Source organism: Aegilops tauschii, chromosome 3 (assembly GCF_002575655.3).
Source record: "Aegilops tauschii subsp. strangulata cultivar AL8/78 chromosome 3, Aet v6.0, whole genome shotgun sequence".
Lineage (NCBI taxonomy): Eukaryota > Viridiplantae > Streptophyta > Magnoliopsida > Poales > Poaceae > Aegilops > Aegilops tauschii.
Genome location: NC_053037.3, coordinates 108,375,386 through 108,446,703, shown reverse-complemented (window position 1 = coordinate 108,446,703; position 71,318 = coordinate 108,375,386). Strand labels below are relative to the sequence as shown.

The following is a 71,318-nucleotide window of genomic DNA, read 5'->3' as shown; positions in this document are numbered from 1 at the left end:
AGATCGCCTTCGTCAACATCTGGCCAAATCAACAAGCCAGGTGAGTACTATGGAAGTACTCGCAAGACAGTTCGGACATAAGATATAACAAATGTAAACATGAAGCATATGAACAGATTAACCAGTGCGCTCAGACATAGGGATAATAAATACTGGGTGCCAAACGAGGGTCTGAATGACTCCTCGAGAGGAAACTGCAAGAATAGTAATACTGGTGCCAAACGAGGGTCTGAATGACTCCTCGAGCGGAAACTGCAAGAATAATAATACTGGTGCCAAATGAGGGTCTGAATGACTCCTCGAGAGGAAACTGCAAGAATAGTAATGCCGCAGTCGAGCGTCAGGGCGACACCACATAAAGGGCTTATAACAGAAAATAAAAGACGAACATGCCACAGTCGGACGTCTAAGCGACATCACATAAAGGGCTTATATTGTAGCTCATTAATTCAGTAGCTTGAGAACATAAATTATTACAAGTGCGAGACAAATATAAGGTTAGTCCATCCGCAGGAATAACAATTAAACTGGGTTTACCACTTGAGCTTGTTCACCGGGGGTAAAATTTCACGAGGATAGATATGGATATGCTGATCACCCTACTTGATCATGGATACGATGACTTGGAAGGATTTGACTCTGCAGAGTTTGTACTTAACCACAGCCAACGGATTTCAGTAGTCACGGGGACTAGTTCCGTTTACGGTGTTTAGGAAGAAACACGTCTAACCAGTACACACCCATTCAACATTCCGAAGCCAGGGATCACCCTCGGCAACATTCAAGAAAAACCTTGAGACGGGGAGGCTACAACCTCGCGTAGCATGGGATCAAATTTCTATACGCGCGCTCTAAGGGGGTGCCCCCCCTCTCGGTCCCAACCGGAAACACCCATGCCCCCTGACCGGATGACTGGCTTTAATCCTGGACCAAGGAACCATCATCCCGGCCCCTCTGTTTGGTGTGTACACGGAAAGAGGTTACCAACTTACTAAACCGCATCCTGGCAAAGAAACATGTGGTAGCACGGAAGGGAAAAGAACGATAATGTGACTCCGTCCACGTTAACGTCGGGATTTGTCGGATGACGCAAGGCTGGTATGCTACAACAGTACCACCTTGCTGCCCTTCATGTCACCACATGATCAGGCCATCTCTCACCAGAGATCATCACAACTCTGGAACATGCGGGTAGTTGCCTCACAAGCAACGAGGTACCCACTGACACTCATATGCCACGCACAAACTCACACGCAAACATGCAAAACACCTATCATATCAAAGGTTCAAACATGCTTGCCTGGTTCGGAGAAGTCGGAGTCTAGCTCGGCGAAGTTCGCGGCTCCGTCACCTCTTTCGGAACCTACGGCATAACGAAAACGGGCACTAACATGAAAACCAACGCGTGCATAAAAACTCCTCCAAAAAATTTCCAAATAAATCCTATAAAAAAACTAGACAAAATTTTAAGACTGTCAGAAAAAGAATCACCCCAAAATCACTTTTCATTAAAAAGTTATAAAGGTTTCTGTCCAGGGACTCATCTGTAATGAAACAGAAAAGTTCCAGGGGTTTAACTGAGAAAACAGAAAACACTTCAGAAAGAAACGCGCAAGCTCAAAGGGAAAGTGTATTAGCCCGAAGGCGCCAACAGAAAACGGTTCGAGGGAGAAGAGAATAGAGGCTGACAAGGGGGGTCCACATGTCAGGTTTGAAAAGGCTCGCCGGCGCCCGATGACTGCGGTGGTCGCCGGCGTCGAACCACGGCGAGACAGAGAGATCGGAGTGTACCAAGAGCTTCAGCGTGTCCTTCCGCGTCGGTGGGTAGTGGACTCAACCGACGGAGAGCACCACGTGGACGGCGACACTTTCTCCGGCGGACGGCGGCTCGGGTGATGGTGGAGAACTCCGGTGGAGGGCTGCAAACTTCGAATTGAAGCGCGGGTCAGAAGAGTGGATGCATAGGGGAGCTACTGGCAAGAAATGGGAGGCAGAGGTGCACGCACGGGAGTGAATCGAGCTGGATCCCGTGGCGGATCGCGGCGGCCGGAGCCGGGGAAGAAAGCTCTCCCGTGGCTCTACCAGTGGCTAGGCGTGCTCTAGGTGGAGTGCAGAGGTGGTGTGGGTTCGAGTTGAAGCTCGGGACCTCTATTTATAGGCGGATCGAGGGGGTGGCCGTGAACGGAGAATCTCCGGCGAGCAATTACGGCGATGTAGTGAATTGGCAGGAGGTTTGAGTGGCCAGGCAGCATCAGTGGAAGTTACTGGTGTCGTTCCCCCGCTAATCCTGGTCGGTCTTGGCGTAATGGCGCTGGTCCACGGTGGGGTGGCCGCACGGGCACGACGGCGGCAGAGAGCGCGCTCCGTGCTCCGCGGTTCACGACGAGGGTGGCAACGCGCATGGGGGAGTGGAAGACCACGCGGCGACCTCCGGTGGCTTGGGCGGCGCTGGACGGCGCCGTCTGCGCTGCGCCTCCCTTCTGACGGCCGCAAAGCCGCCGCTGGCGTCGGTCACGGGGCGGCACACCTCCTGCTGCTCGTCGCCGACGTCCGCAAGGTGCCAGGCGTTTGTGCGGTGCAGGAACAAGGGGGAGGGGACGAGGATGAAGAAAACGACAGTAGATCACTGAACTGTTCTCTGAATTTCTGAACTTGACATTGACAAAGCACTGCAGGTGTTCGACAGAATGATTTGGTGTGAAGAAAAATTTTCCTGGGGCTGGGACTTGGTGAGGTGACCTCTCAATGCACCCAGGGGCTGCCTGATTTTACTCAGAATTTTTGGAGAAGGATTTGAATGAATTTCACCAAATTTGACAAATCTGGTCCAAACTTGCAGCAAGTGTAGTTTGAAAATTTTGAACTGAAGACCAGTGGATCTTCATGGATCTTGGTTGAGGGTTCAAAGGACTAGGAAGGGAAAAAGGTTTGGGGGCAAAAATCAAAGCAGAAAGAGTAGTTCCTTTGTAAACCTCCAAGGGCTAGAATAGAGGGCAGAAATTGTTTGAATAAGATTTAAATGGAAAATAAATATATGGGGAGGTTCAACTTGCTGGATTTGAAGTAGATCATGATCCAAAAATGAGGGAAGGTTTAGGAGAGTGGATTTGCACTAAGGCCATGGCAAGAGAGAATTGTGGAAAGTGGTAAAGGATTATTCCAAAAGCCATAGTGCAATTTCAAAGAGATTTTCAAAAGGCATTTTTCCCAAGTGAAAAGGATTTTGGTTTGAGTCCGAATAAAAAAAAAGAAAGGACCTCCAAGACCAACATCAAGTCTTGGGTGAATCCAAGTAAAGCTCTTGCCAAAAAAAATACTTTGAAAGGGAGGGTTCTTTTGAAGAAAAATTTAAATCACCTCCCTCAAGTCAAACAATTTTTTTTTGAAAAATCCAAATAAAATTTTGGGTGTCACACCAAGGCTTGGGCTGCTCCTTCTCTCCAGTGTTGCTATTTGGTGGCTAGTCCTCCTGCTTCGCCTCCTGCATGATCGGGGGCTCCCGGGGGATTTTATGGTCCAACCCCCTGGGGGTACAATGGTAATGTTATTAGTCGGTGGGTCCGGGTTGTCGGTGTCCGGGGTCCCGTGCTGGGCCCCGCTGAGGGCTTGTGGTTCGCCGGGTTACCCTAGATGCGGGCCCCGCAAGCCTAGGGGGACTGCGCATCGTCTTGTCGATCGTCAGGGCGTGGCCGAGTCGAGTCGCGTACAGTGCTCTCCGTCAGGTTGCCGCTTGCTGTCGTCAGCGGTGAGGGTGGGGGCACTGTTGCCATGCCGGCCCTGGTCAGCGGGTAGGTGAGGGGCACTGTTGTCGCGTTCCTGCTGACCAGAGGCATGGGCGGGGCACTGTTGCCTCGGTCATCGTTGATTGAAGTCTCCTCCCCATCATACGGCCTGGATGGGACGGGAGTTGACCCGTGGCTGGATTGCGTAGCACGCCATGGGTGGCGCTGGCTTGGTGAGGAGGCTTTGGCCGTGCCGTGTTCGGCTGTCTTGCGCCAGTTGTTGGGGCCGAGTCGACGTGTCTTGCTGGGTCGGCTAGTCTGGCCGGCTTGCGGGGCTTGGCCGGGTCGACCGACCCGGCCAAGCGCGCACCGGTAATGAGGGGCGGTGCCAGCCCCGTTGTTTTTGAAGGGGATCCGGGTTCTGTTGCCTGCCCGGGGTCCATCCCCCCGACAGTAGTCCCGAAGCTGTGAAGGTCCGCCGTCTTCGGATGAGTGGGCCTTCGCAGTTTCCCCCTTAAGCAAGGTGGATTCTGCGAGCGCCGGGTCCGGCAACACCCACTGTGTGCCGGTTTTCTCGGAAACCGGATCGCGGCGTCTCGGTCGTGGCAGGGACCGAGAAGTCCGCCGAATCTTGGGGCGATCCCTAGGGCTCTGCGCGGGCGCCACGTGGCGCCCGGAAGCCGGAGGGGCCTGACAGGCCACACGCGTGACGGGACCGGGCGACGAGCTGGGGCCCGCCGCCGCGCGCCCTCGGCCCAAGCGCGCGGATTTATTGCGGCGTCCGGGGGCCGGGTGCTCTTCCCCGGGCAGTTACTGCGCGTGTACGTGCGCACTTATTGTGGGGTAGTGGAACGGGCGCATGCAGACGATCCCACTTCCCCACGTTCAAACCGAGGGTTATAAATTGGGGGGAGGGGGCGGCGGACATTATTCTCGCTCGCGCCCTCCTGTCCCTTTGCTCTTGCTCCGCTCTTTGCAACTGACGCACTGCGGCGCCCGCCGCTCCGAGCAGAACTCCTTCGCCGTCCATCTTCCTTCTTCTTCCTTCCATCATGTCGCTGCCATCGAGCTCCTGGATGGGCTCGAACGTCACCTTCGAGGACATCACCCAACTCCGGGCGACGCGGCGCCTGCCGCGGGAGACGGACGTCGGCGTCCGCCTACCGCGCGGTGAGCAGAGGCCTCGGCCCGAGGGGCAGGAGCGCGTGGTCTTCCCACGCACTTCAAGCGCGGGTTCGGGCTGCCGGCGAGCACCTTCTTCCGTGCTTTCCTGGAGTTCTTCGGGCTCCAGCCGCATCATCTTGGCGTCGGCGCCATCGTCTAGCTCTCTGGCTTCGTCACCCTCTGCGAGGGGTATCTGGGGGTCGAGCCTACGATCGACCTCTGGGCGCGCTTCTTCTCCTTGAAGCAGCAGGGCCCGTCGGCCGGGGAGTTCGCCGATTGCGGCGCCGCCGTCATCTCGAAGCGGTCTTGGGCGGATTTCCCAAAGATCCCGCTGGAGGACTCTGCCAAGAAGTGGCAGAACTCCTTTTTCTACGTCCGCAACCTTGGAGCGGATCGTATCAATCTTTCGGCCTTCGCCATCGCATCGCCGCGGGCGAAGACGAACTGGGGCTACTCGCCCAAGCTCCCGTCGCAGGAGATCGTTAATCTCTGCGAGCGGGTGACGGTGATGAGGACGCAGGAGGGGCTCACCTTCACCGACCTCCTCGTCGCGTTCATCATGCGTCGGGTCCTTCCGCTTCAGGGGCGCTCCTGCCTCATCGGCGAAATGGTCGGCCTTCAGGACCCCAACCGCATGGGGTCGACGCGGCTGTCCGTGGAGCAGGTCGCGCGCGGCGTGAACGACATCTCCAAGGCCAACCTTGGGGAGGACTGGCGGTTTGGCAAGGCGTCGTATAGCCAGTCGAACCAGGCGCCGCAGGTGAGTGTCTAGTCTTCTCACTTTGCTGTCGTGCACCTTCTCATCCGTCCTGACGCGATGCGGGGGGTACTTCTGAACGCGATTCGGCATCCTTACGCCCGGGCTCCGTCGCAGGTGGAGCCGGAGGCGCCAGAGGAGCCCGTGGCTCATGGCGGGGAGGAGGAGGCCGAGTCCGACGCCGGCACTGGGCGTCGCGCGGGTAAGTCTCGTGTTTTTCTTCATGTGTTTTGAGTTGCTGACCGTGGAACGGAACGGTCGATGTTGACACCAGTTGTCGGTGTAGTGGCGTTGGGAGGGGGAGGCGGCGACGCGGGCGGAGCCGAGCCGCCCGCATGGGAAAGACAGCGTCGCGCCGCGACCCCGGGCCCCGAAGCGCATGGCAGACCCGGCCAGGGTCGGGAGGCCGGCCAAGAGGAAGCGCGGCGGCAGGCACGGGAGGCCAACCCCGGTCCCGGTCTTGGCAGGGTAAGCTTCATCTCTCGGTTGCGCTCAGATTTTTCCTTGAGCTAGTTCTGTTTCTTTTCTGCCCATTCTGTATTCTTCTCCAGGTCGCCAATTGCACTGGCGAGGGCGGCGGCGGAAACAGCGACCGCCGAAGGGGCCGTGTTCCGCAGGAGCCGGTCCGACCTTGCCGACCAGGCCCAGGTGGAGGGACGAGCCGACTCGGACCTCGGCCTGGATCCGAACAACGCCGAAGCCTTGGCCTGGCGGGACAGGAACCGGGCCGAGGCGGAGCTGGAGGCGGCGTCGGTCCGGGCTTGGACCGACGCGGCGGCGGCATGGGCGCGACCCGGCGTGGAGCCGGTCTGGCGCGAGATGCCGGAGGGCACGGTGGTGGCGGAGACGGTCTTTGAGCCATCGTTAGTGAGGGAGCGCGGCCGCGGAGGCCGGGCTGAGGTGGTGATCCCCGACCGAGGGGTCGTGGAGGTGGAAGATGACACCCCGCCGCGGGCCGACGTGGCCAAGCGAGCGGGGACTGAGGGTGGTGGAGGCGGCGTCGTTTTGGAAGAGACGCTACGGGCGGCGGCGTCGGAGGCGCCGCCGGTTTTGGAGGAGGCACCACGGGCGATGGTGCCGGAGGTCACCCCGGCAGCTGGGCCGGAGACGGCGACGCAGGGCGTCCCGGCGACGCAGGGCGTCCCGGCGGAGGTGCTGGCCGCGTCGCGAGTGCCCAGCAGGGAGCACGCCTTGGTGCCCCGGCAGGGAGAGCGCCGAGCTACCGTGCTGCAGCCGGCGCGGAGCGGGGGCGCCGTTGTCTTCGGGCCTTAGACCCAGGAGGAGGCGGCGCTGTACGCCGTCAGTCGCCGCCTGCGAGGCCGGACGGAACGGCTCGAGGCCTTCGGCCAGGCCGAGGTGGAGCGGACGCGCGACCTGGAGCGCGCCGTTCTGGTAAGTCTTCTTTCTTCTTTGTGGGGGCGTGCCAGCGCACCCACTGGGTGTAGCCCCCGAGGTTCGGGCCAACTACGTAGTAGTTGGGTCGAATCTTTAGAGTGTTGGCCTTGTTCTGATTTCTATTTTCTTCAGCATCTCGACGCCTTCCGGGTCGCCGCCTACAATCATCTCCTGGGCAGGCACCGGGAGCTCGTGGAGCGGCTTGCCGCCAAGGAGGACGAGCTCCGCGTTGCCGCAGGTACTCTTGTGCTTTTTTCTAGTGGGGGCGCGCTAGCGCACCCACTGGGTGTAGCCCCCGAGATTCGGGCCAACTGTGTAACAGTTGGGCCAAATCTTAAGTCTTGCTTTTTTCTTCTGCTGAGTCTTTCTTTTTCGTAGCCGAGGTGCTGTCCTGGCGGACTCGTCTGCTCCGGGCGGGTCATCACTACGACCGGCTCGTTGCTGACACCAGCCGTCTTGGTGTCGAGGCGGCGCAGGCGAGGGCGGAGGCGGCCGCGGCTCGGCGGTCTCTTGATGAGGCCAACTGGTTGCATGAGCAGCTGGCGGTTCACAAGAGCCGCCTCGAGGCCGAGGTGGAGCTCCTTAAGGCGGAAGCCGCCAAGGTGGCAGAGGCGCAGCAGGCCTTGGTGGAGGCGGACCAGCAGCGCGGCCAGCTGGCCGACGACAAGGGCCGGCTCCAGGCCGAGGTGGATCGCCTGCGGGGGCAGGTCACCACGGCTGAGGGGGCCCATCAGGACGAGGCCCGTCGCTGTGAGGTGGCCGAGAAGGCGGCCGAAGACAAGGACGCCGAGCTGAAGGCGGCCCTTGCCAAGGCGGCCGATCTGGAGAAGGCGCTCGAGGAGCGCGACCGTGCCATCGAGCGGGAGCGGCGTGGTACGTTGCTTGAGGCGTAGCACCTGGAAGAGTCCTTCTCCAGTAAGTGCTTTTTCTTGTCGTTTGCCGGGTCGGGATTCGGCCTTTCTTCCTTGTTGTTTTTCTTCTAACTCGCTTCTTCCTTTGCGGCAGGGGCCTTGCCAAAGACGCAGCGGCTGGCGGAGGAAGCCGTCCACTATCAGCGCGACCCGACCGGCGTCGTTGGGTCTGGGACGGATCCGCGGGTGGCCGGGACCTTCCCGGAGATCATCTCCGCCGCTGAGGCCCGCCTGCAGGTCCTGGGAACGCAGTTGGGGCGGCTGTCCCAGGCCGGCACCGCAATGACGACAGCCCTATGGCCGGACTCCGTCCAACCGAGCAGCTTCTCGCGCCTGGCGCGTTGGTTGGAGATGGGGCCGGACCGGCTTGGCGAGTGGCGCGTCTCCGCCGCTCGTGCCGGTGCTGAGATGGCACTTCGTTTCGCGCTGTCCTGGCATCCGGGCCTGCAGCTGGACGCGTTGATGGGCCAGCGGGCCGGTTCGGAGCAGCTCTTGCAGGAGCAAGCCGGCCGGATCGCCTCCCGGGCCAGCTACATCGCCGAGTTCGCCTTCCACGACGAGTTCCATCCGGAGCGGACGGAAGACGGCGGGGCCGTGGACGGCGATGACTACGGCTTGCTCTTCCATGATCCGGAGGGGAGCTCGGAGGAGACGGGCGTCTACCGCGACGCGGATGCTGAGGAGGGCACCGACACCTCGCCGGACCCGGAGGCCGCGAGGGGAGAGCCGTCGATGTCGCGACGCGGCGCTGGAGATGCCTGAGACATTTGCTGTAAAATTTGTTAAATAGCAGGTTCAACCACCCACTGGGGGTTTTAGGGTGTAATGAACTCGGGTCGTGGGCCTTTCCTTAAGTACTTGTGTAGATGTCGTGGGTGCTTTTGCTTTTTTGCCTTCCGTTTTTTGGACTGATTTCATGCGCTTTTCCTTTCTCAAACCTCCCCCCCCCCCCCCCCCGCAAGTCAGACGGCCGAGGCTCCGGTCTGTGACAAGGAGTTCGGTTCTTTGAGAGGAGCGCGCAGGACTTGGGTCCCTCGAAACGTTGAGCGCGAGCGAAACACCCACTGGGCCGGCTGGCGGCAATCCGGCGAAGCCGGTTGGCGAGCAGCCGGTCATGCGACTGATCATTTGATGAATGGCGGGCCGGGTTGATCGACCCGGCAACCTTTGGCTTAGTATATGAAGCGTAAAGGAGCTTTGGCCCGTTGTGCTTGCCAGCCGACAGCCAAAGCTGGATTTGTGGCTTTAGGGCGAAGTGGGAGACCGCGGCATCCTAACTTTATCAGGAATCACCAAGTAAGGCGGCGGGGTAGCGACCGAGCCGGCCAGCCCCCGAGCCCCCGGGTCGAGCGAGTCAGACCGGTGGCCGGGTTCAGTGGCATAGTGATGCAAGAAAATAGGGACGCTGTCGACAAAAGGCAGCCCCCGAGTCTCATTCGGGGACCCCATAGTTTCATGCGTTTACAAAAGGAAATGATACATACGCTCGTGCGGCTAACTGTAAAACGGGCGGAGGAGTTCCGTGTTCCACGGCCGGGTCATTTCTTCACCGGCGGTGTCCTTCTTGCGCTTCTTTGACTTGCATGCGTCGATGAGGTAGTAGGCGTTGCGGTCGCGCAAGGCCCTGCTCACGATGAATGGGCCCTCCCATGGAGGGGACAGCTTGTGCTGGCCTGCCTGCTCTTGGACGAGTCGGAGGACGAGGTCGCCCTCGCGGAACGCGAGGGGCTTGATCTTCTTGCTGTAGGGTAACACAGCAGAAAACAAAAAAATTCTGACCTACGCACCAGCCCAGGACCACTATGGAGACTTCATACAAGGTTTGATCTTTTTCGTTACCGACTCGTAGCGCAGCGGGAAGTAGAGTCGATGACGATCGGCGGTGCAGATCCCCGCAGCTAGGATTTACAACCTCCCAACCGCAAGGATGTATACCCTCATCCGCCATACGGACAGCCCTCCGGGAGGCGGTCGAACAGTCCCCCGGACGGTGTCGCGGACAGCCCTTCGGGAGGACCTTCGAAACTCGAACGGTCACTCGGACAGCCCTCCGGGAGGACCCACAGAACTCGGACCGTCACTTGGACAGCCCTTCGGGAGGCACTCTCGAACAGCCCCTCAGGGCACTAAGATCGAAACTACGACCTCTCTACAGAGTTGCACACATACGGTGTCAGCTATCCGGCAGGGCTTCGCCGTCCAGAACTAGTTCCTGCCGGAACCCAGACAGCCTTTCGGCTCTACGAAACTATTTCGCTGGGAGGGACAGAAGAAGCCAGATCATTGCAATGGCATGTATGTGAGAAAGAGTGAGTGTGGAGGGCTGCCCCTCCACCTCTATTTATAGGAAATCCCAAGGGGTATGGTAGTTTCACACAAAAACCCAAAATGCACATGAATGAAGTCCTTCCACAAGGACCTAGGAGTGAAACCAATGAACAAGAGGGTCCCCAAGGGGGGATACCCCATGTGGCCGGCCACACCCCCATGAGGGGCCCAAAAAATGGCTCCTATCCATCCATGTCATCCCCAAGATCTTTTGGAGCAAAGCCCCAAAAGGTCGCTTTCCATAAAGTAACCATAAAGCTGATTTTCACTATTCACAACGACATTTTTCAGCGTCCGTTCGAACTGAAAATATTTGTGTGGGCTTAGAACATTTCCAGTACCCACCAAAATTATTTTCAACGTGTTCCGAAACAATTCCGGTTTAGTGATTTTCATCTGCGAAAAGCATCTGAAGTGGTTCCGGCAGCTCCGGAGCATATCCGGTTATTATCCCGGAAAATTCCAGAAAGCTTCCAGAATGATTCTGGCACCCTCCAAGAATTATCAGGCATGTGCTGAAACCAATTTGACTTAAAGGTATCCCCTGAAACAACTTTTCAGTTTCACCGGAACTCATCCGGTGACCTCTCTCTGCGGAACTTTTCCGCTGTCCGAAACTTTTTCGGTGATTTTCTCTCAGACTCCCTGTCTAGTATTCAGCAGATAGATGACCCTTAAGCGTGTGACCCTATAGGTTCGGTGAAGTATAGACATGACCTGGAACCCCTTCCGATCAATGATCAACATCGGAGCCGTGGACACCCATATTGACCCCTATACCCACACGAATGAATATTCGAGCGAACCTCCAGTTGCGGTGAGCTATTCCTGTTGCTTCACGATATATCACAAACACCTGAGGTGAGATTTATTGCATCCCCGTGGGCCAACACTTTGTCCACTATGCAAGTTACCTCGTTACCGGTTTCGTTCTCTTTTCTCGTTTTGTGTTCCAGCATCCCCGTGATCAAATCACAAAGTGTCTAGCCAGACGATGATGGACACCGTAACACCGAGAGGGCCCGAGTATATCTCTCCATCGTCGGTGGAGCAAATCCCAATCTCGAGCTATCAAGTTACTTAACATACTTTCCCATGAACCCTAAGCCGCCGTAATAGCCATCCAGTTACGGATGACGTTTAACAAACCCCAAAGTTCATGAAGCAAGCATGAAGAAACTCGATACTCTCATGGTCTAAGGAATTATGTAAACATTAACTATCTCTGTGTTATAAACCATTAACTTGTGACGAATGTATCTCATAGCATAACATCAATTCGGGTCGATTCAACACAAATGTCCTTCCTGACATTGTGCCCTCAAAGTTGCTTGGCATAGACATGCCCATGATTGGGAAAACATAATCATCATGCAACACTTGAGCTAGTCTTAGAGGCACGACTAGGAATACATTTTACCGTTTATTATTCCACACGTGCATATGGGTTCTCCCCAGAGCCTTTATGGATATACGGGCCCAGGAACCACAGCAGTTATAGCATGGAACATAAACATAATTATGAACAGGGAGATAATCAATAACATTTATTATTGCCTCTAGGGCATATCTCCTACAGACTCCCACTTGCACTAGAGACAATAATCTAGCTTATGCTAATGCACTTCACACCTATGGCACACCGGTGTAAATATGCTTCTCTTGTGGTATAGCCTGATGTCCAACGAATCTGACGACTTCAGCTCCGTGTGTATCTTTGCATGTCCTTGCGTTTTCACGTTTTCACAAAATTCATATTTTGTGTGGCCTTGGCTTTGTATGTATGTGAATCACAGGTCGAACCTGGATTCCTCAGACTGAGTTATGGAGCAACTACCTGCAGTAGTATCCCATTGTCAAAAGCCATCTTTGAACCATACTAAGTTCATGAATGAACTATATGATTCAACATCTTCTTTGTCGCTTCTAAAGCGTCAACATACTTAGCCCTTGTTATAGAATTCGCCACAGTAACTAGTTTGAACAAATTCCAACTAACTGTGCCACCACATTGTGTGTTACACAAAACCCTTAATTTAAATCGAAAATCGCATGGAGAAAAGATGAAGACTGTATCGATGTAACATTTCACAATGAACTCTTCATGATCTCTGCTTGCGAGAAAACCATGTCATCAGTACTTACTCTAGTACTCTGTGACATTTTTCACTGTTGTCCCATGATCAGTAATTTGATCACTTTGGTATCCATACTCGGAACACCTTGGGAGTATCGGACATATCTGGTTTTTTTACATACTATGGAATACATGATTAATCCAAACACAAGAGTGTGTGGAATCTCCATCATGTATTTTACTCATCAATGTTTTGGGACACCGAGTCTTGCAAAAACTCTTTCCATGTGACTTCGGCAAGAATCACTCCTTGGCGTTTTAAATGCTAAAAGGTTTTAGCATCTTGTCAATATGTATTCATTGCTTAGCCTCATTAGGTAAATCTATCTCCATAGATCATCATGCCTGATATTGAGGCTATTTATCCTAAGCACTTCATCGAAAAACTATTTTCAAATGAAGTCCTAATTCGTGTCAAGAAATTTATTTCCAATTACCAATGTGCCAAGCACATAAGGTTTTTAGAAATATTATTACGCTCCCACTTACTTTCTTGAATTATAAGCATCTTCGTTACCCATTGATGAAGTCAAAACCCCTTTGACCATTTCATCAAAACACGAAGATTCCAACTCCATTTTGCTCTCTTCTGTCCTGCTGGAACTCTGAAGTTTGCATACCTACTAGCATCCTCTGGATCGACAAATTACTTTGGACTGTATCATATACAAGTCCTAGCTTTCATTTCCATCAGATGGAAATCCTTTTATCATCCATGTTTCATATCTCATGATTGAAATATGTATTAATTGCTAGTTCAACCCGAACCGACTTTAAGCGTCGCTATGGTGAAACCACCTCATTGTAGTCAACTCCTTGAACTTGTTATTTCAACAAGTCGAGCTTTATGGATAAAATAATTTTATCCGTATCAGTTTTAAGTTCCATAAATATTCGTTAGACTCTAAGTCTTCCGAAAGGTGTATCAAGGTTTTAATCTTGAATCACTTATATGGAAACTAACTCGGGGTGTATTGGCATTTAGCCAATTCCGGAGTCAGGGCCCATCAACGCTTCCTTGTGTATCGTAGGTATATTGTTGTCTAACAACAATATCTCGTTTGTGCACCTGAGAGGTTTGCACGAGCTTTGCCTACGTGGTTCAGCTGCAAGTTTGACCGAAGTCCATACATTTTATTGTAGAGACTTCTGTATCAGTCGCAGTAGGAAACTCTAGAATTACTTCCAAGGTCTCTTTGCTTTGATCTGATGACGAAGATACTATTTATCTCGTCGAGTTGCACTATTCTCCCACTCACCTTTTTGAAAGAACCATTCTCTTTAAAAGCAAGACGTTTCGCGGCAAAACTATTTGCCTCGGTATAGTGAGGGAGGAATACCCAACATTGTGGTATAACCTACAAAGTAGCACTTGTCTGATTTGGAATAGATTTGTAACCTTTTACACAAGCCCCATATTCCAAATGTTAAGAAAAGATATAACATGGTTGGGCGTACCATACCATGGCTTCATTTCAACAGACCCGATGTAGCTCTTCTCAGTGTAAAAGCCGCAGTCTCTAAAGCATCACTTTAAAAAGGATAATGGAAAATTTATTTCTGTCATCTTTGACCTTACCATGTCATAAATGGTTAGATTACATCTCCACGGACTTTTCACTTGCAGTGGTGTTCCGGGAGGTGCAAGTTATAAAACCCCTTTCACAACTCATCAGACATTCGCTAAACATGTAACCAAATATTCCTTTGTGCAATCAAATTGCAGAAACATAATTTTCTTGTTACAATAACTTCTACTTCATTTTTGAAAACCTTTCGAATGATTTCAAAAGATCCAGACTTACATCTCATCAAGCAAATATCCATATATCTACTTGAGTCATTTCTAAAGATATATAAATCCACTACTTGCAACAACATTTATTGAACTACACACATCAAAATGTATGATCACCAATAAGTTTGTTGCTCGTTCCTTATGGCCTGTGAACGGTATTTCAGTCACTTCACTTTTCGGCGAAAAGTTGCAAGTGTCAGATGATTCAAAATCAAACGACTTCAAAATCCATCACAATGGAATTTTTCCATGCGGGTTTCTCCAATGTGACCAAATACAGTGCCACACATGTGTGGTATTCTCATAGTCTTGCGACATTTAGCGTTAGTGTTATGGATGTATTATATTACCATCAATATTCATAACATACATCCATCTTGGATGGAAGCATGGCCCTTCATGTTATTCATAATACTTAACAACAATTGTTGTTTTTATGAACAACTCTTTTACAACAAACATTGTGCAATGAGCTAGAGTGTATGAAACTCTAAAATGAATTATGAAAGTAAACCCAGAGGTATTGTATTATTATCAATATTCATAGCATACATCTCATTCATAATGAAAGTATGGCCATTGTGTTATTCATAACATCGAACATAAAAAGTTCTCTTATGAACAACCTTCTTGCAAGATACCTTATGCAATGGGATAGAGTTTGTAAACTCTAAATGAATTATGAAAATAAATACAGACGGCAATACACCGATGGAAGGTATAGTAACATTTACTATGTTCCCTATGTATACCTTAACCTCATTTCTGGCTAGCCTTTTAGGCCATAGTAGCTCTTACATTGATTCGTAATAGAATGCAATCGAGTGGGTATCTTTGTGATTAACTCACAATACCCAAGAATTAGTGATTAACATGTTTAACCATAATTCCCAAGAACTATATCTTTGACCAGCCTACTATACATCAAAAACTTGTATGACATTCATACATGAGCTGGATATTCCAGTCATCTTTCTTTCTGCCTTTATACTTCTAACAGTTTAACTTTTAGTATTTCTCCTACTCGCAAAAGAAGCACCCAACTTAAGAGTGGCGTTGCCCCGGACTTCCTAGGCGTGTAAGTCATACTAACACCCTTTGGACACTTCCTTTCTCTTTAAGTTGTTGTTTTATTCACCTTTCATTATATGACAGGCGTTCTTCTGGATCAACTCTTATCAGTCTAATGCATAGTAAACACTTTACTAATAATTTGCATTCAAACATTGCTTTGGATATTTCATATCTTTCAGCCTTTGTTTGTATCTGGAAATTAATTTCTAGTTCCATGAATATCACATAACTATCCCAAACTTTCGAAGTTCGAGTTTCATGGAAGCAAACATATTTCACTTGACCGTAACAGAATTCTAGCTTTTGGATCGAAGGACGAGAGTCACATGATCCATAGCATTAGCGGGAGGATATGGAAAGCATGCGATAGCACAAAGTCCTTCTCGGCACTTTTGAGGACAATCCTCATATTACGTTACCAATCGTAAAGTTTTAACTAGATATTTAACAACTATTCAATTTTAATAGGGAAGGTGGAAACGCGAGCCATTATTCTACAACTATTTTGCATATAACACGTAGACAATGTTCATAATTAATTGCACTAAGAATTAAACATGTTAATTCAACAGTGCGCTCCCACTCAAATCAATATCTCTCAAAATTGATTGTGAGTGATACAAGACCCACATTTCAATTGTTCGCCATTGGTGTAACACCACTGATGACAAAAAATCTCAACCTATAGGCCAACTTGCCAATCACATCTCTATGTGACTCTTGTTCATCTTTCGATGCGTGTGTTCCAAGCTCATGACGGTCATGCCTGAACGTCAAGACAACCAATTGATCTCGCTGCGAGGTCTCAACTCACCCGCCTCACACTTCTCTAATCGTTCGTACCCGTGTGACATGGCACACCCCGAAAAGATAGGTGCCGTGACGGTGCTACACTTGGGAGAACACTAACTACTTGGTATTTTAAGTGAGAGATCACCCTAATAAAAGCGACTACCGCGCACTCAGGAAGGGTGCATCATAAGGGATAAACATCTCAGGCAATTCATAATAGCATGATATGGTATAGCCCTTTCTGGCGGAGAAGTCTTTCATTTCTTCGTCTTCGGCATTCGCATCGGTGTTCACCTTCGTGAAGATTGCCACCACGTTGTCGATGCACCAGATAATATTGCTATCTCCATAGCGTATAAAATTAATGCATTACTTAAGGTTGACACGCAGGTCATTAAAGTGCAATCATATGTCTCCAACCATCATGTTGAATCATGACACGCTGGTCATGTTAATCAAATTACATCATATAGTCATCTCATACATAATCGAATTAGTATCAGCACTGCTATACCACATCACATGCACATCCTGCAAACCCTCCTGCAAAACCAAGTTAGACGTTTCTAATCGGTTCATGCAAAAACTTGTTTTACATGGCTTCTAAGGTTTCGAAACAAACCGAAGCTACCAACGTTCATCATCAAGTATGATAATTCAAGTCGCTAGATTAACGTTCCAGGGTGTATGAAACACGAGATAATAAAATCTTGAGCCCCATACTAAACTTCGTCATACACATAACCCCCGTGCAGATCATATCTGCATTGCCCTTTCGTCTGCGAAATTTCATCTTTCTTTTTAACTACGGTGGAATTCAATGAACTGTTAGCACTTCGTTGATCAACCAGGATCGCGGATTGCCAGAACATTGAAACTCCGCCATACTATTATCAAGATCAGAAATATGCAAATTCCAGGGAAGCAACAAGAACATCGGGTAATAGATTTCATCTGCTACCCGCATGAATAATTTTTAGTAATAGAACTCATCTGCTACCTAATTATATTGTGCAACACCCATACATCTCATGTATTCTAGATCGCAACCTGCATCTACGCATAGCACGGCTCATGATGCCACTGTAGGGTAACGCAGCAGAAAACAAAAAAATTCTGACCTACGCACCAGCCCAGGACCACTATGGAGACTTCATACAAGGTTTGATCTTTTTCGTTACCGACTCGTAGCGCAGCGGGAAGTAGAGTCGATGACGATCGGCGGTGCAGATCCCCGCAGCTAGGATTTACAACCTCCCAACCGCAAGGATGTATACCCTCATCCGCCATACGGACAGCCCTCCGGGAGGCGGTCGAACAGTCCCCCGGACGGTGTCGCGGACAGCCCTTCGGGAGGACCTTCTAAACTCGAACGGTCACTCGGACAGCCCTCCGGGAGGACCCACAGAACTCGGACCGTCACTTGGACAGCCCTTCGGGAGGCACTCTCGAACAGCCCCTCAGGGCACTAAGATCGAAACTACGACCTCTCTACAGAGTTGCACACATACGGTGTCAGCTATCCGGCAGGGCTTCGCCGTCCAGAACTAGTTCCTGCCGGAACCCAGACAGCCTTTCGGCTCTACGAAACTATTTCGCTGGGAGGGACAGAAGAAGCCAGATCATTGCAATGGCATGTATGTGAGAAAGAGTGAGTGTGGAGGGCTGCCCCTCCACCTCTATTTATAGGAAATCCCAAGGGGTATGGTAGTTTCACACAAAAACCCAAAATGCACATGAATGAAGTCCTTCCACAAGGACCTAGGAGTGAAACCAATGAACAAGAGGGTCCCCAAGGGGGGATACCCCATGTGGCCGGCCACACCCCCATGAGGGGCCCAAAAAATGGCTCCTATCCATCCATGTCATCCCCAAGATCTTTTGGAGCAAAGCCCCAAAAGGTGGCTTTCCATAAAGTAACCATAAAGCTGATTTTCACTATTCACAACGACATTTTTCAGCGTCCGTTCGAACTGAAAATATTTGTGTGGGCTTAGAACATTTCCAGTACCCACCAAAATTATTTTCAACGCGTTCCAAAACAATTCCGGTTTAGTGATTTTCATCTGCGAAAAGCATCTGAAGTGGTTCCGGCAGCTCCGGAGCATATCCGGTTATTATCCCGGAAAATTCCAGAAAGCTTCCAGAATGATTCTGGCACCCTCCAAGAATTATCAGGCATGTGCCGAAACCAATTTGACTTTATGGTATCCCCTGAAACAACTTTTCAGTTTCACCGGAACTCATCCGGTGACCTCTCTCTGCGGAACTTTTCCGCTGTCCGAAACTTTTTCGGTGATTTTCTCTCAGACCCCCTGTCTAGTATTCAGCAGATAGATGACCCTTAAGCGTGTGACCCTATAGGTTCGGTGAAGTATAGACATGACCTGGAACCCCTTCCGATCAATGATCAACATCGGAGCCGTGGACACCCATATTGACCCATATACCCACACGAATGAATATTCGAGTGAACCTCCAGTTGCGGTGAGCTAGTCCTGTTGCTTCACGATATATCACAAACACCTGAGGTGAGATTTATTGCATCCCCGTGGGCCAACACTTTGTCCACTATGCAAGTTACCTCGTTACCGGTTTCGTTCTCTTTTCTCGTTTCGTGTTCCGACATCCCCGTGATCAAATCACAAAGTGTCTGGCCAGACGATGATGGACACCGTAACACCGAGAGGGCACGGGTATATCTCTCCATCGTCGGAGGAGCAAATCCCAATATCGAGCTATCAAGTTACTTAACATACTTTCCCATGAACCCGTAAGCCGCCGTAATAGCCATCCAGTTACGGATGACGTTTAACAAACCCCAAAGTTCATGAAGCAAGCATGAAGAAACTCGATACTCTCATGGTCTAAGGAGTTATGCAAACATTAACTATCTCTGTGTTATAAACCATTAACTTGTGACTAATGTATCTCATAGCATAACATCAATTCGGGTCGATTCAACACAAATGTCCTTCCTGACATTGTGCCCTCAAAGTTGCTTGGCATAGACATGCCCATGATTGGGAAAACATAATCATCATGCAACACTTGAGCTAGTCTTAGAGGCACGACTAGGAATACATTTTACCGTTTATTATTCCACACGTGCATATGGGTTCTCCCCAGAGCCTTTATGGATATACGGGCTCGGGAACCACAGCAGTTATAGCATGGAACATAAACATAATTATGAACAGGGAGACAATCAATAACATTTATTATTGCCTCTAGGGCATATCTCCTACACTTGTTGTGGTAGTGCCTCGGGCCTTGCTAGTAGATGGCCGAGCGGCTGAGCGCCAGGAGGCGTGCTTCTTCGAGCAGGTCGACGCCATCTTCGCGGGCTTCTCTGGCTTCGGCTTCGGTGTACATCGCGACGCGCGGCGAGTCGAACTCGACGTCGGTCGAGATGACGGCTTCGGCTCCATAGACGAGGAGGAACGGGGTGAACCCGGTCGACCGATTCGGTGTGGTGCGTAGACTCCAGAGAACGGCTGGCAACTCGTCGAGCCAGCTACCGGGTGAGCGGATGAGTGGCTCGACGAGTCGCGGCTTGGCGCCGGACAGGATGAGTCCATTGGCCCGCTCGACCTGCCCGTTGGACTGCGGATGCACAACGGAGGCCAGGTCGAGGCGGATGCCGGAGACGGAGCAGTATTGCTCGAGCGCGCCCTTGGCGAAGTTGGTGCCATTATCGGTGATGATGCTGTTCGGCATGCCGTAGCGCACCGCTATGTCCTTGATGAACCGGATGGCTGTTGGCCCGTCCAGTTTCTTGATTGGTCTTGCCTCGATCCACTTGGTGAATTTGTCTACTGCCACCAGCAAGTGCGTCATGCCGCCTCGAGCGGTTTTGAAGGGTCCCACCATGTCGAGTCCCCAGACCGCGAAGGGCCAGGCGATCGGTATGGTGCGGAGTGCTGACGCCGGCTGGTGGCTGCGTTTGCTGAAGCGCTGGCATCCCTCACACTTGAGGACGAGCAACTCGGCATCTTGGAGGGCCGTGGGCCAGTAGAAGCCATGGTGGAACACCTTGGTCACCAGGGATCGTGATGCGGTGTGGTGCCCACACTCGCCCTGATGTATGTCGAGGAGGATGTCGATGCCCCGCTCCTGCTCGACGCAGCGCTGGAAAACGCCGGTGGAGCTGCGCTTGACGAGCTCGTTGTTGATGATGCTGTAGGCGGACACCCGGCGCTGCACTTGCCGAGCTTCGGTCTCGTCCATGGGGAGAACCCCATTCTCCAAAAATTCTGATATTGGGAGGGCCCAAGATGGAGCCGTAACCACGGCGAAGACGGTCACCAGGGTGGGTTCCGAGTCGGCAGCCCCCGAGCCGGGTTGAGCAGCCCCCGGGTCGGGGATGGCGACGGCCGGGTCCGGGACGACGGTGGCCGGGTCGAGCTGAGCAGCCCCCGGGCCGGGTTCAACAGTCCCCGGGCCGGGTTGAGGCGCGGCTGGGTCGTCTAGAACGTGGATGGCTCGGAGTCCGGCGATGGCTTGACGGACGGCTTGCGCAGGTGCTCGGGGGAGACGTCAGACGGGATGGCTTGTCGTGACGAGGCAATCTTTGCGAGCGTGTCGGCTGCTTCGTTCTTCACGCGCGAGACGTGGAGGAACTCGCAGCCCTCGAAGGATCCGAACAGCTTCTGGACGAGGAAGCGGTAGCTTGCCATGTTGGAGTCGCGGGCGTCCCATTCGCCGGAGCATTGCTGCACCACCAGGTCCGAGTCGCCGTAGCACAGGATGCGCCGGATGCCGAGTTCCTTGGCAAACCGGAGGCCGTGCACAAGGGCTTCGTACTCGGCGACGTTGTTGGAGGCGGCGAAGTGGATCTGGAGCGTGTAGCGGAGCCGGTCGCCCTTTGGGGACAACAGTACGATGCCGGCCCCCAAGCCGAGTCGCATCTTGGACCCGTCGAAGTGCATGCGCCAATGCGTCGAGTCGGGAGGCGGCGGCAAGTACTGGGTTTCGGTCCAGTCGACGAGGAAGTCGGCCAGGGCTTGAGACTTGATCGTGGTGCGGGGCTCGTAGAGGATGGTGTGGCCAACTAGCTGGATCGCCCATTTGGCAACCCGGCCAGAGGCATCCCGGCACCCGATGATTTCTCCGATAGGCGCCGTGCTGACCATGGTGACGACATGCTCTTGGAAATACTGCTTCAGCTTCTTGGCAGTGAAGTACACGCCGTAACACATCTTCCGGTAGTGCGGGTAATTCTGCTTGGAGAAGGAGAGCACCTCGCTCAGGTTGTAGACTGGGCGCTGGACGGCTTGGATCTTGCCCTTCTCTGGTCGCTCGACCACCAGCACCATGTTGACCGCACGCGAGGTCGCGGCTATGTAGAGCAACAACGGCTCCTTATCGGTCGGCACGGCCAGGACTGGTGCGGTGGAGAGCATGCGCTTGAGGTCTTGGAAGGCCTCGTCTGCCTTGCCGTTCCATTCGAACAGGCTCGTCTTCTTCATCAGCTGGTACAGGGGTAGCGCCCTCTCGCCCAGCCGGCTTAGAAACCGGCTGACCGAGGCCAAGCATCCGATGAACTTCTGGACATCGCGCAGTCGAGCCGGCTTGCGCATGCGCTCGATGGCCTTGATCTTCTCCGGGTTCGCCTCAATGCCGCGTTCCGAGACGAGGAAGCCGAGTAGCTTTCCGGCCGGGACGTCGAAGACGCATTTTTCCGGGTTAAGCTTGACCTTGTATTCGCGGAGGTTGGCGAAGGTTTCCTTCAAATCGTCGAGGAGTGTGAGGTGCTGCTTGGTCTTCACCACGATGTCGTCCACGTATACGTGGATATTGCGGCCGAGTTGCGGTAGCAGGCATTTCTGCATGCAGCGCTGGAAGGTGGCGCCGGCGTTCTTCAAGCCGAACGACATGGTGATGTAGCAATACGCCCCAAAGGGCGTGATGAAGGACGTCTTCAGGGCGTCGGCCGGGTCCAGCTTGATCTGGTGGTAGCCGGAGTAAGCGTCCAGGAAGGACAAGAGCTCATACCCGGCGGTCGAGTCGATGACTTGGTCCATCCGCGGGAGGGCGAACGGATCCTTGGGACAGGCCTTGTTGAGGCTGGTGTAGTCGATACACATGCGCCAGGTTTTGTTCTTCTTCGGGACGAGGACTGGATTGGCCAGCCACTCGGGGTGAAACACTTCCATTATGAAGCCGGCCGCCAAAAGCTTGGCGACCTCTTCACCAATGGTTCTTCTCTTCTCTTTGGAAAATCGTCGTAGGGGTTGACGAACAGGCTTGGCGTCCTTGCGGACGTGAAGTTTGTGCTCGGCGTACTTCCTCGGGATACCCGGCATGTCCTTGGGGGTCCATGCGAAGATATCCCGATTCTCACGGAGGAATTCGACGAGCTCGCCTTCCGATTTGCTGTCGAGGCGGGCGCCTACGACAACGTACTTGCTGCAGCTGGGGTCTTCTGGGTTGAGCTTTACTTTCTTGGTCTCCTTGGAGGGCTTGAAGGCGGCCTCGTCGGCCGGGTCTGGGGTCAGGATTGACGCGGTGGAGGCCTCGCCTGCCAGGGCGACGATCCGGTCGAGCTGGCGCCGCTCCTCGGCAATGACCAGCGACTCGGCCAACTTGGCGCCGTCTCGGGCGCACTCCAGGGACTTGCGGTAATCGCCGGTGACGGTGATGAGGCCCTTGGGACCCGGCATCTTCATCTTCAGGTACGCGTAGTGGGGAACCGCCATGAACTTGGCGAGCGCGGGCCGGCCCAGCAGTGCGTGATACGCGCTGGACAGGTCCACCACCTCGAACCAGATCGGTTCGCGCTGGAAGTGGCAGCTGTCACCGAACAGGACATCTAGCCGGACCCGGCCAATGGGGGAGCAGGAGAGGCCGGGTACGATGCCGTGGAAGATCGTTTGGGTTGGCTCCAGGTCCTCGGCCTTGAGGCCGAGCTTGGTCATCGTGTCGCGGTAGAGGATGTTGATGCTGCTACCGTCGTCGATGAGGACTCGGGAGAACTTGCATGTGCGCCGCGCGACGATGGTGGGGTTGAGGACGAGGGCGTAACCACCCGGGCTCGGCATGACTGCCGGGTGATCCTCCCGGGTCCAGGTGATCGGGCGATCCGACCAATGCATGAACTCCAGCTTGGCTAGGACGACGGTGTTCACCTCCTGCCAAAGGAGGCGCTCGCTGCGCTTGTCGTCGCCGAGGCTGGTGAAGACGACGTAGGCCGCGCTCTGGTCCGGGTAGGCGTCATCGCACATCACGCCGCCAGCTGGAGGTGGCGGCAGAGGCGGAGGCGGCTGTCCCGCGCCTGGAGCCGGAGCCGGAGGGGGCGGGACGTCGCCCCTCATGATGCGCTTGGTGATGGTGCACTGCCGAAGCGTGTGTGTGGACGGTCTTGCGCCGCTGTGGTGCTTGCAGGGGGCGTCGAGCATCTGCTCGAAGCTCATGGTGGGTTGCCACGCCGTCTTGCCGGTTTGCCGGCGCTTCGCCGCCGGGTCCGCCGTGGGCTCGACGAGCCGGTTGTCGTGACGCGGCGCCGGCTGGTCGGCCTTGCGCTTGTTGTTCTGGTGATGCTGCTGCCGGTTTCTTTCGCCGGCCGGCTTCGGAAGGGGAACCGGCTTCGCCTTGCCGGCTTCATCAAGCGCCACCTGGATCTTCATGGCGGAGTCGGCATTGGCGTACTTGTCCGCCGTCACCATGAGCGCGGCCATGGTGGCCGGCTCGGAGCGTAAGAGCTTGTGCTTGAGGAGGGTGTCGTCTCGGCACCCGCTGACGAAGTACTGGATTGCCTGGACTTCATGGACGCCCTCGCAGCTGTTCCGGAGCTCGGTCCAGCGTGTGAGGTACTCGCGACCGGTCTCCGTAGGCCCTTGCACGCACATGGTGAGCTGGCTAGGGCGGCCGGGTCGCTTGTAGGTCCCCGTGAAGTTGCGGACGAAGGCTTCCTCGAAATCCACCCACGTGTTGATGCTGCCCATCGGCAGGCTGTTCAACCACGTGCGGGCCGACCCTTGGAGCATGAGCGGTGCGTAGCGCACGGCGAGACGACGATTGGCACCGGTGATGCCAATGGCCATGGTGTAGTCGGTGAGCCAGTCTTCTGGCTTCACCGTCCCGTTGTACTTGGGGGTGTCGCGGGGGAGCATGAATCCTTTGGGGAAGGGCTCCTCCCGGATGCGCGGGCCGAAGCACGCTGGCCCGATAGCGCCGCTCTCCTCCACCTCTAGGGAGCGAGCGAGTTGATCGAGGCGGTGGCGAGCGTCGGTGTCGTCGATGGCGCGCGGGCCGAGTCGACTCGCGGCCAGGCCACGGGGGCAGGTCGGTTGGAGCCGGACGCCGGCCATGCTAACCGGGTCCGCGCTGGGTCTCTAGGACGGGCTCGTCGCCCAATCCGCCGGCGGCTGTAGCGGCCGGAACGCGCCGAGTCCGGGCTCGGCCGGAGTGCGCCTCGCCGGGTGGCGAGGAAGCGGTGTGCAGAAGTTCGCCGGGTCCGCCAAGGCGGGCAGAGCCGGATCCCGCCGGCTTGTCGAGCTGGTTGAGGCGGTCCTGCTGGGTGTTGGCGGCGTGGAGGAGTTCGCGCATTCGCCCGATGCGCTCTTTCAGCTCCTCACCCGCGAGCTGGTCCAGGCCGACCGCGGCTGCCTGGGCAGCGCGCATGTTCTTCGTTGGGGTCTCGTAGACGGTTGGGACGGCGCCGAGGGCCCGGCCGATCGCTCCTCCCCGGGCACGCACATCGGCGACCCGGCTTGGCTCGGCCGCGGTGGGCGTGAATCCGTAGGCGCGTCGCGCTCCAGCTGAGCGGCATCCAGGTGACGCTGGGTGGCGGCGAGCGTCTCAGATAGGTCCAGCATCTGCTGGCGCCTTTCCTCGAGCTGGGTTCGGGCCTCCGCGACGTTGGTGGCGTCGACGTCGGTGCCGATGGGGATACGGAGGCTCTGCATCGCGCGCGCAACGGATCGGACGGCTCGATCCGATCCGCCGCGGCCCTGGCTTCGGCAGCCTTCCACGTCTTGCTCGACGAGGAGGAGGCATCGTCGCCGGTGACGAAGACCTCCACATGGACGTCCATTGCCCCGGCGGAAACGCCGCCGCCGAGGGAGAGGGGAGAGTCGGAGTAGCTGAGCACCTCGCTGGGGTACTCGTCGGCCGCGAACGCATCAGAGATGCGCAGCGCGGCGAAGGAGGCGACAAGCGCGCCGACGACGTCGTCCGCCAGCGCGATGGACTCGTCGGCGTAGGAGAAGGGCCCCGTCCGAAGCATGCTCTCGGCCAGCTCCTCGAGCTGCCCCACGGTGGGCGCACGACAGATACCAAGGGATGGCTAAAAAGAGGAGGAGGCTCGAGGGCGCTAGTGGGCTCCAGAGGCAAGGTTGGCATGAGCGGGCGCGGGACGCCGGACATACCCAGGTTCGGGGCTCTCCGGAGAGATAATACCCCTAGTCCTGCCGAGTGTAGTTGGATGATCGATAGTACAATGTTGCTCCTGGAGCTGTATGAAGGAGGAAGGAAGCTGGCCAAGGCTTAGGCTGCTCCTTCTCTCCGGTGTTGCTATTTGGTGGCTAGTCCTCCTGCTTCGCCTCCTGCATGATCGGGGGCTCCCGGGGGGTTTTATAGTCCAACCCCCTGGGGGTAAAATGGTAATGTTATAAGTCGGTGGGTCCGGGTTGTTGGTGTCCGGGGTCCCGGGCTGGGCCCCGCTGAGGGCTTGTGGTTCGCTGGGTTCCCCTAGGTGCGGGCCCCGCAAGCCTAGGGGGACTGTGCGCCGTCTTGTCGATCGTCAGGGCGTGGCCGAGTCGAGCCGCGTACAGTGCTCTCCGTCAGGTTGCTGCTTGCTTTCGTCAGCGGTGAGGGTGGGGGCACTGTTGCCATGCCGGCCCTGGTCAGCGGGTAGGTGAGGGGCACTGTTGCCGCGTTCATGCTGACCAGAGGCATGGGCGGGGCACTGTTGCCTCGGTCATCGTTGATTGAAGTCTCGTCCCCATCATACGGCCTGGATGGGACGGGAGTTGACCCGTGGCTGGATTGCGTAGCACGCCATGGGTGGCGCTGGCTTGGTGAGGAGGCTTTGGCCGTGCCAGGTTCGGCTGTCTTGCGCCAGTTGTTAGGGCCGAGTCGACGTGTCTTGCCGGGTCGGCTAATCTGGCCGGCTTGCGGGGCTTGGCCGGGTCGAGCGACCCGGCCAAGCGCGCGCCGGTAATGAGGGGTGGTGCCAGCCCCGTTGTTTTTGAAGGGGATCCGGGTTCCGTTGCTTGCCCGGGGTCCATCCCCCGATAGTGCATGTATTAGATCTTACGCAACTTGTAGTCTAATGAAATAAGAACAAAATCCTCAATCCTAAACCCTATAATGTTTTGTCTTATTGTGGGGGTTTTCAGGATTGAAAAAACATTTTCTTTCGAAGTTATAGAAATGACTCAGAATTACCCAACAACTATAGGGTCAAGCGCTTAGTTTTAAGTAATATTAGAACTAAATGCTTGACTCTATACGCATAAACCCAGTTAACATATTATCCTTTTCCATCATCGGTAAGAGAAACAAACTCGTGATAAAGTTCTAGGGGTGCCCACAAGAGAAGGGGGCTCTCAAAATAGAATAACATAAGAGGGCTCTTGGAAGGATCGAACATAGAAAGCCGCCAAGTATAGCATATAGCCCCATCAATAAAAAAACTCTTGATTGCAACCATAGTAAGGTGTTCGGCTTAAATCATATATATATAGACAAGATAATACAACACACGTTGTTGTAAGAGTTGGTTGATATATTCTTTGATGAAGTTGAAACATGAATACTTGATTACTGTATAGATATAAAATAATTGTGGGATATAAGTAGTCTAATATTTTTCATATGCATGGTGCATGTTGTGGTGGATCATTTTCATGAATGTAGCATGTTGAGGTGGGCTTTTTTACATCCATGAGTGTATGTTGAGGTGGCATAGCTGCATGTTGAGATAAATAGAGATAGTGGGGATCACTCTCTTACGTATATAGGATGTAGGATATCGGATTTGTTTCTTACCAGTTTTGATTTTTAGGAGTGAAGAGCAAGAGTAGTATCTACCCAGATCAGATGAGAAGGAATTATAAGAAGAGAAAAAAATTATTTATCTGCTCAGATGATGTGAAAGGGAATACCCATATATTATTTGTTCTAGCAATGTATTTTTTTTTCAAACAAGCCTATTACATGTTCTAATAAATTCTAATAAAAAACATATAAGATCCAAATTAAATCATAACATACAAGCATAGTATCTGTTCTATCATTTAGCATGACATGAATATGATAATTTTTGGGTGAGTTTTAACAAAGAAGCATATACTAGTAGGTAGAGTTTAGGACACATGACCGTATATCACTTCTAACATATTTGACATGAATAATCTAATATATAGCAACATAACATCTCTGACATGTAGCAATTATAATAAGCATAGTACATGACAAAGTTTAGGAGGCATGAACACATAACCATTCAAACAGGCATACTAACATTTAGGAAAAATAAACACATAAAATTCTTAACATATTTGGTACAACAAATTCTAATTAATAGCAACAATATAGGACATCACAACATCGTCATATGACCATGGCGCGCAAATTGAAAGGTTGAGAAAGTGACCTCATCACCATGGTAAGGACTGCGGTCAAAGATAAGGGCCCAACACTGTCTTGGTTGTGGCGTGGTGAGCATGTCGTTGTTGCACGGCGATGGGAGCACAAGTGCCACCGCTAAGGCCGAAATGCAGAGACTCGGCAACAACAACACCAAGTTGTCGTGTGGGCGACATATCACTACTAGGTGTATGAGCACACATAGTGGCACGAGAGACCTGACAACATAACCCCAAGATGGTGGCACCGATTGGGAGGCCACATGATTTGGCATGTGGCACGAAGAGATAACTATCGGAGATGGTGTCAGGGAAAGGTGATGCGGTACAAAAACAGAGGTGGGACCAACAGGGAGGTAGTGGGCGTCGAGGCGACACTAATAGGTGTGGGCATAGGGGAATGGGATGCTGCCGGAGGCGACAAGCTATAGTTGTTTGAAGAAGACGACACAAGTGAAGGCGGAGGGGGTGCTGGGAGTACACAACACGGGGAGGCGAAGGAAATTGGTTGGACTTGGCAAGGATGTTATTAGAGTGCTACATTTTAATACTTAATATTGATAATCTTATTTTCATAAACCAAATCCCTCATAATTAAGGGCATGTTTGGATTCAAGCCAGGTCTCGCCACGCTACATTTTAGGCATAACCACACTCTCTTAGTCCAGTGCAAGATTATTTGCCTCACTAGTGGTATGCCACAATTTCTTTCCACCCGACCATCTTATATAGAAGATCTCGCTTGAGGCAGAGGAGCTTCATGCACGGTCGAGCGGAACTAGGCATGTCTTGTGGCGAGCGAACTCGGCCGGGGGTGTGGTGGCGTGGTTGGGGTGGGGGTGTGTGAGATGGCAGATATTACAGAAGAAAACAAAAATTTAAATGTGTATCGCACTGACAAGTGGGCACCACGCGTCAAGAACAATATGAAGGTTGTAGTTTTAGGGAGTTTGACTCTGCAAACTTGTTCTATAGCCTTTAAGTTTTTAAGGTGCCACTTCAACTATTATAAATGATCAACTTTTAGTTAAAGGGACTGTGTAGCTACTGGCCTTGGACTATGTAAGTCTAAGCATTTTAGAATGGGCCCGCTTGCATGTTTTTCTTGAACCAGTGAGTATAAGTACCGATCCATGGTATCATCGGGCAACTGTTGCCAACCCTGAATATATGGATCCACATTTAATTCACATATTGGAAAATTTGGTAGAACTTTAGTCATGCAATACATGCATGATCAATTAGGTTAATGTGGTATGCATTTTTGTAATTTAGTAATTTTACTTTCTCCCTGCATTTATGGGATAATTTACGTACGACATTATCGGTACTTTCTTAACATGGTTACAAATGAATGGATGGACAATGGAGCGATGTACACGTTTGAATAAGCATCCAAGTTTAGATCAAATTAAACTATAAAATTAATTTAGCAATATCAGCTAAAGCAAGCATATCCTATTAATAAAGATGCATCGCCTCTTGATTCTTGAGAGAATACTCCTATAGCTTATCTAGTTTATTACGACAACACAAAGTTACCTGCCTTTCTGAACTTCTATATATGGTTATGATAATGGATCTTCAATCTTGTTGATCATAGGGTCAACATTTATATTGAAGTTCTTATAATGGAAAACGGGGTAGTCTTTTGTGTCGAACTTTTTCATGTTGATTTGTTCTGAGCATTTCTATGAAAAGAAGATTTGTAGTGTGATCATGCATCAACTTATGGACGTATATACTTAAAGATGTAAATGTACGTAGGGAAGTCCCTCCCGAGCATTTCTGTGGTAATCAAAGAAATTTGTATGTATTCATCAAGCTACTAGCTAGCACCTCCTATGTTATGAACGTGTAAAGTTAAACGTTTTTAAGTCGACACCAAAGAACAGATGGGCACAATTAAGACCGGGGTTGAAGATGTGCCAGCTCTTCGATCACGTTAACAAGCACTAAATCATGCAATCCCATCCATATCTGTAACAATAATCTCTTACCATATCACCATCTCACGGAACCTTGCAACCTGCTCATCCCGGCCAATCCTCCACTATAAAACCACCCCTCCTCCATCTTTTCAACTCACCAAAGCCAGCAACTTCCCTTTGCTGGTTTTATCCTTGTGTTACCTGCTTGCCTGCTTGAGGCCGGCCGGTAATGGCTCGCAAGAAGGTAACCCTCCAGTACATCCCCAATGACTCGACCCGGCGTGGTACCTTCAAGAAGCGTCGTAGGGGTCTTATGAAGAAGGCTAGCGAGTTGGCCATCCTGTGTGACGTCAGGGCCTGCATGCTGGTGTATGGCGAAGGCGAGACAGTGCCGGAGGTGTTCCCATCCCATGACGGGGCCGTGAAAATCTTGAACATCTTCAAGAAAATGCCGGAGCTGGAGCAGTGCAAGAAGATGATGAACCAGGAGGGATTTCTCCGCCAGCGCATCGACAAGCTCCGGGACCAGGTCCACAAGTTCGGTCGCGAGTGCCGAGAGCAGGAGATCAGAACTCTCCTGCTCAAGGCCATGTGCGGTAACCTCCCCGGCCTCGTCAGCCTCAACATTGAGGAGCTCACCAGCGTTGGCTGGAAGGTGGAAATGCTGCTCAAGGGCATCGGCGATCGTATCGCGAAACTCCACGGCCAGCCTTCTGCTCCATACATGACCGACGGCATGGGCATGGGGTCTCCAGCGATAAATCAGGCGCCATCTGCGCAGGAGGGCGGGCTCGACATGGTGAGGTCTGGAGGGGACCTCGGTGCTCTTGTCTGTAGTGGCTACTCTGGTAGCCACGACGCCGCAAGCACCAGCTCCAGCGTCGGCTACTCCGGCGGTGATATGATGCAACCCTTTGATCTGGGGTTCGGTTGGCAGTGGGGCACCGATCTTGGAGCGTCTTCGAGTCCGTTCCTTCCCATGTAGGAGGGAGATGATCCATAGAGTGCACGACCAGCTACGTGAGTCTCGTCTCGTGTCGGTTGCTTATTGACACATGCATCTCTTATATGTCCGTTTACTTTGTCGCGAGGGACCAATCCTGCCTTGGCCCTCTCTAGTTGTGTCCTGTTGTGTCATGTTCACGCCTTCATTTGTTCCATGGGCAGAATCTTTTTTTATGTATATATAATATGAGGCTCTTTTTAATCAAATAATATGTTATCCACATCATTAGAATTATCCTAACCATCCAATTTACATAACAACTCTATTTCAACCATCAACTTTTATGTACGACCATCCACATCTTACAATGAGTCCAGCGACAACCCGTAAAAAAGAGTCCAGTGTTATCGCAAAAAATAAAGAATCCAGTGACAAATAATAATAGTAGTAATAACGATGATGATGATAATAATAAGCTCATATCATCTTCCCAAACGTTTGTTGGTTGCTTCCTTAAAAACTAACAAATATCATAAAACCTCATCAAACTAAAACTTGTGATTTCCTATGGAAAAATAAAAGACAAAAACAATCCTCCATTAAATTCTTATTATCCGGTGTAGACTTGACAGCTTTGCCATAGGACAGAGACATCGTTGGTATGCAATAGCGACAGCCTCTCTGGAGCTAGGACAACACGACAATATGCGTTGGAGATGCAAAATACGATGGCAGTGATGGTGGGCTCGATGGTAACATATGCAGTAAGTACTACTGAAATGTAGCTGAAATCAGCATGCATGACCACAACATGAAGCAAGCATTCTCAAACAACAAATAGTTTACCCACAAAGTATGATAGAAAAGCCAATATGGAATTTCAGTTCTCAAATAGGAGATTTGAAGTATGGCACGAGCCTATATGTTCCCTCTCCTGATTTCTTTTTATTTTGTTTTTCGTATAGGGCAATCACACAAGTCTCTTCTTTCTTTATATAGAGCTATAAGGGGGTCTAGATTTATTTTTTAGAGCTCACACCCGATGATAATTATATAAGGTTTACATTGTTACAAACGTCCAGCTTTCCAAGTCCCACATGGCGCCGAGGTGTGTCGTAGATTGTGGAGCGAGCAAAATATAGTGTGCATCCTTGTTTCTTTTTTTTTTCGGTTGATGTCCTTGTTTCTCTCCCTTCCTTCAATGATTAAAGGTTTGTGGACCCGAGTCTAAAAAAAAGGTACGTGGGCCCATCTTTGAGACGTTAGGCTGGTCACAGTGGGAGTAACTTAGCTAGTAACATAGCACATCTCAAGACAAATTTGCTTATGTGTCATGTAGTTAATGAGGAGAGAGGTGTTTAGAGTAACATAATATGTTACTGTAACATAGCGCTTCCCGAGAAAATACGAGTATACGAGCTAATAAATGAAGCCATCTATGACACTACTATTATGTTACTTTGCACTATGAAAGTAGTAACTAGTATAAGTTATAAATAAATAACCATGGAGGTGAAACAACGTGATTGTGCTGACCAACCTTATGTGGCTTTTTTTTCTTCTTATTTCTCTTATGTTTTTTGCACATGATTGTGCTGTTGCCCTAGACGTTATTTTGTTGCGGGTTTGGATGCTGGTTGTACAGATCTTTACTTCATTTATAAAATGGGGCGAAAGCCTCGTGAAAGATAACCATCAAGATGAAACAACGTGCTACGAACTTCGCTCAGGTTGAATTCTGCTAAGGGACTTGTCCATAAGAGAGCATCTAAGTCCCAGGTGTCCGGACGCGGCTAATCTGCACCCGAGCTCAAATGAGCTCGGGTGAACAGTAAAATCGAAAAATATTCAAAAAAATCCAAATTTTTTTTGAGAGAAACATTGACAAAAATTCTAAGTGCCTGCAAAAATTCGTCATGAAATCACATTCCTAGAAGGCGTGGCAAAAAAAACAAAAACAGTACTCTGAAAAAGCTACTTTCAAACGCATTTTGAAGCACTGAATTTGTTTTTTTTGCCACGCCTTACAGGAATGTGATTTCATGATGAATTTTTGTAGGCACTTAGAACTTTTGTCAATGTTTCTCTAAAAAAAATTAGAATTTTTTGAATTTTTTTCGATTTTTTTTTCGGTTTTACTGTTCCTGCGGGAGCATATGAGCTCGGGTGCAGAATGGACTTTTCGCAGGTGTCCTAGCAATAGTATGCATCTTGAGATAGTGAATTCTACGAGAGCTCCTGTCTGGCGCTTCAGGCACCGCGATGGAGCTGCTGCTCGGAATGCATGCTCAAAGGCCATATCCCAAATAGGAGTCTCTCGGTCGCTGCTTGTTAGCTTTTTCATATATTTGTTTCTCGGTCGGTACTCTCCTCGCTCGTACAGGAAAACCAGTTATCATTTTTCAAAAATGTTCATCAACTTAAAAGAAGTCCAAAAACTTAAAAAAAATGTTTTTAAATTTGAAAAGTGTTAAAAAATTGGAAAAAGAAATCAACAATTTATAAAAGTTCACGAATTGAGAAAATGTTCCGGCGTTTGAAAAAGTTTGCAAATTTTACCTTTTTGGCGAATTAATAAAGTGCGGTGTGTTTGCCTAAACAAAAGAGCTCCTATCTGGCATACATGTTTTTCTTTAAAACTAGTTTTAGTTGGTCCTTTTCTTTTACTTTATTTTTTCTCTTTTCATGTAATGCTTATTCGTTATTTTTCTTTATCCATTTTTCTGTTTCATTTTTTACTTCTTTTTCTTGATTTATGTGTTTTTGACTTTTGTAGACTGGAACATTTTCCTTATGGTATATGAACGTATGTTTACACTTTATGAACAACTTCTTGAAGTCTATGAACTTTTAAAAAATACGTAAAAAATATAATATAGAAATACATTTTTTGTGAAATACATAAATACATTTTCTTGTACATATGAATATCGTTCAAATACACGATGAACATTTCTATCTACGTACCTGAACATATTTTTTTATCTTCCGATGTATAACTTCTATTTTTTAAACTTATTTTTCACAACATTTTAATAAACAATAATACTGGTATTGATTTGGAGGTTAAGGTGAGTGGGGCATTTTGGAGCACGGCCTCCATGGAGGCCGAAATGTTTGAAAAAATCAAAATTTGAACTGTTTAGTATTAAAAGATATCTGAAAAAAATTGTACAAGTAGACTAGGATGTGATGTGTATGTGTGCAAATGTACATAATGTAATACGTTGAAATGCGGCATGTACAAAAAAAACAAATTCATGGACTTTGAGGATGAATAGTATCATGTGCTAAAAAGCCCCGGAATTATTTTCACAGCCCTCATTCCAACGTATTTCATCCTGACAATTTGCACACATGTGTGCTATGCCTCACTGTATATGTGTATTTTTTCTGTATTTTTGGAACTTAAAAAATATGAATCTTGATGAATTTTGAAAATTGCAAATGGAGGCCTCCAAAAGCATTTTTTGGCTTAAGGTCCCCTAACAACAACAAAAAATGCAAACCGGTAACAATTACTCCCTCTGTCCCAAAATAACTGTCTCGATTTTGTACTAACTTTAGTACAAAGTTATACTAAGGTTGAGACACTTATTTTGTGATGGAGGGACACACAATCTACTGAATGGATGGACGCACAAACCAGCACCGGTACGCATGCAATCCTGTTCCCCGTGCTTGCTTGATGGTAGAAAAGCTCGATCGAAGGCCTCTAATGGCGCTAATGGGGAAGGGAGTAAACGCGCGGTCGGCTCACACCTATGTGTCGGCTCTCTCTCACTGCGGTGCGCACGTGGGTGCGATCGCACAGTTGGAGAGTGGTGAAAATGGCCAGGCAAGGTATTGACGCGGAATAAAGACGCCGGTGTTTATCATCCCCTTGCCATGTGCCCCGGCCCCGCACCATTGCCTCCATCCCACTTCTGATGCCACCCTACTATAAGTCCGCGTCTCATCCATCTTCAAGCGGTTGCCAGCGTGCTTGAAACGCAGCTCAACCTCCAACTTCAAGCGGGAGAAAGAGGAAGAGAGATGTTTGGAGTATTTAATTATAGGAATTTTTGGCATCGGTATCATGCCAGGTGGGTGCCCGAAGGGGCAACAAGCTCGGGGGGCGCGCCACCCAGGCTTGTGGCTCCCTTGGCCACTTCCTGGCCCAGCTCCGGTGCTTCGGGCCGGGGTCTCTCTTGGTCTATCAAAAATCACCGTAAATTTTCAGCCCATTCTGAGAATTTCTATTTCTGCACAAAAAACGACACCATGGTAGTTCTGTTAAAAACAATGTCAATCCGGGTTAGTTCTAATCAAATCATACCAAAACCATATAAAATTGTTGTAAACATGGCATGAATACTTTATAAATTATAGATATGTTGGAGACGTATCAAGAGACCCAACAGTATAACTCCGGGATGGCAGCACTAGTCGAGGAGGCCACATGAGTTGGTGTGTGGCACAAGGAGATCACCTCAGGGATGGTGTTAGAGGAAGGTGATGCGGTGCAGAAGAAGAGATGGGATCAACAGGGAGACGACGGGGAGGGGAATGGGGATCTTGTTGGAGAGGATATAAATCGTAGATGTTTGGAGAAGATGACACGAGGTGAAGACGGAGGGGGCGCTGGGAGTACACGCCACGGGGAGGCGAAGGAGATTGGATGGACTTGGCGAGGGTATTATTATGTACGTTGGAGCCCTATGTTTTAATAATTAATATTTATAATATTATTTTCATAAGTCAAACCATCCATGATTAAGGGCATGTTCCCATGAAAATCACACCTTTCGACACCACTTGTTAGGCATAACCACACTCTCTTGGTCTAGTGTAGGCTTCTTTTCCTTACTTGTGGCCTGCCACAATTTTTTAGCACCCTACCATCTTACAAAAGATCGCACTTGAGGCAGAGGAGCTTCATACACGGTCTAGTCGGGCGAGACGGGTCTTGTGGCAAGCTCGCTCAGCCGGAGGGATGAGGGAGTGTGCTGGCGTGATTGGGAGGGGGGCGGCAAGAAAGATAGGAAGGTTGTAGTTTTACAGAGTCTGACTTTGCAAACTTGTTCTGAATTCTTTAAGTTTTTGAAATGTGCCTTTTTTTTGCGAGAAATTACGTATATTACTTACGTAGCCTCGCTACCATCAGAAATATAAAGTTTGATGACCTCATGAGGGCCTGACCCTAACCACACCATGGCACGGTCAATTCATGTACCAAACGCTGCTAAGGAATTGCTCGCAAGTTTTAAGAAATTTGCTAGAGTTCCTCTTCGGAGCTTTGCCACTAATAAATTAATTTCCCTGTGGCGTGCATGTTTACCAGGGAGGGAGTGTGTAGCTACTGGCCATGGACTATGCAAGTCTAAGCATTTTAGTATGAGCCTGCTTGCATATTTTGTTTGAACGTGTTGGTGAGTACAAGTACCGTTCTATGAGATCATCGAGCAACTGTTGCCAACCCTGGGTATATGGAACCACATTTAATTCACATATTGGAAAGTTTGGCAGAACTTTAGTCACACAACACATGCATGATTAATCGGTTTAATAGAGTGTATATTTTTGCAAATTAGTAATTTTACTTTATCCCTGCATTTATGGGATAATTTACGTGCAAATTATCAATATTTTCTTAACATGGTTACAAGTAAATGGATTGACAATGGGGCGACATACACATTTGAATAAGCAGCTAACTTTGGATCAAATTAAACTACAAACTTAATTTGGTAATATCAGCTAAAACAAGCATATCTTATTAATAAAGATGCATCACCTTGACACTTGAGAGAGAATACTCCTATAGCTTATCCAGTTTATTACAATAACACAAGGTTACATGCCTTTCTGAACTTCTATACACACGGACTATATATGGTTCTGATAGTGGATCTTGAATCTTGATGATCATAGGGTCAACATTTATATTGAATTTCTTATAATGGAAAATGGTGTAGTATTTCCTTGTCGAACATTTTGATTAGCTCTGAGCAATTATGTGAAAAGAAGATTTGTAATGTGATCATGCATCAACTTATCGACGTATATACTTGAAGTTGTAAATGTACGTAGGGAAGTCCCTTACGAGCATCTCTGTGTTAATCAGAACAAAAATCCGTGGTGTGATGATGTGTTCGTCAAGCTATTAGCTAGCATCTCCTATGTTATGCGCGTGTAATTAAAGTTAAAAGTTTTAAGTGGATGCGAAAGAACAGATTGGCACAATTAAGACCGGGGTTGAAGATGTGCTAGCTATTCGATCACATTAACAAGCACTAAATCATGCGATCCCATCCATATCTGTAACAGTAATCTCTTATCATATCAACATTTCTTGGCACCCTCCAACCTCCTCATCCTGGCCGGTCCTCCACTATAAAACCACCTCTCCACCCATGTTTTCAACTCACCAAAACAAGCTAACTTTGTGTTGCATGCTTGCTTGCTGGAGGTCGGTCGGCAATGGCTCGCAAGAAGGTGACCCTCCAGTACACCCCCAATGACTCAACCCGGCGTGGTACCTTCAAGAAGCGCCACAGAGGCCTGATGAAGAAGGCCAGCGAGTTGGCCATCCTGTGTGACGTCAGGGCCTGCGTGCTGGTATACGACGAGGGCGAGATGGTGCCGGAGGTGTTCCCATCCCACGTCGGGGCGGTGAAAATCCTGAACATTTTCAAGAACATGCCGGAGCTAGAGCAGTATAAGAAGATGATGAACCAGGAGGGCTTTCTCCGCGAGCGCATCGACAAGCTCCGGGACCAGCTCCGCAAGTTCGGGCGCGAGGCCGGGACCACGAGAGATCCTCCTGCACAAGGCCATGTGTGGCAACCTCCCTAGCCTCATCGGCCTTAACATTGAGGAGCTCATCAGCATGGCCTGGAAGGTAGAAATGCTCCTCAAGGGCATCGGTGATCGCACCGCCAAACTTCACGGACGGCCGCCGGCTCCATACATGACTGGCAACATGGACATGGGATCTCTGGCGGTATATCAGTCGCCGCCTACACAGGAGGGCTGGCTTGACATGGTGAGGTCCGGAGAGGACCTCGGTGCTCTTGTTTGTAGTGGCTACTCTGGTAGCCACAACGCAGCAAGCACCACCTCCAGTGCCGGCTACTCCGGCGGTGACACGATGCAACCCTTTGATCTTGGGTTCGGTTGGCATTGGGGCACTGATCTTGGAGCGTCATCGAGTCCTTTCCCTCCCATGTAAGAAGGGAGATAATCCGCGGAGTGCACGACCAACTACGTGAGTCTTGTCCCGTGTTGATCGCTTACCAACATATACACCTCTTATATGTTTCGTTTACTTTGTCGCAAGGGGGCCAATCCCATCTTGGCTCTCTCGTCGTGTCATGTCATGTCGTGTTATGCGCCATCTGTTTCATGGGAAGAATCTTTATTATATACTATACTATATAATTTATACGTTTCATTTAATTTTCCGCCATATGCTTAATTCTTAGAATCGATTTATGAAAACATTTTGTAAAACCTTGAAAAATATTTTTTACCTTTTTTTAGCTAAACAGAAAAAAAAATCATAGTCTTAATGGGCCAAGTCATGGTCGGTCCATGTAAGCAGCTTCAAGCTTTTTCTCCGCAGCGGGCAGGGAGGAAGAGCCAGCGGGACCTCCTTATTCAGTGCTGCAAGCGCCAGTTGTCGTTGCTGGCGCTCGCACGCGATGTGCAACGGCCGGCCCAGCAATTTGAAAAGTGCAAAACGCGAAGGGAAAAAGGTCATGTAATTAGGGAGTAGTGAGAGTCAAACTCCTGACGCATGATTCAATGACAAGCACGCCAAACCACTCGACCAAGCACGGTTTGTTGACTTCGAAAGGAGATACTCCCTCCGTCCAAAAATACTTGTCATCAAAATGGATAAAAAGAGAAGTATCTAGAACTAAAATACATCTAGCTACATCCCCTTCGATCCATTTTGATGACAAGTATTTCTGGACGGAGGGAGTAGCTCTATTTGACCTCTGTCACCACAAACATTAAACATATAGTACTATTATATATCCGCTATAAATTATTGAATAAAGAAAATATAAATTTGAAAAGGCATTCACAAAAACCACGAATTGATAGAAATCCAATTTTTGAAAAGGTTTGTACCAATTTAAAAAGTTAGCAAAAATGGAAAAAGTTCAGCGAATTTGAAAAAACGTTCACCAAATTTGAAAAATGTTCACCAGATTTGAAAAAGGTTCACCGAATATTCTGAAAAACGTTCACCCATTTTGAAAAAAAGTTCATCGATCTGAAAAAAAAAGTTCATCAAATCTGAAAAAGAGTTCATCGGATTTGGAAATAGTTCATCAATTTTGAAAAAAAAGTATCAATTTTGAAAAAAGTTCATCAATCTTGAAAAAAAGTTCATCAAATTTGAAAAATAAGTTAATCGATTTTGAAAAAGGTTCATCAATTTAAAAAACGTTCATGAGTTTCAAAAAAATCTGTTCATCTATTTTGAAAAGAAGTTCGTCTATTTGAAGAAAACAATTATGAATTTGGAAAAATAAAAAAGAAAAGGACTGTGAAAAAAGAAAAAAAGAAAAAAGGGAAAAGAGAAATGGATGAAAAACGTGTAAGTCATCACACCTAGTGAGGTGGACAGGTTGGTTAGACGTCGATCGCTTGTAACCCACTACGCGGAGTTCGAATCCTATTTTGAGCGAATTGTTTGCAGTTTTCTTTCTCTTGTAGAGTTCAGGAAACAGAAGAAAGATTAAATACGGGCCGGCCCGCGAGTAGCTGCTGCAGGCGCCGGTTAGCAAAAACAGTACAAACCGGCGCCTGCAGCGCTAAATAGGAATTGCTAGCGCCAGCTTCTATTTGCTGGGAGGAGTTGGGCCGGCCCATGTATGGGGCCCCAGTTTTTATTCATTCATTTTTATTGTTATTATTTCTTTTCTGTGTTCTCCTTCTTCAAATGATTCAGGATTTCAAAAAGAATCTGAAATTTCGAAAATTGTAGAACTTTTAAAAAAGATCAAAAAATCATAAAATATTTGTGCATTCTAAAAAAGTTTCCTGGTTTTTTTTAACATATTAAAAAAATTGTCATGATTTTGAAAACATGTTCAGGAAATAAAAAATATTTATCATTTGACGAAAATTTTGAAGAAATATTCTTATTTTCAAAAAATATTTGTGAAATTGAACAAATGTTCGCAAATTCAAAAAGGTTCATGACTTTTTTTAAAATGTTCTAAGAATTAAAAAATATACTCTGGGATTACATAAAAAGTTCATTGATTCAAAAAAAAGTCCCTGATTTAAAATACGTTCATGTAAAACAGTTCATGCATTTCATAAATGTTTGTCAAAAATAAAAATATTGGTGGATTCAAAAAAAATTCCCCAATTTCGGAAAATGTTCATCGATTCAAAATATATATGTTCACAGGTTTAAAAAAATACAGAGTGTCAAACAATGTTCGTGAATTCAAAGAATGTTCAGGAATGTGAAAACAATCTTCACAAATTTAGATTTCAATTAAATAATTGAGAATTAAAAAATATTCATGATTTCAAAAAATATTCTCGAACTCAAGAAAAAAGGGAAAAGGGAAATTTAAAATAAAAATAAAATAAAAAAGAACATGAAAAAATGAAAAGAACAAAAAAAAATAAAAGCTGAAAAATAGTAGTAATCTATCCCTACTAATAAAGCACGGATTGACTTTGTCGGGTTCACCATCATAATACGCTTTCTTCTCATGTCATAATACGCTTTTACGATTTGTATAGACAAAATCGTAATATAAACGAGGTGGTACTAATTTTATGGAATTTTTATCCATCGTCTAAGAAAATTTAGTCCGAAGGCCGCTACGCGCCCAACAGGCTGGGCCTCAACCTGATGTTCCGCACGCTGCCTCGGCCACATCGTCAAGATGGAAAAACGATTCCTGATGGCCGGCTCCTGCCACCGTCAGGGCGGAAAAAGAATGAAAACTAATCCAATCCACTTGTGAATCAAACTTCCAACCTCGGCTTCCATCTATGGGGAAGTAGCCAGCTGCACGGTACTATGATAGCATGAGATTCAATTTCTATTAGTCCCATATCGCTTCTTTAAATAAAATCAGCCAAGAAAGACCCGATAAATCCCACTCAAAAAGAAAGAAAAGATAACATAGAGGCAAGGAGGGGACAATCCAGACGCGGCGGATGGCGGGATTCGACGGTCGGTAGCCGGCAGGGTGCTCGTGCTGCCGGCGATGAACACACCACATAGAGGCAGGCAGGGAGGGGCCGGGGCGGTGATCGAGGTAGACTATGTCGGCGGCGGCTGCACATCGGGACTGGCGATCAGGAGGGTGCGGTGGCTTGTGTTGATGGGGACGACAGATCCAGAGTGGAGGCCAGCTCCGGACGCGGCGGATGGCGGGGTTCGTCGGTCGGCGGGGTGCTGGACGCTGGTGCTGTTGGCGACGAACACAACACAGAGCAGAGGAACTCAGGTACCAGCAGCACAGTCCGCCACCAGCTTCTCTCTTTCCATGTTGCGGACAGCCGCAGACTTTTCGGTTGGGCACGTACTGAGGACTGGAAGAGCGCACGCACGCTGCGGTCGTTTAGGACCCCACACCGGCACGTTGCCGGGACACTTGAGGAGCTGGCCTGCAAAGGCGCAGTACTGTGCGAGCACAGCCGCGCGGCCCTTCTCGATGGCGGCGGAGCCGGCGTCGGCGAAGGCGTACATGGTGGGCATCTGAATCTGGTAGTGGTATGTGATCCTGTTGAGGATGGACAGGGGATGTACTGACGCCTGACAAGACATCGACGGCCAGCGTTGTATGCGGTTTAACTCCATGCAATCAAGTTGAATCGTTGAATCGGTGACGAAGAGTTTGCTTGATAGCTGCTTGTGGATTCTCCCGATCAGAGAGAGTAGGCTGGTAGTACGAGTTACTCTGTATTTTCATTGGACGGAGCATACGCGGAATGTTGCAACGCCCGCCGGACAATGCGGCGTGTCCGCTTGAACCCGTTTGTGATGATGCAGTCAGCCCTGTGGCAGCTTTGCGGGTTTTTGTTTGACGGCGGAGCGGCGGGATGACCCGTCCATCTTGCAACCTGACGCAAGGGCGCGGCAGGCGCTGCTAGCCGGCGGTGCGGGACGCGGGAGCTGTGGCATGCGGTCGCTGCGCTGTTGAGACGTGGAGGTGGATTGGATTGGGTCTTCCCTGACGAAGACAATCTTCATGGTACCTGATGAAGACTGCCGCTATAGCTGCATTTTTTTGCGGGAAGAAAAAATGTAGATGTACACGTACGCACAGGACGCTCTTGCTCTTAATGAAAAAACTAACTATACACATGAGTCTTTGTTTTGCCACAAAGATAATCCTATTTCGGGTACAATGACCAACCAAGAGCATGTAAAAAATAGACTTTGTGTCAGAAAATTAAATAAACTCACAATGACAAAATAAATTTTCAATATCTCTAAGAAAAAGAATGAATTTAAGGTAACCTAAATTAATTATTAGCCTCCTTAGATTTCTTCAATTTAAAATTGTACCAGCAAAAATAAGGTTTGAAAATGCAGAAATTTTGTTGGAAATGTCATCAATGAGATTTTGTATAGTAAAAAACTCTCTTATTTTGTGCACAAAGACTACAATTAACATGCTAAAAATCGACACTAGCAGTAGATACACTATAGCTATAAATCTATGTATGAAATAATGCATGTCTTAGTAACTATTTTTGGCACTATTAAAGTTGAATTGTAAATTAAGCTTTCACTGCTTATGCTATTAGTGCTTCACCATATTGAAGTGATGGGCATTTACCCATGGAGTGTCTTAAACAATTATTATTACGCCAATGATTTTATTTCTCTCGTTGCAACGCATGGGCATGTTGCAGTACAGCTCAAGGCAGATCGTAGATTACATGGCTAAGCAGCCCACCTGTTTTTTGTAATTGTTTGTTGTGTTATTTAAATTAAATTGGTTTATGTATTCTGCTGGAGCAGTCACATGTCATACTAATCTCAGAAGAACAATTTCTAATTTAATGGTTAATGTATTGTTGGTCTAAAATGAAAATCCCAAACAAAAACAGAGTCACAATTTGTATTTATGCGACGAATAATGGAAGTTTCAAATGCTAAATTTAAACTAAGATTTTTGGAATAAACTGTTGTCTCTCAAGCTTGTCTCATGTAAGCCATCAACTAAATGTATTATATTAGCATGAATAATTGTTAAGTGCAACCAGTGGTCAGTTTTATTTGATTTTGAATAAACAAGGTGGGCTATACATTATATGATCTCAGTAGCTTGATTTGAACCCCGTTGCAACGCACGCGCCCTTTTGCTAGTCTCTCCCTAATTTTTTTAATAATAATAATAATAATAATATAATATATATATAATATATAATATATATATATATATAATAATAATAATAATAATAATAATAATAATAATAATAATAATAATAAAGCACGGATTGACTTTGTCGGGTTCACCGTCACAATACGCTTCTTTCCGTGAATTTACGCTTTCAGTTTGAATTTAAAACGTATATACGATAAGTGGTACTAATTCTGGAACGAGGCGACGTGCATGGAACATTGGTGGGTCTACGTTATTGGGCCTGTAAAAACTTAAATATGTATCCCGCCCGGTTCCGTCACGTGGACCGTAACAGATGCAGATTCCTGATCTGACCAAACATGTCTCCAGCTCAAGATCGATATAAAAAGCCAGCCCCTCGCAACCGGGCCTGACACAACACGCGATGTACGCCGGCGCTCGCACGGTCGCCCAAGTAGGCGCCATGATTTGGGCGACGAAGTTGGCCACGACTGGCGCCACCGGGTACGCACCGCTTGTGCTCTATCCCGTGCCGTTCAAGGCGCTGCTGCTGGGCATGGGCTTCTTCTACCTCCGTCACCCCAGATTCCGCGGCGACATGCCCTCCGCCGGCTTCAACTTCTTCTGCCGCCTGTCGTCGCTCTCCGACCGGGTGCTCTAGCTAGGATCGATCGATCGTTGTTTCTCTTTGAGGTTTTACTATTGCAGTACTGTGATCCACTACTGCTTGGTGGGATCGTTGTCCGAGATCGCCGTGTCACGAGGTTCTGCAACCCGCGAGACGAGGCCGCACGGATCGTGGACTGCGGCAGCGGGGCTGTCTATGGCACAGACCGGCAGTTCCAGGGGCGTGCAGTGACTGCTCCCCTCTGTCTCCATGTCTACCTGCTTCATTGAGGGAGATGACGAGCCTGAGCGAAGGCGCTCAATCATTGTGTATATCCAGATTAGCATGAATCCAACAACAGGGGATTGTATAATTCTAAACGGCCGCCTGCTACTCAAGCTCATCCCCTGCCTCTTCGCTCCTCCACCATGGGGTGATCAATCACTCAAAACTCACAGGTACATCTTATTCTGATCTATCAAGTGCATGCGTGCGTGTGGGTGAGGAGCTGCCCTTTTCTGACTTGCATGGCAAGTTCTGCAGCTGCATATGATTTCTTCAGGACCATCAGCATGGATGTTCAGGTATGGATTTCTTTCCGGCCATCCACACTTACGCCAATATATATGCATGCAGATAATAATTATATTAAGATGTGTCTGTGTGTTATCACCAATGAAAAAAATAGCGCGCTACAGAAAATAGCGTCACCCCTAAAAATATGCTATTTGCGTGCTATAGCGCGCTATAACGTGCTATTAGCGAGACATTATACATTGAAGGATTTAGCGAGACAATTCTCTACACGCTATAGCGTGCTATTAGCGGCGTTATAGCGCGCTATTTTATTCAGTGGGTATCACACAATTCTACCACTACATTGGACGAGGATGAGATGATTGGGCTAAAGGCTTGGCACCATATTTATTGCCAGACAAGATAAGTTATCCACATTACTTCCTTCCTGGTCTGCTTGGAATATAGGAAGTATGTGTACTTTCTATACTATGAGCATACGTTTTCTTAATCAAATATATATCATTGCATTTTCAGCCATGCATGTGAATGCTTAGGAAGACACAACATAAATAGTTCAGTTTTGTTGTTGTTCAATTCTATTTAACAGATGCAGACCCACACATAAATTCAATTTTTTACTGACACTTTTCTACAGAGAATGCTTTCCATTAATATTTCTCCTTGATAATTTATTTTCCCCTTGGCATTCATCCACCTTATCGAATCTGATAAATTGATCTTGACTACCAATCTGTCTAATGTAATCGATGAAGGACATGGCATTAGCAGGAGTCAACATACTGTGCGAACGGTGAGCAAAACCCTATATTTTTCAAATATTTCTTTTTTTTGCGCCACAACTGCTCAGTGAATCAGCAGTTTTGTTTCAATATGGTTACAACCAGCCATCAAAGCAGAAGATAGGTGGATTGTTGAAAAAGGTTAGTGGTCTGCGATTCACTTTTGGGCATGAGGACATCCGTGCGAGCATCTTCAACCTGCTCTTTTTATCAGCTCACAACGCATGGTTTATGTCTGTCTGATTACTCAAGTTGCGGCCATGCGTTACATTAGGATTAAACAAATAACAGAAAGTTAAATACTCAGAGGTCGACTCTACCATGAAATTTTAACCTCTTACTGCAAATGTGATAAAATTTGTACTGCATTACATGCATAAAAATAGAGCCACCATGTGAACCATGTAGTTCTTTTCTAAAGACTACTTTTATTGTTTTTCTTCTTTACACCACTAATCTGAATATTTTGATGTACTGAATAATACGTGTCTCGATTCCAGACTTTCTGTCTCAGTGGTAACAGCTAATCAAAGTTTTGGTAGCTTAAAAATAAATTTATATTATTTTTCAATTTAACTAAAAAATTGCTAGCATAGAGGCATGGCAAATTTGGCTTGCTTTGTACTATAACAATTTTGTAGGCATAACTTAGATGTGTTCTATTCTGGTAGGAGGGTGTAGGGATAATTTTTTTCGTTGCGAGGCACATGATGGGATTGCTAAAGGTGTGTGCTAGATTGTGACGATCAGGCTCATTACCTGAGATTGATCGTGTTCGTCATGAATAGATGGACAACATGACCATGATGGCGAAGAGAGTGGTAACACCAATGGGTCGCTTGGAACATGCGATGATTTGTTTTTTCCCGTTGCAACGCATGGGCATATGAGAGTGAAGACATGCATAGGGTTGTTGCTTCCTACTGGTACATAACTATTTTCTTTGTACAAGTACTATGTTGATTCTTCAGAGATCTCGTCTTCATGAGACTAGCGAAGGGGGTATAGGTTAGGAAGAAGGGGAGATGAGGTGAGTTTCTGAAGTTCACCATTCAATCCAAATATCACAAAAGGTGAGCATTACTATTCAAAGGGTTGACTAATTAATTAACTCTTAATCTATTTTTATAGGAATTAACAAGATAGTATATGGGCCGAATAATTTTGAACTAGCTACTATTTCTACATGGAGTGCCATGTTCAAATAGAAGAAGTAAAGTTGTGGTGGGTTCTGAGCCATGCTTCAGGAAAGGGGTGTACCATATTATTTTTCTTCCGTTGCAACGCAAGGGCATTTTTGCTAGTAATAATAAAAGCCGGTTCCAAAACCGGAAAGAGCTAGTGGGCAGGAGTAAAGCGCCGAGGCCGGTGCAAAGCGTACGTGTCGGTTCTCGATCTCCCACCGCGGTGCGCCGTTGGAGAGCATGCTGAAAATGGGCAGACATTGGTCTAACGCGGAGTAAAGCCGCCGGCCGCTGGGTCTTATCATCCTCTCCACGCCAGACGCCATGTTCGCCTGCCCCCATCCATCGTGCGCCTGACTGATGCATTGCCACCGTTGCCTTCATCGCTCGCCCTTCTATAAGTGCAGCCATGCTTCAGCTGGTCTGTTTCGTCTCATCCATCCCGTACGTACGTACGTCGCCCCAAGCTAGCCAACAACCAGTGTGTGCTTGAGCTTGAAGACTCGAAGCGCAGCTCCAACTTTAGGCGGGAGAGAAGAGCGATGGACTCGGTGTGCGCCGCCGCGGTGTTGCTGCTCGTCTGCACGGCCGGCGCGCTCGTCACCCACGGTGAGACAAGACGCGGCTGCGTCCCTTCTGCTCGTCTCTTGGTTCTTGAATCACGGCCGGTTCGCTGCATATCACTCTGTGTCAGTTTATTCTGCCTGATGAATCTTCTTTCCGTCGACGACGACCTGATGCAGCTGCAGGAGTCTCGGCCAAGGAACCGTCGCCGGGCAGCAGGGTGCGGCCTGACTTTTGTTCAACGACCTACATTGAGCTCGATAAACCTTGCACAGACGAGCTGTGCAATGCTGAATGCATGAAGCTCTTCCCAGGCCCCGGCGGCTGCGAGAAAGGCAAGTGCCTATGCGGTTTCTGCTGAAGAAGAAAGGCCTACTCCCTTAACGGGCGTAGCAGTGTACTCACTCCGTTTCATATTACTTGTCGCTGATTTAGTACAAACTGATTTAGTACAAAAGGGAGTAGTACTCAAGTCAAGTGCTTCGAAACTTTCCCTAGCTGCTGCCTTCCGCTCCATTTGGTCATCTTTTGGCCTTGTATCATCCAACTTATTTCCTTTTCCTTGTTGATTGAGTAGCAACAAGGCCGGACGAGAGCCTTCTGTCTAGAAAAATAATAATGTATTTCGTTTGATTCTGTCCGTTTGTATGCACTGGCTGGCCGATGAATGAATGTTAGTCACCACCGTGTGAGCGTTAATTACTATCCAAGTCACCGTACTCCTTATATAAGCACTTATATATACAGCATGATCCTACGTCTTGTACCAACAACCAACTGTTCCGGTCATCTGGCTGCATCCGTGCGTGCCCGAGTGATTTGATGGCTTGTTCCATCTTGTGCACTCTGCTTGTGATGGGCACCGCGGTGGTGATCGGCATGGCTCACGCCGGCGACCCCCTCACCGCCGGCTTCACCCCTGTGAGGCTGACGGAGTCCCAGTTCGTTGTGCAGAGGCCTTACGACGTCCCGCTCGACGCGCGCTACGAGTTCGCCGGCGGCGTGCGCCGGATGTGGGCCTACTCCACTGACAAGCCCATGAGCGCCACCCACCCCGGCGGCGCGCGCACCGAAACCAAGATCGACGTACGTACGCGCCCACGAGGCATCACTAAACAGATCCTTCATCTCATGCCATGCTCGCACGTTGCTTAATGAGCCATGGGACACGCACGCAGCAGGTGTACAGGTCGGGGGTGTGGCAGTTCGCGGGCGAGGTGTACGTGCCGGCGGGCACGTCCGGCGCGTGCATCATGCAGATCTTCGGGGCGGCGCCGAAGCGGCAGGCGACGACGCTGATGCTCCACGTCTACGACGGCAGGCTCACCTTCTACCATGACCTGCGGAGGGTGCTCGCCGGCGGCGTCTACGACCGGTGGCTCCGGCTCAACGTCGTCCATGACGTGGGGGCGCGCAACGTCACCGTGTTCGTCGACGGCGCCGAGGTGCTGCGCTCGCGCAGCCACGGTGCGCCCGGCGCACCGCACTACTTCAAGTTCGGGGTGTACAAGCAGTCGCACCACCACCCGTCGGACCGCATGGAGTCGCGATGGAGGAACGTCCGAGTCTTCACCAAGCATTGAATCACGCGATGGGTCGGCAGTTGGTTGTTTTGATTGGTTCCAACTCCATTCATTCGCAACTCTCAGATGTTGCATTTTAAAACAATTTTCATCCATTATATTTCCCTTTGGTGTGTGTGTTAATTTGGACGGTGCTGTAGAAATAGAATTGAAGAACTCTTTTTTTTTTTGCGGAAAATAATTGAAGAACTCAACGGCCGTAATCATCGATGAATGTGTACAAGGCCTAACCGAATCCTATCTACATGCCACGGTTTCAAGACAATTACACAATTACGGTTAGAGTTCGTCTAGGACACATAGGTGAGACATAATTACGTCACATCTAAGATGATGTCATGTGTTTCTAAATCCTGCTCCACCTCGTGTCGTTATTTGTTGTTGGTTGTCACTTGGATGCGGTTACCCTTAATTTTTATGAAAACTTCGTCACACACCAGGGAGCTCTCGCGTATTCATAATAGAAGAAAAGATTTGATCTAGTTTATAAGGGAGATCCGACCCGAAAACCACAAGAAGGGTGTTTTAGGGATCCATGTTCAAGAAATCGACCGGTTAACCAGTTAACTGGCCGATTAATTTCTGCTCCAAAGGTCACCCAGTAACTCAAACAGAAGAGATACGTTTTTTTCAACCGGGCTCACACCCCTTTTCATTAATTTTGCAATCAACGAAAATGCATCAGTCTGTCTGGAGTATTAGTTCATCACAACTTTTCACTTACTAAGCACGAAGCCATATAGGACATCTACCAGCACAAAAGGGACTGAAAGGGGGGAGCGAGTTGGTGCATCGTCAGGAAACCCACTGCATGATGAGCCTGAAACGGACCATCAGCTATGGGCGAAAACCCGACGACACTGCTAACCACTGCTCAAACATAGGACCGTCTAGGGAATAAGACTCCGCAAAAGAGGACCAGCAGACAACATATATAATCCAGCGGGCATCAGACCCCAGTGGATAAAGGCTGCGCTAAATAGGATGAAGAGTTAGACAATCTGGATACCATCACCATCTCCCAGAAGAAGCCTGCCGCACGAGTATGATCTGTCCGCCAGAGCAGCCGCCACATGAGCTAGCCTCTTCACACCAGACTGGAACTTAGTCTTGTCGTCCTCCTTAAGCAACCCTGCCCAATATAGCATAAACGAGCAAGCGGTGAAGACAGCCTCCAAGGGAGTGCGAGCATCATATTTTTCAAAAGTAACTTTGTTACGTAGGCACCAAATCCCCCAGCAAATGGCGGCAATTATCATCATATAAAATTTCTTCCCTCTCAGAAAGAGTTTGTATAGCCAAGCCAAGCTTTGCCAGAGAGATCGAGGGCAGCAGGAGACCCCTGCTGTCAATCCTAGCACACCCCACCGTACGGGCGAGCGGGCTGGTGAAAAAAGATGGTTAGCAGTTTCCATGTTCATGCAGAACGAACACACATGATTCCCCGCCCAATTCCTATGGTGCATGTTGTCGCGCGTAAGCACATCGTTTTGAAACAACTGCCACAGAAAAATCTTTATTTTCAAGGGGATTGCAGCTTTCCACACCCATTTGTAATTGGGACCAGATAAATTTCTCTCCAGCCATTCGTATACAGATTTAGTGGTAAATTTACCCTTACTAGTCAAAGACCAGGATACTGAATCTGGATCCTCATTCAGAGGTCTTTTTTTAGCCTCGAACACCACCCACTTCCATTGTTCCTCCAACTCACCAAAAAGCCTATGCCCAAAGGTAAGTTCATAGTTATTTGCCACGAAAGAGGCAACAGTGCAATCTTGGTTATGACAGATGTCAAACAGAACAGGGAAACGATCCTGTAATATACTGCTATCCAACCACGGGTCATGCTAGACCCTGGACAAATCCCCACTATTGATGTTAATTTTCCTCCTAGCCATATAAGTTTCCTTGACCTTCATGATGGCTTTTCAGCAGGGAGAATCAGAAAAAGGCTACGGATATTCGCAGCTGTTTTGTTTCCAAAATATCTCGCCCGAATAATACGTTGCCATAGCCCATCACTAGTTTCGAGCTTCCACCACCATTTCACAAGGAGACTGATGTTCTGCTTATGAAGATCCTTTATACCCAAACCACCAATTTTTTTGGATCGACAAAACCTAGTCCATTTAACCATATGGTAAGCATGTTTCTTATTCTTCCTCCTCCAAAACAAGTGTCTACAGTGCTTATTCATTTTTTCAATAAAGGTTTTGTTAAAAAGGAACATGGACAACAAGTATGATGGGACTCCATCAAGACTGGAGTCTAATAAGGTAAGCCTAGCCCTGGATGAGGCTGCATAGGCCACCCACGCATCCAGCTTTTTGATCATCTTAACATCTAGGAAGTCCAACTCGATGTTCTTAAGAGTGGAATAGGTGACTGGCACTCCTAGATACCTCATAGGTAAAGTGCCCACCCGACAACCAAACATCTTAGCATATACCAAGTCGGTTTCATTATCCCCTCCAATAACAAATACTTCGCTCTTTTCAAAGTTTATCTTTAACCCTAACATAAGCTCGAAAAGATATAACAGCAATTTGACATTGACAGCCTTGTCAATGTCATGCTCGAAACTCAAAACTGTTTCATCAGCGTATTGAAGGATGCCCACCCCTCCCTCAATTAGCTCAGAAGCCAGTCCTTTGACGAGATCATTTTTTTGAGCAGCAAGTACCATCTTAGTAAAGCACTCCGCTGCAAGGTTAAACAGGAAAGGAGAATGTGGGTCGCCTTGTTGCACCCCTTTGGCACTTTGGATATATGGTCCTATCTCATCATTGATCTTCACACTCACCGTACCATTCTTAAGGATTTGCGATACCCACCCGCACCACTTGGAATTAAAACCACGTTTAACATGACAATCAAGTAGGAACTCCCAATTAACTTTGTCACAGGCCTTCTCGAAATCGATCTTAAGAACTACTCCCACATGCTTTTTCACATGAGTATAGTGCAACACCTCATGTAAAGATAAGATACCATCCACTATATGTCTCCCTTTAATGAAGGCATTTTGTTGGATGCTAAAAAAATTGTTAGCAAACTTGCCGGCCCTAAGATCCATGACTTTAGTGATCAATTTATAAGGGCAATGTAGAAAACAGATACGTCTATACTGCTGGATTTTTTTAGCATATGTTGATTTAGGAAGCAGTGTAATAATACCATAGTTCAAGCGCTACACATCCAGCTTGCCTTCATAGAACCATTTAAACAAGCTGAAAAGGTCCGGGCCCACCACATCCCAACAATGTTGGTAGAATTCAACAGGGATATTGTCCGGACCAGGGGCTCGATTAGATTTCATCTCAAATAAAGCCTTTTTAACTTCCTCAAGAGAAAAAGGTCGAGTCAGGTCCTCATTATCCTCAGGTGAGATTTTTTCATCCTGGGACCAAAGAGAAGCATCAATGTGGCAAATATTGCCAAGGGCCGGTCCAAACAGATCTTTATAATAGTTAGTAGCATGGGACAATAAAGTTTTGGTCCCTTCTACAATCACAGAACCACATTCAAGCGAAATCATAGAGTGTTTCCTATGTCGCCCGTTGGCCACTTTATGAAAAAATCGATGTTATTATCTCCTTTCAGAAGCCATCTCTCATTAGAGAATTGATGCCAATGAAGTTCTTCTTCTACATATATATCATTAAGCTCAACTAGGATATCCAGCTTCCTAGTATAAGCCTCCCCACATAGACCAATAGTTTCCTAAAGTTTTTCTAATCCTTGCAACTCAAGTTTAATAAGATTCTTCCTGATTTTATTGTGCCCAAAAATATTGGACCTCCAACCTTTGAAGAACTTTTTAAACCTCTTCAATTTAATATTTAAAATTTCAATAGGATCCTTAGTATAAAGTGGCTTAGACCAGATCTCAGCCACTAAGGGAAGGAAGTTTGTGTTATTCAACCAGGTATTATCAAATTTAAAGCACCTATTCCCCGGGGTCCTAGATGATGCCACCCCATCCAGAAGTAATGGGTTATGGTCAAAAATCTCCTTGACCAACTTATGAACATAAACAAGTGGATATAAATCCTCCCAGTCAGAGGACATCAAAACCCTATCCAATTTTTCTAGGGTAGGGTGTTCTTGCTTATTAGACCAAGTGTAACAACCTCCTGACATACTGATCTCCCTCGGCCCTAGCAAGTGAATGACAGAATTAAACACATCAGAAAAATGGGACATGGTTTTTTTTGTTCTTCTCCCCACTATGACGCAGAATATTAAAATACCCCCCCCCCACTAAGTAAGGAATAGGGGTATTACGGCACATAGAGGACATTTCTGAAGGAAATATGCCCTAGAGCCAATAATAAAGTTATTATTTATATTTCCTTATATCATGATAAATTTTTATTATTCATGCCAGAATTGTATTAACCGGAAACTTAGTACATGTGTGAATACATAGACAAACATAGTGTCACTAGTATGCCTCTACTTGACTAGCTCGTTAATCAAAGATGGTTAAGTTTCCTAGCCATGGACAAGAGTTGTCATTTGATGAACGGGATCACATCATTAGGGAATGATGTGATTGACTTGACCCATCCGTTTGAAGGAAATATGCCCTAGAGGCAATAATAAAGTATTATATATTTCCTTGTATCATGATAAATGTTTATTATTCATGCTAGAATTGTATTAACCGGAAACATAATACATGTGTGAATACATAGACAAACAAAGTGTCACTAGTATGCCTCTACTTGACTAGCTCGTTAATCAAAGATGGTTATGTTTCCTAGCCATAGACATGAGTTGTTATTTGATTAACGGGATCGCCTCATTAGGAGAATGACGTGATTGACATGACCCATTACGTTAGCTTAGCACCCGATCGTTTAGTATGTTGCTATTGCTTTCTTCATGACTTATACATGTTCCCATGACTATGAGATTATGCAACTCCCGTTTACCGGAGGAACACTTTGTGTGCTACCAAACGTCACAACGTAACTGGGTGATTATAAAGGTGCTCTACAGGTGTCTCCAAAGGTACTTGTTGGGTTGGCGTATTTCGAGAATAGGATTTGTCACTCCGATTGTCGGAGAGGTATCTCAGGGCCCACTCGGTAATGCACATCACTATAAGCCTTGCAAGCATTGTGACTAATGAGTTAGTTGCGGGGTGATGTATTACGGAACGAGTAAAGAGACTTGCCGGTAACGAGATTGAACTAGGTATCGAGATACCGACGATCGAATCTCGGGCAAGTAACATACCGATGACAAAGGGAACAACGTATGTTGTTATGCGGTCTGACCGATAAAGATCTTCGTAGAATATGTGGGAGCCAATATGGGCATCCAGGTCCCGCTATTGGTTATTGACCGGAGAGGTGTCTCGGTCATGTCTACATAGTTCTCGAACCCAAAGGGTCCGCACGCTTAAAGTTACGATGACAGTTATATTATGAGTTTATGTGATTTGATGTACCGAAGGTTGTTCGAAGTCCCGGATGTGATCACGGACATGACGAGGAGTCTCGAAATGGTCGAGACGTAAAGATTGATATATTGGACGACTATATTCGGACACCGGAAGTGTTCCGGAGAAGTTTCGGATTAAACCGGAGTGCCGGAGGGTTACCGGAACCCCCCGGGGAAGTATTGGGCCTTAGTGGGCCTTGAGGGGAGAGAGAGGGCAGCAGCCAGGAGGTGGTGCGCCCCCTCCCAGAGGAGTCCTAGTTGGACTAGGAGAGGGGGGCGCAGCCCCCTTTCCCTCTCCCTCTCCCTCTCTTTCCTTCCCCCCTTCTTTTCCTAGTAGGACTAGGAAAGGGGAGTCCTACTCCTACTAGGAGGAGGACTCCCCCCCTCTCCTTGGCGCGCCCCATAGGCAGCCGGCCTCCCCCTTGCTCCTTTATATACGGGGGCAGGGGGCACCTAAGAACACACTTGATATACGATATTTTAGCCGTGTGCGGTGCCCCCCTCCACCAGATTACACCTCGATAATACCGTCGCGAAGCTTAGGCGAAGCCCTGCGTCGGTGGAACATCATCATCGTCACCACGCCGTCGTGCTGACGAAACTCTCCCTCAACACTCGGTTGGATCGGAGTTCGAGGGACGTCATCGAGCTGAACGTGTGTAGAACTTCGGAGGTGCCGTACGTTCGGTACTTGATCGGTCGGATCGTGAAGACGTTCGACTACATCAACTGCGTTGTAATAACGCTTCCGCTGTCGGTCTACGAGGGTACGTGGACAACACTCTCCCCTCTCGTTGCTATGCATCACCATGATCTTGCGTATGCGTAGGAAATTTTTTGAAATTACTACGTTCCCCAACAGTGGCATCAGAGCCAGGTTTTATGCGTTGATGCTTTGCACGAGTAGAACACAAGTGAGTTGTGGGCGATATAAGTCATACTGCTTACCAGCATGTCATACTTTGGTTCAGCGGTATTGTGAGATGAAGCGGCCCGGACCGACATTACGCGTACGCTTACGCGAGACTGGTTTCACCGTTCGGAGCACTCGTTGCTTAAAGGTGACTGGCGGGTGTCTGTCTCTCTCACTTTAGTTGAACCGAGTGTGGCTACGCCCGGTCCTTGCGAAGGTTAAAACAGCACCAACTTGACAAACTATCGTTGTGGTTTTGATGCGTAGGTAAGAACGGTTCTTGCTAAGCCCGTAGCAGCCACGTAAAACTTGCAACAACAAAGTAGAGGACGTCTAACTTGTTTTTGCAGGGCATGTTGTGATGTGATATGGTCAAGACATGATGTGATATAATGTGTTGTATGAGATGATCATGTTTTGTAACCGAGTTATCGGCAACTGGCAGGAGCCATATGGTTGTCGCTTTATTGTATGAGATGCAATCGCCATGTAATAGTTTTACTTTATCACTAAGCGGTAGCGATAGTCGTAAAAGTAATAAGTTGGCGAGACGACAACGATACTACGATGGAGATCAAGGTGTCGAGCCGGTGACGATGATGATCATGATGGTGCTTCGGAGATGGTGATCACAAGCACGGTGCTTCGGAGATGGAGATCACAAGCACAAGATGATGATGGCCATATCATATCACTTATATTGATTGCATGTGATGTTAATCCTTTATGCATCTTATCTTGCTTTGATTGACGGTAGCATTATAAGATGATCTCTCACTAAAATTTCAAGATAAAAGTGTTCTCCCTGAGTATGCACCGTTGCAAAAGTTCTTCGTGCTGAGACACCACGTGTTAATCGGGTGTGATAGGCTCTACGTTCAAATACAACGGGTGCAAAACAGTTGCACACGCGGAATACTCGGGTTAAACTTGACGAGCCTAGCATATACAGATATGGCCTCGGAACACAGAGACCGAAAGGTCGAGCGTGAATCATATAGTAGATATGATCAACATAGTGATGTTCACCATTGAAACTACTCCATCTCACGTGTTAATCGGTCATGGTTTAGTTGCTTTGGATCACGTAATCACTTAGATGATTAGAGAGATGTCTATCTAAGTGGGAGTTCTTAAGTAATATGATTAATTGAACTTAAATTTATCATGAACTTAGTACCTGATAGTATCTTGCTTGTCTATGTTAATTGTAGATATATGGCCCGTGCTGTTGTTCCGTTGAATTTTAATGCGTTCCTTGAGAAAGCTAAGTTGAAAGATGATGGTAGCAATTACACGGACTGGGTCCGTAACTTGAGGATTATCCTCATTGCTGCACAGAAGAATTACGTCCTGGAAGCACCGCTAGGTGCCAGGCCTCCTGCAAGAGCTACACCAGAAGTTATGAACGTCTGGCAAAGCAAAGCTGATGACTACTCAATAGTTCAGTGTGCCATGCTTTACGGCTTAGAACCGGGACTTCAACGACGTTTTGAACGTCATGGAGCATATGAGATGTTCCAGGAGTTGAAGTTAATATTTCAAGCAAATGCACGGATTGAGAGATATGAAGTCTCCAATAAGTTCTATAGCTGCAAGATGGAAGAGAATAGTTCTGTCAGTGAGCATATACTCAGAATGTCTGGGTATAATAATCACTTGATTCAACTGGGAGTTCAACTTCCGGATGATTGCGTCATTGACAGAATTCTTCAATCACTGCCACCAAGCTACAAGAGCTTCGTGATGAACTATAACATGCAAGGGATGGATAAGACGATTCCCGAGCTCTTCGCAATGCTAAAGGCAGCGGAGGTAGAAATCAAAAAGGAGCATCAAGTGTTGATGGTCAGTAAAACCACTAGTTTCAAGAAAAAGGGCAAAGGGAAGAAGAAAGGGAACTTCAAGAAGAATAGCAAGCAAGTTGCTGTTCAGGAGAAGAAATCCAAGTCTGGACCTAAGCCTGAAACTGAGTGCTTCTACTGTAAGCAGACTGGCCACTGGAAGCGGAACTGCCCCAAGTATTTGGCGGATAAGAAGGATGGCAAGGTTAACAAAGAGTATATGTGATATACATGTTATTGATGTGTACCTTACTAATACTCGCAGTAGCACCTGGGTATTTGATACTAGTTCTGTTGCTAATATTTGCAACTCAAAACAGGGGCTACGGATTAAGCGAAGTTTAGCTAAGGACGAGGTGACGATGCGCGTGGGAAATGGTTCCAAAGTCGATGTGATCGCCGTCGGCACGCTACCTCTACATCTACCTTCGGGATTAGTTTTAGACCTAAATAATTGTTATTTGGTGCCAGCGTTGAGCATGAACATTATATCTGGATCTTGTTTAATGCGAGACGGTTATTCATTTAAATCAGAGAATAATGGTTGTTCTATTTATATGAATAATATCTTTTATGGTCATGCACCCTTGAAGAGTGGTCTATTTTTAATGAATCTCGATAGTAGTGATACACATATTCATAATGTTGAAACCAAAAGATGCAGAGTTAATAATGACAGTGCAACTTATATGTGGCACTGCCGTTTGGGTCATATCGGTGTAAAGCGCATGAAGAAACTCCATACTGATGGAATTTTGGAAACACTTGATTTTGAATCACTTGGTACTTGCGAACCGTGCCTTATGAGCAAGATGACAAAAAAAACCGTTCTCCGGAACTATGGAGAGAGCAAAAGATTTGTTGGAAATCATACATACAGATGTATGTGGTCCGATGAATATTGAAGCTCGTGGCGGATATCGTTATTTTCTCACCTTCACAGATGATTTGAGCAGATATGGGTATATCTACTTAATGAAACATAAGTCTGAAACATTTGAAAAGTTCAAAGAATTTCAGAGTGAAGTTGAAAATCATCGTAACAAGAAAATAAAATTCCTACGATCTGATCGTGGAGGAGAATATTTGAGTTACGAGTTTGGTCTACATTTGAAACAATGCGGAATAGTTTCGCAACTCACGCCACCCGGAACACCACAGCGTAATGGTGTGTCTGAACGTCGTAATCGCACTTTACTAGATATGGTGCGATCTATGATGTCTCTTACTGATTTACCGCTATCGTTTTGGGGTTATGCTTTAGAGACGGCTGCATTCACTCTAAATAGGACACCATCGAAATCCGTTGAGACGACGCCTTATGAACTATGGTTTGGCAAGAAACCAAAGTTGTCGTATCTTAAAGTTTGGGGTTGCGATGCTTATGTGAAGAAACTTCAACCTGATAAGCTCGAACCTAAATCGGAGAAATGTGTCTTCATAGGATACCCAAAGGAGACCGTTGGGTACACCTTCTATCATAGATCCGAAGGCAAGATATTTGTTGCTAGAAATGGATCCTTTCTAGAGAAGGAGTTTCTCTCGAAAGATGTGAGTGGGAGGAAAGTAGAACTTGATGAGGTAACCGTACCTGCTCCCTTATTGGAAAGTAGATCATCGCAGAGATCAGTTTCTGCGACACCTACACCAAGTAGTGAGGAAGTTAATGATAATGATCATGAAAATTCAGATCAAGTTATTACTGAACTTCGTAGGTCAACTAGATCAAGATCCGCACCAGAGTGGTACGGTAATCCTGTTCTGGAGGTCATGTTACTAGACCATGGCGAACCTACGAACTATGAAGAAGCAATGGTGAGCCCAGATTCCGCAAAATGGCTTGAAGCCATGAAATCCGAGATAGGATCCATGTATGAGAACAAAGTATGGACTTTGGTTGACTTGCCCGATGGTCGGCAAGCCATTGAAAATAAATGGATCTTCAAGAAGAAGACTGACGCTGATGGTAATGTTACTATCTATAAAGCTCGACTTGTTGCGAAAGGTTTTCGACAAGTTCAAGGGATTGACTACGATGAGACCTTCTCACCCGTAGCGATGCTTAAGTCTGTCCGAATCATGTTAGCAATTGCCGCATTTTATGATTATGAAATTTGGCAAATGGATGTCAAAACTGCGTTCCTGAATGGATTTCTGGAAGAAGAGTTGTATATGATGCAACCGGAAGGTTTTGTCAATCCAAAGGGAGCTAACAAAGTGTGCAAGCTCCAGCGATCCATTTATGGACTGGTGCAAGCCTCTCGGAGTTGGAATAAACGCTTTGATAGTGTGATCAAAGCATTTGGTTTTATACAGACTTTTGGAGAAGCCTGTATTTACAAGAAAGTGAGTGGGAGCTCGATAGCATTTCTGATATTATATGTGGATGACATATTACTGATTGGAAATGATATTGAATTTCTGGATAGCATAAAGGATACTTGAATAAAAGTTTTTCAATGAAAGACCTCGGTGAAGCTGCATATATATTAGGCATTAAGATCTATAGAGATAGATCAAGGCGCTTAATTGGACTTTCACAAAGCACATACCTTGACAAAGTTTTGAAGAAGTTCAAAATGGATCAAGCAAAGAAAGGGTTCTTGCCTGTACTACAAGGTGTGAGATTGAGTAAGACTCAATGCCCGACCACTGCAGAAGATAGAGAGAAGATGAAAGATGTTCCCTATGCTTCAGCCATAGGCTCTATCATGTATGCAATGCTGTGTACCAGACCTGATGTGTCCCTGGCTATAAGTTTAGCAGGGAGGTACCAAAGTAATCCAGGAGTGGATCACTGGACAGCGGTCAAGAACATCCTGAAATACCTGAAAAGGACTAAGGATATGTTTCTCGTATATGGAGGTGACAAAGAGCTCATCATAAATGGTTACGTTGATGCAAGCTTTGACACTGATCCGGACGATTCGAAATCGCAAACCGGATACGTATTTACATTGAACGGTGGAGCTGTCAGTTGGTGCAGTTCCAAGCAAAGTGTCGTGGCGGGATCTACGTGTGAAGCGGAATACATAGCTGCTTCGGAAGCAGCGAATGAAGGAGTCTGGATGAAGGAGTTCATAACCGATCTAGGTGTCATACCTAGTACATCGGGACCAATGAAAATCTTTTGTGATAATACTGGTGCAATTGCCTTAGCAAAGGAATCCAGATTTCACAAGAGAACCAAGCACATCAGAAGACGCTTCAATTCCATCCGGGATTTAGTCCAGGTGGGAGACATAGAAATTTGCAAGATACATACGGATCTGAATGTAGCAGATCCGTTGACTAAGCCTCTTCCACGAGCAAAACATGATCAGCACCAAGACTCCATGGGTGTAAGAATCATTACTATGTAATCAAGATTATTGACTCTAGTGCAAGTGGGAGACTGAAGGAAATATGCCCTAGAGGCAATAATAAAGTATTATATATTTCCTTGTATCATGATAAATGTTTATTATTCATGCTAGAATTGTATTAACCGGAAACATAATACATGTGTGAATACATAGACAAACAAAGTGTCACTAGTATGCCTCTACTTGACTAGCTCGTTAATCAAAGATGGTTATGTTTCCTAGCCATAGACATGAGTTGTTATTTGATTAACGGGATCGCCTCATTAGGAGAATGACGTGATTGACATGACCCATTACGTTAGCTTAGCACCCGATCGTTTAGTATGTTGCTATTGCTTTCTTCATGACTTATACATGTTCCCATGACTATGAGATTATGCAACTCCCGTTTACCGGAGGAACACTTTGTGTGCTACCAAACGTCACAACGTAACTGGGTGATTATAAAGGTGCTCTACAGGTGTCTCCAAAGGTACTTGTTGGGTTGGCGTATTTCGAGAATAGGATTTGTCACTCCGATTGTCGGAGAGGTATCTCAGGGCCCACTCGGTAATGCACATCACTATAAGCCTTGCAAGCATTGTGACTAATGAGTTAGTTGCGGGATGATGTATTACGGAACGAGTAAAGAGACTTGCCGGTAACGAGATTGAACTAGGTATCGAGATACCGACGATCGAATCTCGGGCAAGTAACATACCGATGACAAAGGGAACAACGTATGTTGTTATGCGGTCTGACCGATAAAGATCTTCGTAGAATATGTGGGAGCCAATATGGGCATCCAGGTCCCGCTATTGGTTATTGACCGGAGAGGTGTCTCGGTCATGTCTACATAGTTCTCGAACCCAAAGGGTCCGCACGCTTAAAGTTACGATGACCGTTATATTATGAGTTTATGTGATTTGATGTACCGAAGGTTGTTCGGAGTCCCGGATGTGATCACGGACATGACGAGGAGTCTCGAAATGGTCGAGATGTAAAGATTGATATATTGGACGACTATATTCGGACACCGGAAGTGTTCCGGAGAAGTTTCGGATTAAACCGGAGTGCCGGAGGGTTACCAGAACCCCCCGGGGAAGTATTGGGCCTTAGTGGGCCTTGAGGGGAGAGAGAGGGCAGCAGCCAGGAGGTGGTGCGCCCCTCCCAGAGGAGTCCTAGTTGGACTAGGAGAGGGGGGCGCAGCCCCCTTTCCCTCTCCCTCTCCCTCTCTTTCCTTCCCCCCCTTCTTTTCCTAGTAGGACTAGGAAAGGGGAGTCCTACTCCTACTAGGAGGAGGACTCCCCCCCTCTCCTTGGCGCGCCCCATAGGCAGCCGGCCTCCCCCTTGCTCCTTTATATACAGGGGCAGGGGGGCACCTAAGAACACACTTGATATACGATATTTTAGCCGTGTGCGGTGCCCCCCTCCACCAGATTACACCTTGATAATACCGTCGCGAAGCTTAGGCGAAGCCCTGCGTCGGTGGAACATCATCATCGTCACCACGCCGTCGTGCTGACGAAACTCTCCCTCAACACTCGGCTGGATCGGAGTTCGAGGGACGTCATCGAGCTGAACGTGTGTAGAACTTCGGAGGTGCCGTACGTTCGGTACTTGATCGGTCGGATCGTGAAGACGTTCGACTACATCAACTGCGTTGTAATAACGCTTCCGCTGTCGGTCTACGAGGGTACGTGGACAACACTCTCCCCTCTCGTTGCTATGCATCACCATGATCTTGCGTATGCGTAGGAAATTTTTTGAAATTACTACGTTCCCCAACACCGTTAGCTTAGCACCATGATCGTTTAGTTTATTGCTATTGCTTTCTTCATAACTTATACATGTTCGTATGACTATGAGATTATGCAACTCCCGAATACCGGAGGAACACTTAGTGTGCTATCAAACGTCACAACGTAACTGGGTGATTATAAAGATGCTCTACAGGTGTCTCTGATGGTGTTTGTTGAGTTGGCATAGATCGAGATTAGGATTTGTCACTCCGATTGTCGGAGAGGTATCTCTGGGCCCTCTCGGTAATGCACATCACTATAAGCCTTGCAAGCAATGTGACTAATGAGTTAGTTACGGGATGATGCATTACGGAACGAGTAAAGAGACTTGCCAGTAACAAGATTGAACTAGGTATGATGATACCGACGATCGAATCTCGGGCAAGTAACATACCGATGACAAAGGGAACAACGTATGTTGTCATGCGGTTTGACCGATAAAGATCTTCGTAGAATATGTAGGAACCAATATGAGCATCCAGGTTCCGCTATTGGTTATTGACCGAAGATGAGTCTCGGTCATGTCTACATAGTTCTCGAACCCGTAGGGTCCGCACGCTTAACGTTCGATAACGGTCGGTATTATGAGTTTATGTGTTTTGATGTACCGAAGGTTGTTTGGAGTCCCGGATGTGATCACGGACATGACGAGGAGTCTCGAAATGTCCGAGACATAAATATCGATATATTGGAAGGCTATGTTTGGACACCGGAATGGTTTCGGATGAGTTCGGGCATTTTTCGGAGTACCAGGAGGTTACCGGAACCCCCCGGAGAGTCAATGGGCCTTATTGGGCCTTAGTGGGAGAGAGGAGGAGGCGGCCAGGTGGAGCCCCCTCCCCCCAAGCCCAATCCGGTTTGTGGTGGGGGGCCGGCCCCCCCTTTCCTTCTCTCCTTCTCCCTCTTCCTTCTTCTCCTACTCCAACTAGGGAAGGGGGGAAACCTACTCCTACTGGGAGTAGGACTCCCCCTTGGGCGCGCCATAGAGAGGGCCGGCCCTTCCCTCCTCCCCTCCTTTATATACGGGGGAGGGGGCACCCCATAGACACACAAGTTGACAATTGTCTTAGCCGTGTGCGGTGCCCCCTCCACAGATTTCCACCTCAGTCATATCGTTGTAGTGCTTAGGCGAAGCCCAGGGTCGGTAACTTCATCATCACGCCGTCGTGATGACGAAACTCTCCCTCGGCCTCAGCTAGATCATGAGTACGAGGGACGCCACCGAGCTGAACGTGTGCAGATCGCGGAGGTGCCGTGCGTTCGGTACTTGATCGGTTGGATCGCGAAGACGTTCGACTACATCAACTGCGTTACTTAACGCTTCCGCTTTCGGTCTACGAGGGTACGTGGACACACTCTCCCCGCTCGTTGCTATGCATCACCTAGATGGATCTTGCGTGTGCGTAGGAATTTTTTTGAAATTACTGCGTTTCCCAACAACTTCTGCCATAAATTCAGGTTTGTGCTCATCGTGAGCAGCACCATATACAACCATCAAGGGCCATTTGCAATTTTTGATCCTATCGAAAAGGTCAATTTGTAAAATAAATTTCCCGTGTTTAACCCCGATATCAAACTTGTCTTTATTAAGACCACAAAGGATGCCTCCAGATTCCCCCCTAGAAGGGTTCCACTCCCAATGAAACTTTTGATATGGATCCAATTTCCTAAAGAAGGAAGGGGTATAGTTGCCTTTCATAGTTTCTTGCAACCCAAGGAAGTCCACCCCATTGGCATTAATCATGTTAGTGAGGCAGGTAGACATGCCCTTCTTACCTGCCCCCCAACAATTCCAAAAGATACCTATCATTTATATCGTTCAGGTTTATCTTTCACCCTGGTAGGTCTGTCAAGATTCATAGCATCCCTACCATCTCCCTTTCTTTTTTGACTTCTAGTCATAGGCCTAACAGGGTCAATAGGGGACGAGATGACCATTGTTCTCCTTCGCTGATTTTTCCTCTTTTTTAGCCTTGATTGGACAGGAGTAAAAGCTTCCTCCTCTTCTTTATAGCCCTCATCCCAAGTTAAAGATAAGGGAATGTTATTACCCAACCCATCATTGAGAGTTATACTAGGAGATTCTTTTTCATTTTTCTTATCAAGAAGTAAATTCCTAGATGTCTCTAGTTCGCGAATGACATCAATAGTAGCAAAATTACCATCAGGAATTTGTACTCCCATAAGGGATGCACGCAACACAATATCAGTATTAGATAGAACCGAGAACTGATTGTTAGTATTGAGCATTTTTTTACCTTCAGAATCGCGTTTCTTCATTCTGTTGGCAGCCCTACCTTCCACCTTCTCCAGTTTCTGGAATTGTCTGTGTATAGTCGGGTCCTCAGGCACCACAGAATCATGTATGGGCGACCCAGAAGGCGACTCAACAGTGTACTCACTGCAGTTCTCTCCTCCCTCGGCTGAACCTTCTTCAAGAGGAACAATATGAGGCAAGGAGGGCCAGATCACATAATCTGACAAAGGAGGAAACACAACTCCATGAGGGTTTTCATAATGTTGAAGAAACATGAGAGAAGGAGGAACAGGGGTTTGGATGATTTCCCAAGCACCTTTTTTAGTGTTGATAGCAGGAGTAGGGGACACATCCCCACCATCATTTTCCACCTTATCAACATTGTTTTCAAAGGAAATGTTGTTCATCGGAGAATCATAATGAGCCAAATTTTCATTAGCATCTTCTCTGGCGATGGATTCAATTAGTAGCTCAGTATGGTTCCCCTCATCACTATCCTCCTCGTCTTCATTTTCAACAATAGCAGATAATCGTTGTGATCCTTTATCATAGCTCTGGGATGAATGATTCCCCACCGTAGAAGCACTAGTCTCCCCTTGCCCAGTAGAAGAAGTAGGGTATGAATCCACCCTAGCTTTCTTTGGGAATGAGGGGGATGCACTGCTGTCCACAGCAATCGAGGATTGATTCTTATCCCTCCAACAGACACAATTTTCTCAACTTCCTAAAAGAAATCATAGAATTGTTCACCCAACATCCCCTCAGCAGATGGAGGATTTTTTTTCCACCTCTCTGCACCCCAGTAGTATTCTAACATACTCAGGTTTATGCAAAGTGGCTTCATCTACTTCCAAAGTTATACCCACCAGCCCCCCCCCCCCCCCAAATGCAACATGTTCAGTACATCTTTTTTCCAATGGAACATTTCTTACTCGAACCCATGCTTTTTTCCATATCCCCTTTAGCCCCCACAGAAGCAGACCATGGAGTTATGCAAACAATGATTGAGCCATCTTTCAAAGGAAGACGTTTGCCATAACAACAAGCTCTTTCTACTTCACTAGCATTAGGGAACCACATAACAAATTGCGTAGGGCTAATGGAACGAGCAGTACAGCGCCACTTTTTTTTCAGGTTTATGAGCAAAAAAACCATTAAACTCATGTTCAATCTCTTTAACACTAGCAGCCCCCTCTATAATAGTGATCACCACATTGTTTGTTTTCTCAGCATTTTGTTTAGATGCACACAGATCAGGGATATAGAAGAAACCCTGTCCAGGGTACTGAAAACCACATAGGAAAGGGATACACTCCCAAGGCCTTAGAGATTGGCATAACTGAGCCATATGACCAAGCTTGTTGCATTTCTCGCAACGAATGGTAGGGCAACGAGGAGCTAAATGACCTGGATTGTTGTAGTTGAGGCACCGTTCTTCAGAGCTCTTGGTGGTCGGAGTCGCAGTCGGACCGGCGACAGGAGGTGGCACCGCTTCCTTGGGCGGCGCTGTCTTCTGGGCCTCCCACTCCTTGGCTCCTCCATATTGTTTTGGAATTTTATCATTTCAAAATCATTTGGATTCGGTCCTGTGAGGAATCTGGGGGATAGGCAATCAGTTTGTTTGTCAAGGATGCTTTCTTCTGCAGCAGGATGAACCGGAGTTCGTAAATTAAACCATGTCGCGAGCGTTCCTGAATTTCGCAGTCTCAACGAGGATTTTCCATCAATCGAATTTGTTCATTTCATGATGGCATTTGAACAGTTTGATCTAGGTATGCACGCAATAAATGCAAGATACAACTAGTCAATTCAAGATGAAATTCTTCCATACAAAAGCTAGTCAATTCAAGATCTGATTTTTTCCATACATAAGGTACCTAACAGGTGTTGCTAGGAATAATGCAGCCTGGGATCTTTATGGAACCAGCGCCAAGACATTACCAACACAACTACACAGCTGCTATCTTAATAAACACAACTACGCAGCTGCTATCTTAATAAACACAACTACGCAGCTGCTATCTTGTCCTTGGGAATCAATCCTATCAGTTCTGCAATCTTGAGCTTCTTCCTGGCGTACCGCTCATACGTTCCTGACGACTCACGCTGAAAATGGAAAGAGTAAGCTATATATTACATACAAAACTGCAAGTGGATACAATGCTGTTTGACAATATCTACCGAACATACCGTCCAGTGAATTTCCTGTTTAATCAGCTCACGGGCTCTATCTTCTGGAACCTAGGGACATGAAAGAAAGAAATCACACACAGAATATAACAGGGACCAATGGATGCTAAGACAACACCATACTATACTTACACCGTCACTAAGGCCTGTCGTGCACTTAACAAACTACAAAGAAAGAAGACCAAATCAATCAATTTGCATTGTAAAAGATATACCGATTTATTATAACAAAAGAAAGCACATATAAAACGTCTGTGGAACGAAAAACCTACTACTAGCTCCATTTTGGAATCGCCGTACTCCAGCTCATACATCATACTGCGGTCGTGTGCTGGAAACAAGTTAGCCTCATAAACTTGCTTGAGAGCATCTCTGAAACGCAGCTGAACATTGTCCAAGGGGAAAATAAACAACATCGCCAAGCATAAGTAGAGAGCAAGCATTCACAAAACACAATCATCCATAAAAATAACAATGTTGAGTTTTGAAAAGGCTGGTGTGTAGCGCTGACCTGATGCCCGCATTGAGCCGCCTCCAAATCTGACACAAGATACCATCAAGATCTTTCACAAACATGAGATGTATGCGCGCATTCCATATATACTCCTGAATTGAATCGAAAGAATGCAATTGTTAGACACAACTATAACTAGGGCCGAACATCTGACTGAGCAAAGGACAGAGGAATCGTACATGTAAACCAACAGCTGCTAGTTTCAGAGTCATGCAGGGAAACTTAGAAGCGATCCTAATTGCTTGGAACATAGCCTTTGAATGTTTATGCGCCCACTAAATAATAGAACAAAAAAGTTATTGTGGTGCTGCAATATTTATATAGAGATTTTTTGCGATTCCATGGTTTTGAGAGGTCAAATATGCATACCTCAATAGAAGACTCGTTTGTCAGCAGATACTGCTCAAGCCACTGTCAAGAACAAACGTTGTTAGTCCAAGAAAACAAAAATACTGATCAAAGTTCTAATCTTGAACTAGCTGATTATTGCACAAGGCATACTTTAAGTTCCTTCACAATTGTTTCCCAGTAGTTGAGATAATCTCTATCAGCTTCAGGGGTGCTATAAAATGTTTGGTATCTTCTCCAACTCGAATACTCATCACCCTGCACCCAAATAAAACAACATGGTACAGCTGCCCTGAGAATAACAAGCACTGGACATAAGTGAACGGGATGCTCCTATGAGTATTGATTATAGAGTACTTATGCAGTTCAAGAAGACCTAAATAACAGATAGTACTCGAACATGTCAAAAATATATGGGGACTTGGAAAAACGGGCAAACTTTGTATATGCATACAAAAACAGGATAGTAGTTGTATTCTGGGAGCAGCCTATAGCATGAACGCCCAATTGAGGTTTTAGGACTTGTTCCATCCAAATAACAATTAAAAATTAATCTCTGTTTGTTTTTTAATTGAAAACCCCGCTAAAAAAAATGTCTGGCTTTTCTTTTGTTGTAGATTGCATATTTTACCACAATTTATTGCAAGCACCCATATTCTAATATTTTCTTAATCCCCAAATGCTACTATTTTCTTAGTTTAGGTGTTGAGTTTCTCCAAGAAACTAATGCCACTTACACTGAGAGGTTACTCACTTAAAAGTCTGCATGACACAAGAAGTCACATTCTTATTAAGCAATTTTTTGCTATTGCCCATTCAAAGGGAAAATCAACAAGAAACTGGTTACTGAGTGCATGGATACAGATTAAATGTAGATGCATTACAGAAATAAATGCAGCGAATACGATAGCACTTACATCATTTAAAAGGACTAGCCGCTGGTAGTCGCTCAAGGACGCTTTGTAACAGAGTTCGGAATCAAAATACCAACCAAAGAAGTCATCCTCATAGTGAAAAAAGTAGTTGTTCTTCACGATAAGCTCTGGAGGGTACTTGCGTTCCAATGCAACATCATCCAGCTCGTCAACCGGCTTCCCTTTCAACAGCTACACAGATGGAGTAGGCACATAAGAGAGCATAAATTTTCATGTATGTATGATAGATCAACAATAAACAGATAGGAGCATTAGTATGGGACTAACTAACCAGGCAAGCTTTGATGCGATAGAGTGCATACTTGAGATGGAGCTTGTTGGCCTGCTCTTGGTCCAGTTTGGTATAAGTGTCAATCTCATCCTTGTCAGCCCCTAGCAATTCACAGTCTCTCATGTGTTCCACCTCCGTGATAACATCGCCGGGTTCAGTATCAACAACGGCCGAATCAGATTTTACAGAATCTCTATCTCGTCCCTGGGTCTCGTTCAAGATCTTCTGGCATTGGTATTCTAGCAGAGCAGCTCGCGAATAGTCATCGGGGAAAGATTTACGAGTAAGGACTTCGAGGATTTCACGGGAAGGGAGATCTGAAAAACCGGCCAAGTCCGAGCCGTCGTCGCCGACTGGTAACTGCAACTGGGCGAGGCGCGAGGCAATAATTTCATGGTACCTTGACACTGTTGAGGACATAACAAGCTCGTCGGGGAATCCGGGCGGCGGAGAGCCTCCATCCACACGGCTGTTGCTATCCGAATCGACAAGGGATCCAGACACCGATGCGCCATCTTCACCAAGGCGCCGGCGGGGCGCTCCTCCTTCTTGAAGAGGCCTCCTCCGGCGGCGGCGCCTCTTCTGCGGCATCGCCATCTGATCGACGATCACAGGCGTGAAGTTGTTGTGGTCGGGGATATTTTTTTTAGGGGAGGGACGTGATGCATCTGGTGCATTCACACAACATCGGTCTATGCTGTCGCAAAATCCGAAACATTGCACGACTTACAAAAATAACAAATTCAACAATGAATAGTACAAACATAAGGTGGGTTTTTGGCACATTATCACACTGATGTCAAAATTTTCAATTTTGTATCTCATGCAATGTTTCAAATTTTGATACAAAGTTTTGTGACAACATACATTGATATTGTGTCAATGTGCTAGATTTTTTTCCAGCTTTTTTGAAACATTTTAAAATGCGCTACGGCGGCACGTGTGCCGGTGGTACTGGTGCACGAAATACTACCCCCCTATTCCTCGGGTTGTGCGATGGAAAGTCAAGAATTGCGGCACCGCAACCCCACCCCCCCTTTGTGCGAGTGTTTTCGGATGGCCCAAGTGCGGGGGCGGGGCGCCCTGTGTTTACTTTCGTGTTCTTCATTTCTTTTTGTTTTTCTTGCTTTTTTTACTTTAAAAAATGTTCACAAATGCCAAATTCGAAATTTTTTTTGTAGTTTCACAAAAATATGCAAATTGAAAAATTGTTCCACAATGCAATTTTTTACAATTTTTAAATTCACAAATTCCAAAAATGTTCGCGAATTCAAAAATTATTATTTAAATTCATAAAATATTTGAATGTAATTTCCTAAAAAATATTTTTCATGATTTCAAAAAATGTTTATCAATTTAAAACATGCTTGTGAATTCAAAAAAGTTTGTGTTTTTGAAAATAGTTCACAAGTTCAAAAATATTTGCAAATTCAACCCACTAAAAAATGTTCATGAAATGTAAAAAACATTCATGAAACGAAAATGATTTGCAATTTCAAAAATTGTACAACTTTTTAGAAATCTTCTTGAGTTCCAAAAAATGTTCATGTATTTCAAAAAAGTTCACATATTTAACAAAAGTTCACGAATTGAAGTTTTTTTGTGAATTTGAAAAACATTAACAGATTTTGAAAAACTTCACGAGTTTGAAAAAAGTTTGGGGAGTGGAAAAAGAAAGAAAACAATGACAAAGAAAAACTAGAAGAAAAAAAGGAAAAAGATAAAACAATTTGATCGCTATATGGACTGGCCCATACGGAGGACGAGTTGCGCAAGAGTGTACGTATTTGATCGCTATTCCCCCGTCTAAGCGGAGAATTCCCCTCAAAAAAAAAAAAATCTAAGCGGACAATAGAATATGCTTTTAGGAGAGGCCAAACCTATCCTTTGGCTTGAGTAACAAAACCGCTAGTACAGTTAACACTAGCCGGAACGCTGCCATACCACATGTACCGCAGTCCAAACCAAAGTGGCCGTCTTTCGGATATTGCAAGTGTTAAACATCATTGTATGCCACGGTGTGTTATAAACCGTGCTGGTTAGATATGTGGCGTGTGTGTTGTAGTTAGGCTAGGTCAGGTTGTTGTGATTAGATCTTGGTAGTTTGGAGATCAATCCACACCTAACCTAACCCTAACCTCCTTGTAATCTTGGCGCCGCATCTCTGTCCTTTATAAACACACAATGCGCCCCTACCCCGGTATGCGCTTCCAGCCTCTCTTCTCACATGGTATACAGAGCCTAGTTCTTCCACACATCTAGATCATGTCATCTTCCTCCTCCCACGCCATGGCCATGCCCTCGCTCGCCTCCCTCGGCCACACCATCACGGAGAAGCTCACCCGTGACAACTTCCTGGTGTGGAAGGTCCAAGTCCTTCCGCACGTCAGGGCCGCGGCGATGATGGGCTACCTTGACGGCTCGATCAAGGAGCCCGCTGCTGTCATCGTCACCGAGAAGGAGACCAACGGGAAAAAGGAGACCACCGAGATGCCCAATCCAGAGCATGCAATCTGGGTTACTCAAGATCAACAGGTCCTCACTTTTTTGCTCGCATCTCTGTCCCGTGAAATTCTGATGCAGGTGTCCAATCACACCACGCCGCGGGCGTCTGGCAAGCCCTGGTAGAGAGCTTCTCCGCGCAGTCCCGAGCACGCCAAATTCAGCTTCGCTCGGCGATCGGCAACGCCCGCAAGGGCGACCTCTCCGCTTCTGCTTACTTCACGAAGATGAAGGGGTTAGCAGATGAACTGGCTGCTGCAGGAAAGCCCCTCGAGGAGGATGATATCGTCTTGCACATCCTCGAGGGCCTCATGCATGAGCCCGACTATAACGGGTTCGTCACCTCCATCTCCACGTGCGCTGCCACCGATCGGCCGATCGGTCTCAGCGAACTCTTCTCGTTGCTGCTCTCTGCGGAGGCCCGGATCACCGCCCAGCACGCCGCCTTCTCCGCTCATCACTCCGCCAACCTCGCTGCGAAAGGTGGTCGTGGTGGCTACGGTGGCGGACGCGGTGGTCAGGGTGGTGGACGCGGTGGCTACGGCGGGGGCAACTACCCCGACAACTCAGGCAATGGTGGTGGCGGCGGTGCGCCGCGCCAGCAGAACGGTGACCGCGGTGACCGCGAGCGCTGTCGAATCTGCAAGGAAGAAGGCCATGGTGCGTGGCGCTGCAAGAAGCGGTTCGATAAAGGCTTCAACAACAATGTACGCAACCCTGCAGGCAGCGGTGGTGGCGGACGCGGCGGTGGTGGGCGCGGTGGCGGCGGCGGTAGTGGTGGCAACCCACGC

At 47.5% G+C, this 71,318-nt stretch overlaps 4 protein-coding genes and 2 long non-coding RNA genes across 7 annotated transcripts; 5 read left to right on the top strand and 1 right to left on the bottom strand.

The window, feature by feature from the left end:
* Positions 1–29,832: 29,832 nt before the first annotated feature.
* Positions 29,833–30,588, top strand: LOC109784966 (agamous-like MADS-box protein AGL80). The gene has a single exon (XM_020343574.3). It carries the CDS (start codon positions 29,833–29,835, stop codon positions 30,586–30,588), a length of 756 nt encoding a protein of 251 aa, XP_020199163.1.
* A 6,423-nt stretch (positions 30,589–37,011) lies between these two features.
* On the top strand, positions 37,012–37,386 carry LOC109784956 (agamous-like MADS-box protein AGL80). The gene has a single exon (XM_020343568.1). The coding sequence runs from the start codon at positions 37,012–37,014 to the stop codon at positions 37,384–37,386; it is 375 nt and encodes a 124-aa protein (XP_020199157.1).
* A 6,967-nt stretch (positions 37,387–44,353) lies between these two features.
* LOC141020942 (uncharacterized) lies at positions 44,354–45,318 on the top strand. The gene is made up of 2 exons (XR_012180938.1): positions 44,354–44,830; positions 44,925–45,318. It is a non-coding gene; the product is annotated as an uncharacterized lncRNA (long non-coding RNA).
* Positions 45,319–46,366: 1,048 nt separating this feature from the next.
* LOC141020941 (uncharacterized) lies at positions 46,367–47,204 on the top strand. Its single transcript, XR_012180937.1, has 2 exons — positions 46,367–46,612; positions 46,747–47,204. It is a non-coding gene; the product is annotated as an uncharacterized lncRNA (long non-coding RNA).
* Positions 47,205–47,422: 218 nt separating this feature from the next.
* LOC109784944 (citrate-binding protein-like) lies at positions 47,423–48,150 on the top strand. Its single transcript, XM_020343559.1, has 2 exons — positions 47,423–47,653; positions 47,746–48,150. The coding sequence occupies exons 1-2, from the start codon at positions 47,423–47,425 to the stop codon at positions 48,148–48,150; spliced, it is 636 nt and encodes a 211-aa protein (XP_020199148.1).
* Positions 48,151–65,551: 17,401 nt separating this feature from the next.
* LOC109775996 (uncharacterized) lies at positions 65,552–68,678 on the bottom strand. Of its 2 annotated transcripts, XR_006671838.2 has the most exons (10): positions 68,026–68,677; positions 67,737–67,925; positions 66,973–67,077; positions 66,841–66,882; positions 66,651–66,746; positions 66,469–66,563; positions 66,230–66,340; positions 66,090–66,122; positions 65,958–66,008; positions 65,552–65,873 (listed from the first exon to the last, which is right to left on the bottom strand). XR_006671838.2 is itself a non-coding variant. In XM_045234694.2 (8 exons), the coding sequence occupies exons 1-7, from the start codon at positions 68,620–68,622 to the stop codon at positions 65,981–65,983; spliced, it is 1,152 nt and encodes a 383-aa protein (XP_045090629.1). In that variant the 5' UTR covers positions 68,623–68,678; the 3' UTR covers positions 65,552–65,873; positions 65,958–65,980. The 2 variants fall into 2 exon arrangements, 1 of the variants encoding a protein (XP_045090629.1); XM_045234694.2 differs by lacking the exons at positions 66,090–66,122; positions 66,230–66,340 and having other exon boundaries at positions 68,026–68,678.
* Positions 68,679–71,318: the final 2,640 nt, after the last annotated feature.

Coding starts and splice junctions, on each gene's coding strand:
- LOC109784966 (XM_020343574.3), top strand. CDS start 29,833: ATGGCTCGCAAGAAGGTAACCCTCCAGTACATCCCCAATGACTCGACC.
- LOC109784956 (XM_020343568.1), top strand. CDS start 37,012: ATGGCTCGCAAGAAGGTGACCCTCCAGTACACCCCCAATGACTCAACC.
- LOC109784944 (XM_020343559.1), top strand. CDS start 47,423: ATGGGCACCGCGGTGGTGATCGGCATGGCTCACGCCGGCGACCCCCTC. Junction 47,654..47,745: donor GCACCGAAACCAAGATCGAC/GTACGTACGCGC, acceptor ACACGCACGCAG/CAGGTGTACAGGTCGGGGGT.
- LOC109775996 (XM_045234694.2), bottom strand. CDS start 68,622: ATGGCGATGCCGCAGAAGAGGCGCCGCCGCCGGAGGAGGCCTCTTCAA. Junction 67,078..67,736: donor GGCTAGTCCTTTTAAATGAT/GTAAGTGCTATC, acceptor ATTTGGGTGCAG/GGTGATGAGTATTCGAGTTG. Junction 66,747..66,840: donor CAAACGAGTCTTCTATTGAG/GTATGCATATTT, acceptor TCTATTATTTAG/TGGGCGCATAAACATTCAAA.